Raw genomic sequence first — 72,089 nt, 5'->3', positions numbered from 1 at the left:
TGTTTCTAGCTAACACCACATTGGGCTGCTGTAGTTTCTCAGTGGCAAAGCTGAAGTGGGGAATAAATGTTGTCCTTCTCAGTGATGCTGCATCCAGTGAGTGAATAATAGTAATGAACAAAATTACAAGATACTTAGTAAATCAGAAGGCAAAATACTGCCGATATTGGAAATCTAAATAGCAGAAAACACTGGTTGCGACCTACCAGGGACTCAGCTATATCTATTGAGAGAGAAACAGAAGAACGGGAATTAATCTGATTGAAACAAATAAAATTCTGCCTGTGGTGGACCGAATGGAAGCAAGTGGAATGCTTGGCCTGGTTGGATGTTTCCAGGATGAAAGGTCATGGTTTCTGAATACTGGGGACTGAGACTGAAGAGCCATTTCCTCACTCAGAGGGGAATGAACTTGTAGAATTCAGTTCAACTCAGAGGGCTATAGAGGACCTGTTACTGAATATATTTAAGGTGTAGATACATTTTTGGATGCAAGTAACATTAAGGGTATATGGAAACAGCAGGAATTAGTATTTGTAAAAGTGGGGCAGCACGGTGGCGCAGCGGTAGAGTTGCTGCCTTACAGAGAATGCAGTGTCGGAGACCCGGGTTCAATCCTGACTACGGGTGCTGTCTGTACGGGGTTTGTACGTTCTCCCCGTGACCTGCGTGGGTTTTCTCCGAGATCTTCAGTTTTCTCTCACACTCCAAAGACGTACATGTATGTAGGTTAATTGGCTTGGTAAATGTAAAAATTGTCCGTAGTGGGTATAGGATAGTGTTAATGTGTGGGGATTGCTGGTCGGCGCAGACCCGGTGGGCCGAATGGGCTTGTTTCCGCGCTGCATCTCTAAACTAAACTAAACTAAAAGTATTGAGTCATAGAGTCATAGAATACGGAAATGGGCTCTTTCGCCCAACTTGTCCATGCTGACCAAGATGCCCCATCTATGTTAGTCCTATTTATAGACAATAGACAATAGGTGCAGGAGTAGGCCATTTGGCACTTCGAGGCATCACCACCATTCAATGTGATCATGGCTGATCATTCTCAATCAGTACCCCGTTCCTACCTTCTCACCATACCCCCTGACTCCGCTATCCTTAAGAGCTCTATCTAGCTCTCTCTTGAAAGCATTCAGAGAATTGGCCTCCACTGCCTTCTGAGGCAGAGAATTCCACAGATTCACAACTCTCTGACTGAAAAAGTTTTTCCTCATATCCGTTCTAAATGGCCTACCCCTTATTTGCTCCTGTTTGGCCAATTTCTCTCTAAACCCTTCTTGTACCTGACCAAATGTCTTTTAAATGTTGTTATTGTACCTGTTTCAACTACTTCCTTTGGCAGATCATTCCATATATCCACCAGCTCTGAGTGAAAAGTTGCCACTCAGGTTCCTATTAAATCTTTCCCCTTTCACCTTAGAACTACCATCTAGTTCTTGATGTTCCTACCCTGGGTAAAAAACTCTGTGCTCTCACTCTATCCTTTCCGCTTATGATTTTATACACCTCCATAAGGTCTCCCCTCAGTCTTGTGCACTCAAAAATAAAGTCTTAGCCTGCCCAATTTCTCCCAGTAACTCAGGTCCTCAAGGCCAAGCAATATCTTAGTAACTTTTCCCTGCACACTTTCCAGCTTAATGGCATCTTTCCTCAAGCAGTGTGATCGAAACTGAACACAATACTCCAGGTGTGGGCTCTGCGATGTCTTGTACAACAGTAACATAACTTCACAACATCGAAACTCAATTACTGTCTAATGAGAATGATAATCATCGAGGTTGATAATCGTCAATGATCATGACCTTATTGAATAGTCAGCTGATTCAATTGGCCAAATGGCCTCCTCTCACTCCTATTTTTGAAGCAGTTCCTGTGTTTCTAATTTAGCTCTGGCTCAGTACTTAAGAAAGAGATTGTACAGTGGGCTGATGAACACAGAGTTGAACATGGGGTTCAGCACTGCAGACTCATTTGATGCAAGAACATGCTCAGAAATCGTAACTGGTTTGTTAATCCTTTCCTATTTTCTTTTCCCAATTTACCAATAGTTCACCTTCTTGAACTCTGTTGATGGGGGAAAAAAATTGAAGAAAAATTAATTTTGTGCAAGTTAAATGTGTTGAAGTTGAATGCATTGTGACATTTTAATCTTTTTGTTTTCATATACTTAGTGAAGTTCCTAATGGTATAAACAGAACAAGCCTGGTAAGTGGGTCTGCAGGCTCTTGAACACTAAATCTGATTTATTCCACAGCATAGCATAAAAAAGCTAAAGGCACCATCTTTAATTAATAATTATTTACAATCTGATCTACAGAAAGCTTGGTTTCCAGGTTGCCTGTGTATATGTTATTTTTTTTAATGGCACGAAGGCCTGAATTTAATTCAGACTGTCTGCTTTGATTAAAGTAAATTGATTTGATTTAGAGATACAGCGCGGAAACAGGCCCTTCGGCCCACCGAGTCCGCGCCGCCCAGCGATCCCCGCACATTAACACTATCCTACACACACTAGGGACAATTTTTACATATTACCCAGTCAATTAACCTACATACCTGTACGTCTTTGGAGTGTGGGAGGAAACCGAAGATCTCGGAGAAAACCCACGCAGGTCACGGGGAGAACGTACAAACTCCATACAGACGGCACCCATAGTCAGGATCGAACCTGAGTCTCCGACGCTGCATTCGCTGTAAGGCAGCAACTCTACCGCTGCGCCATTACCATTGGCAGATATGTGCCCACTTTCTGCACATTAAAGTTATCTGCAGTTGTATAAGGCGTAGGTAAGGCCGCATTTAGAGTATTGTGTTCTATTCTCTGGGTACCTCTAGCCAGGGCTAGACTGTCTGTGCTATAGGGAGAGGTTGGGTAGGCTGGGACTCTATTCCTTGGAGCGCAAGAAGATGTTGGGTGATCATATTGAGGCGTACATCATCATGAGAGGAATAGATGGGGTCGATGCACAGAGTCTCTTGCCCAGAGTAAGTGAATGGAGGACCAGAGAACATAGGTTTAAGGTGAAGGGGAAAAGATTTAATAGGAATCTGAGGGGTAACTTTTTCCATACAAAAGGTGGTGGGTGGGTGCCAGAGGAGGTAGTTGAGGCAGGGACTATCCCAACATTTAAGAAACAGTTAGACAGGTACATGGATAGGACAGGTTTGGAGGGATATGGACCAAAAGTGGGCAGGTGGGACTAGTGTAGCTGGGGCATGTTGGCCGGTGCAGGCAAGTTAGGCCGAAGGGCCTGTTTCCACAATGTTTCCACACATTAATACAAAGAGAGAACAATGACGCATCTGAGAGCTGCTTCTTCACAGGGCCAGAGATCCAGGTTCGATCCTGATCTTGGGTGCTGCCAGTGTGGAGTTTGCACGTTGTCCCTGTGACTGCATGGGTTTTTCTCCATGTGTTCCAGTTTCCTTCCTCGTCCCAAAGATGTGCAAACACCTCCATCACTGTAAGCTTCGTCCATGCACCTCCACTTCCAATGCTGGAAGGATTTCCTTGTGTTGCTGCAAGTATCCTGTTCTTTCCATTTCCAAATCTATCACGGGCTCTTTGTGTCAATTTTATGCTTACTGCTGACATGTACTGAGAGCCTTGCTTCCCACATCCACAAAACCACATTCCCACTGCCGTACAGCGCCAGAGACCCGGGTTCGATCCTGACTACGGGTGCTTGTCTGTACGGAGTTTGTACGTTCTGCACGTGACCTGCGTGGGTTTTCTCCAGGATCTCCGGTTTCCTCCCACACTCCAAAGACGTACAGGTTTGTAGGTTAATAACCATATAACCATATAACAATTTCAGCACGGAAACAGGCCAGTTCGGCCCTTCTAGTCCATGCCGAACACTTTCTCCGACCTAGTCCCATCTACCTGCTCTCAGACCATAACCCTTCAATCCCTTCCCATCCATATACCTATCTAATTTACTCTTAAATAATAAAATCGAGCCTGCCTCCACCACTTCCACCGGAAGCTCATTCCATACAGCCACCACCCTCTGAGTAAAAAAGTTACCCCTCATGTTACCCCTAAACTTTTGTCCCTTAATTCTGAAGTTATGTCCCCTTGTTTGAATCTTCCCCACTCTCAAAAGGAAAAGCTTACCCACGTCAACTCTGTCCGTCCCTCTTAAAATGTTAAAAACCTCTATCAAGTCCCCCCTTAACCTTCTGCGCTCCAAAGAATAAAGACCCAACCTGTTCAATCTCTCTCTGTAGCTTAAGTGCTGAAACCCAGGCAACATTCTAGTAAATCTCCTCTGTACTCTCTCTATTTTGTTGACATCCTTCCTATAATTTGACGACCAGAACTGCACACCATACTCCAGATTCGGCCTCACCAATGCCCTGTACAATTTTAACATTACGTCCCAACTTCTATATTCGATGCTCTGATTTATAAAGGCAAGCATACCAAACGCCTTCTTCACCACCCTATCCACATGAGATTCCACCTTCAGCTTGGTTTAAATGTAAAATTGTCCCCAGTGTGCGTAGGGCAGTGATAGTGTGCTGGGGTCACTGGTCGGTGCGGACTCGGTGGGCCGAAGGACCTGTTTCTGCGCTGTATCTCTAAACTAAACTAAACTGAACTAAATGCCAGCTGACCAAAGGGATGCCAGAATCGAGACGATCTGCATGGAAAGGAAAGAGATATAACTTATGCATAGCCAGATCTAACCGCAGGCCTGACCACAACTCTATGACAGGGACTCTGCAATGAGTTACATCACTGCAAGAGATTTTTGAAGAAGACAGAAAGCAAGATTTTATGATATTCTCAGAACCACTTGAAAATGTCAACATCCTCATCAACTCGAGGGGTCTGGTAAGACTGTGAACAAATTTTTGCTTCCTATTTCAGGAAAGATACACTTACAACAAAGAAAAGGCAGCTTGATTTCTGGGATGGTGGGCTTATTGTCTGAGGAAGGTTAAGCAGACGCGGATAATAATCCCATCTATTTCAAAGAATGAAAAATTATCTCGTCAAAACAGTCAAAGTTCTTATAGGTAAAAAACTGGAGGAATTCAGCAGGTCAGGCAGCATCTGTAGTAGACATGGGCAGATGATGTTTTGGGTCAGGATCCTTCCTCAGATTGAAAACTGCCACTTTTTATTGCAAATGTTTATCATTAATAAATTCAATTCAACTCTTAATGGAGCTATACAATAGGATTGCTTACTTAACATGTAAGATCCAGCATCAATCATTTAATGTAGACACAAGGAACTGCAGATGCTGGTTTACAAAGAAGACACACAGTGCTGGAGTAACTCAATGGGTCAGTCAGCATCTCTGGAGTACTTGAATAAAGTGACTTTTCGGGTCAGGACCCATCTTCTGAAGCTATGCATGACAACCTATCCATCTTCGTCAGAGATGCTGCCTGACCCGATGAGTTAACCAAACATTTAACCCTGCTCATGCTAGCACGGGCTTGAAAATGTTATTTGTTCCTCAGAAAGGTGATCTGGACTTCTGTGCCTCAGGGATTCAGAACAGACAGAATATAACCACTGAGAAAGGAAATCTGGTGCGAGGGAATGTGCAGGAAGGAACTGCAGATGCTGTTTTAAACCAAAGACAGACACAAAAGGCTGGAGTAACTCAACGGGTCAGACAGCATCTCTGGAGAAAAGGAATAGCTGACATTTCGGGTCTGAAGAAGGGTCTCGACCCGGAACGTCACCTATTCCATTTTCTCCAGAGATGCTGTGCGACCCGCTGAGTTACTCCAGCTCTTAGTGTCGATCTTCTGGTGAGAGGCAATGTGAGGCTTTTGAAAGGGAAAGTATAATTGTCATCCTACCTTTGAGTTATTCAGAAATATCTTGGAATGTGCAAAAGCTAAATTTGTCTTCCGGAGTTTGCCGTGACTGGGTTGTCGGCTTTGAAACTGGTGATGATGTTGCAGGGTGTTACTGAGGAAGAGCAGCCGGTTTATGGAGTTGTTCACGCGCTATAATCAAACTCCTGATCACATCAGCAAGCGGACACAGAAATAAACAGAACACACTTTTATATAAAGCTCAGAACTTGCCAATTCTCTGAGGACTATTAATGTAGAGTGACACGGATCACAGGCAAGATTGATTTTATGTGCCATGAATGTCTTCATCCCATCGTGCCCTTCCACCTGTTATCCTCAGACGTGGATACTGTGCACTCTTCCCCTCCTCTTGGTCATGAATACAAATCATATATATTTAAGGACCACAAACAACTCTGGGGTATTCCGCTAGTTACACCATTCCCGACTGTAAAAATCCAGTTTATTCCACCTCCCTGGTCTTATGTCTAGTTGAGTTTCGAGATACAGCGCAAAAACAGGCCCTTCGGCCCATCGAGTCCGCGCCGACCAACAATCACCCCATACACTAGCACTATCCTACACACGAGGGACAATTTACAATTTTGCCGAAGCCAATTAGCCTACAAACCTGTTCATCTTTGGAGTGTGGGGGGAAACCGGAGCACCCGGAAAAATCCCACGCGGTCACGGGAAGAACGTACAAACTCCGTACGGACAGCCCCCATAGTCAGGATTGAGCCCGGGTCCCTGGTGCTGTAAGGCTGCAACTCTACTGCTGCTCCTTGTGCAATAACCAATCATTGATTCCATGCTACCACATTTTCTTTAATAGTCAAGATATAACAGAAGGTAGAAGTTGGTATCTGGATCCACAATCTACTGAGGGAACTAAGCAGGTCAAACAGCATCTGAGGATGGAAAGGAATGGTGGGTGTTGTGGGTTGAAGCCCTGCATCCATGTTGGGGGTTGATGGCTGGATTGATGGATTGAACACTCGTGCAAAGTTTCGATCCAAAGCATCGACCATTCCTTTCCACATGTTGCTCGACCTGCTAAACTCCTCCAGTAGATTGTTTGTTGCTTCCTTCATGTCATGTGTTCTTATCTTGCTTTTATCTTGCGGCCTCATCCCAGTCACTTCCTCTTCTCCCATCTCCCAGATAGCAGTGTGAAAAAGCACACCTCCAGATCCAGGGACAGTTTCTTCCCAGGTGTTATCAGGCAACTGAACCATCTATCAAGAAGCAGGGAGTGGTCCTGAGCTACCATCTCCCTCATTGGAGATCCTTGGACTTTTTTACTGGACTTTATCTTGCACAAAACGCTATTCCCTTTATCACGTATCTGTACACTGTGGATGACTCGATTGTAATCATGTATAATCTTTCTGCTGACTAGTTAGCACGCAACAAAAGCTTTTCACTGTACCTCGGTACACGTGATAATAAACCAAACTAAACTAAACTAAACTAAACTGAACTCGCCGTTTGTGTGATAACTTATCAAATACCTTCTGAAAATCAACTAACATCACTAACTGTTGAGATGTGAGGCCTCTCTGGCTTGTTTTATTCCTCTATTTTCTGGATCATTCCCAGGTATTGAGAAAGCACGATGTGAGTGACACTGATTGCAGCCCTCACGTGAGGTGGAAGGAAAGCTATAGTTTGGGCAACTGTTTTTTTCTCAACAGAATGGTGAATTATTGAAAGATAGGGGCAATTTGTAGAAGCCAATGAAACTACAAATTTGCAGAGACAAAGTCTCTGGAATGTGTGAGGAGAGCGGAGCACACAGAGGAAACCCATATGGTCACAGGGAAAACATGCAAATTCCACACTGACAACACTTGAGGACAGGATGGAACCTGGGTCTCTGGCGTTGTGAGGCAGCAGCTCTACCTGCTGCACCACTGTGCCGCCCCAATGTCTCCAATAGTCACCTGACCAGACTGGACCCCCCGTCTGCAATTCCCACCATCCAATCATAAAGAAACGGGGGGGGGGGGGGGGGGAACTTACCTGCTGTTGCCCCCCAGGGAACAACGGCTGAAGAGGGCCATGCAAGGAGAAGAACGTTGCTTTGCGGGGCGACAGAATGGAGGCGATGGCTGCAATGGGCCTTGTGGCCAACTGCAGCTGGGACTGTAAAATGGTGGCAAAATGGCAACTCCAGCACACTGACCTGTTCTGTTCATTCTGTACTGACCAGGGTAATACGCACGCACGGTAATAGTCTTGCTGAGCTGCGTGCAATAAAACGTATTTCACTGCAGCTTGGTACACGTGATAATAAAGGTACCATTGAACCATTGAAAGAGAGAAGGACCTCATGAATAAATAGTCATTTTCAAGATGGAAAAATGAATTTTGGCGATCAAGGCAAGAATTCCAGTCTCTGCAATTACTTTTAAGAAAGGAATCAAAATAAGTGAAATGGCAAGCCAGTGCTTTGCTGAAATCATTTGATATTTATTCTGACCTACTGATGTTTGTGGGTGACCTAATTATTTGCGTGTATTTATTCACAAAATGCTGGAATAACTCAGCAGGTCAGGCAGCATCTCGGGAGAGAAGGAATGGGTGACGTTTCGGGTCCAGACCCAAGAAGGGTCTCGACCCGAAACGTCACCCATTCCTTCTCTCCCGAGATGCTGCCTGACCTGCTGAGTTACTCCAGCATTTTGTGAATAAATTCCTTCGATTTGTACCAGCATCTGCAGTTATTTTCTTATACTAATTATTTGAGTGTTTGGGTCATCCTGCCAACAGGATCCGTTTGGGGAGTAATGCACGTTAGGCTTGTTTTTTCTAATTCTGTATTCCGAGTTAGACTGGTGCCTGCAGCTCCTTCAGTGGTAATTACTCCAGGTAGCAGCTGAATAATTCTCAGCCACCCTGCCTCAGCAGTGTGATATAGTGGAGTAGCAGGCATCGATCTTACTATATTTAAAAATGGAAGCAGGCACAAAAAGCTGGAGTAACTCAACGGGTCAGACAGCATCTCTGGAGGAAAGGAACAGGTGGCGTTTCGGGCCGAGACCCTTCTTCAGACTGAAGCAAAGGTAAATAAAGGTTAACTAGATAGGCAATCAGCTCAACGAAAGGCAAAACACATTATAAAGTTCAGATTACATCTTAGTTTTGTTTAGTTAGTTTAGGTTAGTTTAGTTAGTTTAGTTTAGTCAAGTCAAGTCAAGTCAATTTTATTTGTACAGCACATTTAAAAAGAACCCACGTTGGCCAAAGTGCTGTACATCAGTTCAGGTACTAAGAACGAACATACAATAGCACACAAACATAACAGCACATACATAAACAGTTCACAGCACCCCCTCAGAGGGCCTCAAATGCTAGGGAGTAGAAATAGGTTTTGAGCCTGGACTTTAGTTTAATTTGGTTTAGTTTAGTTTAGTTTAGTTTAGATTATTGTCACGCGTGTCAAGGTACAGTGAAAAGCTTTTTGTTGCGGGCTAATCAATCAGTGGAAAGAGTCTTCGTGATTAGAATCGAGCCGTCCACAGTGTACAGTTACATGACAAAGGGAATAATGTTTTGATAATGTCCAATTAAAGATAGTCTGAAGGACTTCAATGAGGTAGATAGTAGCTCAAGATCGCTCTCTAGTTTTCGGTAGGATAGTTCAGTTGCCTGATAACAGCTGGGAAGAAACCGTCTCTGAATCTGGAGGTATGCGTGAGAACATATACCTCCAGATTCAGAGACAGTTTCTTCCCAGCTGTTATCAGGCAACTGAACCATCCTACCGAAAACTCGAGAGCGGTCCTGTGCTACTATCTACCTAATTGAAGACCCTCAGACTATCTCCAATCATGCGCAATGTGTTGAGATCTGATGCCAGAGGCCCATTCATGAAGTAGAAGGCGGTGAAGAAAAAACGTCCAAGCTATCCAACTGAGTTGTTGATCTCAGGCGAAAAACTGTGAAGATGTGGACATTCTAATGGCATAGGAAGCATCGGAGAGCTAGAAACATACAGCTGCACAACTGACTCATTAATATTGAAGGGGAAATCAAGAATATTGCATCATATCCAAACAATGGGGAAAATGTGGAAAGAGTTAGACAAAAGTGATTCTAGATTGGTTGTAACAGGTTATTTAGGTAGAGAGTGACCTACTAATGACAGTAGAACTGAGTTCTGAGTAGATTGGGGGGAGTAGGAGACCTGAAATGTTGAATAAACAGGCAGTTTCTCTTTTGGGAATCTCCAAGATGGAAGAAATCAATAGACCGCCTCCTATGTGACACATTACCTGAACTAACTCAGTATCTGACATGACTTTGTTCCAAGTATAAATTAAGACCAGTTGTGACTCAGTACTGAGTGTAGCGTTGTATTTTATATGTCTGACTGCTTGTGTGGCATTAACTAATGTGTCCCAGTAGCATGTCTGGTTCGGTGCCTGGCAAGACTCAGAACGCAGTGTGTCTCTGCATCTGGTGTGATTCAGCGGCAGGTTAAGTTTCAATATTTGCCGTCTCCTCAATACTAACTAACCAGTGTGATTCAGAGCAGTGCTTAGTGTCACCTGGCACCAAGTGTGGCCCAGTATCAATAGGCAGTGTGACTCAGTGTTTGTTGTGTCTCAGTCTGCAATGTGAGTCCACGACAGGTTGGACTCAGCACCAAATGAGATTACAACAGAGCTATTCTCAGTCAAGACCAATGTCCAACCAGACAAGGGTCTGAAGAAGTGTTCTAACCTGAAATGCCGCCTATGAGTCTGAAGCAGGGTCCCGACCTGATACGTCGCTTATCCATATTCTCCGGAGATGCTGCCTGACCCACCGAGCTACTCCAGCATTTTGTGTCTTCCCTTGTTTCTAATTTCTAAGTTACCTCCCTACATCCCTAATTTACTGCCCAGCCTTGGTGCACTATCTGAGGGGTTTGTTGCTATTTCAGATGACAGCATTTTGTGTCTGTGCAGTTACAAGATGCACTTGTTGCTGTTCCCCAGTACTAACAATTCCTAAAAGTCACTATGGCAACTGCGGCCTAATCCAACTCCAATTTTTAGCCAAAGTTCTGTCAACACTCACTTGAGTCTGTTTCACAGTTCAAAGGTCCCTTGGCTGTGAATATAGAACACAGACAAAATACAGTGCAGGAACAGGCCCCTCGACCCACAATGTCTGTGGTGAGCATTGATGCAAATAATCTTCATCTGCCTGAACATGATCCATTCCTCTCCACCAGCACATCCCTCTGCCCATCTAAAGGCCTCTACTATTATATCTGCCTCCTCGACCACCCCCAACAGCCCACTCCAGGCACCCATCGCCATAAAAGTTGCCCCACGCATTTCCTTTAAACTTTGCCCCTTTCCTTCCTGACTCTTATACTCAATGCCCCGACTGATGAAGGCAAGCATACCGCCGGCCTTCTTTAACACTTTGTCTACTTGTGTTGACACTTTCAGGGAGCTACGGACTGGGACCCCAAGATCCATTTGTACATCAATGCTGTTAAAGTGTCATGCCGTTAATTGTATTCTTTCCCCTTACGTCCAACCTCCAAAAGTGCAACACCTCTTTCTAACCTTTCTGGTTGCCATCCATTTCTCATTGGTACTATTCACAATGATGAGTTTGTCTACTAGAAAATATGAAATCCAAACATGTAGTCAATTATTTAGCAGCATTCTCATGTTGTATCCTCCTCCCATAATTCATCCCATGGAAAGTAATGGAATTAGATATTGGATGTAAAATCCACCACACCACATAACAGATTTAGTGCTACCAACAGGGACGACTTTTAAGGTGAACATTTCTTTTCCATGAACTGGGATTTTATGTGAGATTTGTTATACCTTCCCAGCTGTTATCAGGCAACTGAATTATCCTCCACAATCAGAGTGCAGTGCTGAACTACTATCTACCTCATTGGTGACCCTCGGACGATCCTTGATCGGACTTTGGTGACTTAACCTTGCACTGAACGTTATTCCCTTATCATATATCTATGCACTGTAAATGGATCAATTGTAATCACGTATTGGCTTTCTGTTGACTGGATAGCACACAACCTAAGCTTTTCACTGTATCTCGGTACACGTGACAATAAACTAAACTAAACTAAACAATAAATTTGGAAAGCTTAGAGTGAGATTATTCAAATCAGAATGCTGTTACTACCTGGTACCCACTGCCTGAAAGGGTGGAGAAAATAGATATAATAATATCCTTCCACAGAAAATCTTGCATAGGTGCATAGGGAAAGGATGAGTAGGGATGTGGAGCTGATTGGATACCTCACAGAGGGCTTGCATGAATGGTCTCTCTCTGATTGTGTAATGCATAGATTTCCAGAAAACACTCGGCCTCTCCTTCAGAAGTGTTTTTTTCTATTTGTTGATGAATATTCCTTGCGTTATCATCTCAGTTTGCCTCCTTCCCCACTAAGCAGCAGCAGCTTGTATGAACTTAGACAGCACACACCAATCAAGCTTGCAGTTTGCCCTCACTTTGAGTTGCATCTGGCATCAGATCCGATATTTTGGAAAAAAAATCACAGTAATGCTGCGACCAGCGAGAATCCAGCCTGCATCATGAATATATAACGTGAGGGCGCACGAGTGTATGTACGGGTGTTTGTGTGTGCACGTGTGTGTGTTTGTGAGCGTGTTTGTGTGTGTGTGTTGATGAGGGTCTTTGTGTGAGTCTGTGTGTGTGTGTGTGAGCGTGTGTGTGTGTGTGTGAGGGTGTGTGTGTGTGTGAGCGTGTGTGAGCGTGTGTGAGCGTGTGTGTGTGTGTTGATGAGGGTGTGTGTGTGTGTGTGAGGGTGTGTGTGTGTGTGAGTGTGTGTGTGTGTGTGTGTGAGTGTGTGTGTGTGAGGGTGTGTGTGTGTGAGGGTGTGTGTGTGTGTGAGGGTGTGTGTGTGTGAGCATGTGTGTGTGTGTGTGAGCGTGTGTGTGTGTGTGTGTGTGTGTGTGTGTGTGTGTGTGTGTGTGCGCGCGCGCGTGTGTGTGTGTGTGCGCGTGTGCGTGCGCGCGCATATTTGTTTGGGGAAGGTGGAGAGGGAGGTGGAGCGAGTGTAGTGTTGTAACACCACACTCCCTGAATCTCTCGTCAATATTGCTCACTCAAACTGCTCACATGATACTGGGTCTCAGCGCAAAACGTCGACTTAAACCGTTTGCCTCCACAGTTGCTGCTTGACCCGCTGAGTCCTCCCAGCATTCAGAATTTTGTTCTAGATTTCAGCATCTGCAGACTCCTTTGGCATTTTAAAGTCATAGAAACATACACCATGAAAGCAGCCCCTGCGGCCCAACTTGCCCATACAGAGCAAGATGCCCCATCTAAGCTAGTCCTATCTGCCCGCATTTCATCCATATCCTTTTAAATGTTTCCTATCCATGTACCTGTCCAAATGACTTTTAAATGTTTTTATTGTACCTGCCTCAACTACATAGAATATTTACAAAACATCTTCTTTTCAACAACATCCGACATTTCCGGAGGTTATACATTCAATGCAGATATTCATTTCCAATTGTACACAGAATCCCTTATTTGGAGGGGCGTCTCTCTCCACCACACCCTGCCCCCCCCCATGTCCAGCAGTGGAAGGACCCTAGACTGTGGTCCTCCCCCACAGAGCCTTGGCGTTGGCTGCACCGAGCTTCAGTGCATCCCTCAGCACGTACTCCTGCAGTCTGCAGCGGGCCAGTCGGCAACATCCCCGATGGACAGCTCGCTCCGCTGGGAGGTCAACGAAGCTCAGGCAGACCAAAGAGCGTCTTTCACCGAGTTGATGACCTTCCAGCAGCACTCGATGTCAGTCTCTGAATGCGTCCCTGGGAACAGTCCGTAGATCACAGAGTCCAGAGTCCACCTCAACTACATCCTCTGGCAGCACATTCCATCTATCCGCCATCTTCTGAGTGAAAAGTCGTACAGGTATGTAGGTTAATTGGCTGGGCAAATGTAAAAAATTGTCCCTAGTGTGTGTAGGATAGTGTTAATGTGCGGGGATCGCTGGGAGGCGCGGACCCGGTGGGCCGAAGAGCCTGTTTCCGCGCTGTATCTCTAAATCTAAATCTAAAAAAAAAGGCTGCCCCTCAGGCTCCTATTAAGTTTTTCCCCTCTCACCTTAAAACTATGTCCTCTGGTTCTGGATTTCCCCTACCCTGGGTAAATGATTCTATGCCTTCATCCTATATATTCCCCTCATGGTTTTATACACCTCTATAAATCAAAAAGCTTTTCACTGTATCTCGGTACACATGACAATAAACTGAAACTGAAACGGAAATTGAAACTGAAATCATCCCTCGGCATCCTGTGCTCCAAGGAGTTGAGTTTGCCCCATCTCACCCTATAGTTCAGGCCCTCGAGTCCTGGCAACATCCTCGTAAATCTTTTCTGTGCACTTTCCAGCTTAATGACATCCTTCCACGAACAGGGTTACCAAAACTGTACACAATATTCCAATAGCAGCCTCACCAACGTCCTGTACAAGTGTAACATGGTGTTCCTGGAATACACTGTTCTATATTCTATGAATTATGTGAGAAAAGATGTATTGGGTGGCTGACTTGCATCAAATGTGTATGGTCAGCAGATACCTGCCCATAATATGCATCTGCCATTATGGATGTGAAAATCTGAACCATGTAAAATGAATAGTGATACTATGGAATGTCTTTGTTCATTCCTCATGTGCTAACTCTTGCCTCCAAATGATCAGGAAATGGAGAGTGGCAAATCAGAGCCATTAACTGAGCCAGAGCAGCACAGTGGTGTGGCGATAGAGTTACTGCCTTACAGCAGCAAATACCCGGGTTCCATCCTGACTACGGGTGCTGTCTATATGGAGTTTGTACGTTCTCCACGTGACGGACTTGCGTTTTCTCTGGATTCTCCGATTTCCTCCCGTAATCCAACGACGTACAGGTTTATAGGCTAATTGGCTTGGTAAAATTGTAAATTGCCCCTAGTGTGTGTAGGATAGTATTGGTGTGTGGGGATCACTGGTCAGCGTGGACTCGGTGGGCCGAAAGGCCTGTGTACGCGCTGTATCTCTAAACGAAACGAAACTAAACATTTGAAGTCAAATACTAGGCTGGAATTTAGAAGCTTCATTGACCCCCTTAGGAGAGGTGCAGGTAGTAGCACTTGAGATAGAAGACAGTCACTGCAGATGGATGATCCAGATGCAGGTGGAGTGACTAGGTCGAGTTTTGGGTCCAGATTCGAAACGTCACCTATCGTTGTTCTCCAGAGATGCTGCCTGACCCGCTGAATTACTCCAGCATATTGTTTCTTTCCTTGGTAAAACAGCATCTGCAGTTCCTTGTGTCTGGGTTGAGCTTTCTTTGATAATCCCTTCATTCCTGTGCTACATGAGGTATAGACAGAATATGATATGGAGCTACTGCAGACTTTGTTATTCTTGACACCAAATGACAAGTAGGTAACTGAATTTTGTTGTTGAATTTTGCTTTCTTGGCAAATTCCCCTGCATTACTTCCCCTATACGTTTTGAGTGATGGATGGAAATAACTTGTTCATGAATATAGATGAGACTAATTCTATAGGTACGCAGTATTACATCTGATTGCATTGATTCCTCAATGACTCACTGAGAAAAGCACCACCTAATGCATTCATTTTGTCATTCAGGAAAGCTTGCACATTTGCTTCGTGGATTGTTTTGTTGAGTTTTGGCACCATCTTGACAATTGGCAAATGCAAGTGAACGTCCACTGAGGGGGAATATGTGTCAGCTTACTTTAGAGACACAGCGCGGACAGGTCCTTCGGCCCACCGAGTCCGTGCTGACCAGCGATCACCCCATACACTAGCACTATCCTCCCACACCAGGAACAATTTATAATTAGCAGAAACCAATTAACCTACAAACCTGTACGTATTTGTAGTGTGGGAGGAAACTTACGGTTGCCAACTGTCCCGTATTAGCCGGGACATCCCGTATATTGGGCTAAATTGGTTTGTCTCGTATGGGACCGCCCTTGTCCTGTATTAGGCCCGCTGGCTGGGTGAGGTCACATGGGGCGGTGATGTCACCTTTTGTCCCTTATTTGGGAGTGAGAAAGTTGGCAACCCTAAAGAAACTACAGCACCCAGAAAAAACCGACGTGGTCACAGCGAGAACGTACAAGCTCCATATTGGACCTGTACTCAGGATTATACCCAAATCTCTGGTGCTGTGAGGCAGCAACTCTATTGCTGTGCAACTGTGCCTCCCCAATGCTGAAGGGCGATTTATAATGAGAGATCACCTGAATATCCCTGTAACCGACAGAGAGCACTTTGCTTATGAGTTGCTTACAGTATCTGAACACTTCATTAAAATGGACTGAAGATGAGCTTATCCAATGTTACTTCATCCACTCCACAAATCTTCAGACAGTAAAGAGTAATTCTATGCTGGGAGAAATGAGCAATTATTGTTACCTTATGATTTTAAAGGAAAAGTAATTTCTTTAAATCACAAATGACAAATGAGTTAATGATATCAGTTAAAAATAGACCCAAAAATACATACCTGTATAATTAACAAAATTGCAATGCAAAAGCTGCAAAATTAATTTCGCAAAATATGTATGGGAGCTTCAAAAAAGTGGAGAGAAAATGAGGACAGAAAGAATCGCTGAACACAAGTCTCATCTGTATTATCTTACAACATGTCTGCTGAGAATAGTAAAAAGAGGGGGGAAAAAAGCATTTACTGGTGAAAAGATTCACTGGCAGTGTCGGTCGTAAGTGTGCGTGGAAAGAGCCCAAGTTTTGTGTGGGCTGGTGATAGGTCGGTTTGGGAAAATGAATGAGGTTATGTAACCAGTGAGGGGTCTAGTTTTAACACCTGCAGAAGCTGATCAGACCAGAAGAGAGAGAGAGAGAGAAAGAGAGAGAGAGAGAGAGCGAGAGAGAGAGAGAGAGAGGCAGCTTGAGCATAGAGAGATCAGACTCGTTCACAAGCCTCTTGTTTACTTGCAGTAACTAAATCTCAGCATCTGATTTTAGGTTCTGATACACAGCTGCATTGGGATGGATTGCTGTTCTGTACGTATAATTTCCAGTTTTTTTTCTTACTCATTCGGTTGCGATGTGTCTGTTTAATTCAAGTCTGGTGTTTTCAGATCCTTTAGTTTTGAAGTCGTAAGATATTTATCAGTGAGATCGACTGTGAGCCGATAACTAATATTAATGGCATTTGGGTTGTTTTTGATTTATAGCACTTCAATTAACTTGTTCAATGTGTTGGCCTTCTTGAGATTTGTTTCTTTTTAAAATCTGTGACTATCACTGTAAATAGCATAATGTCACATAGAGGAGGATTGAAATCTCTCAGAAGTTGCATTACATGTGTTTAGGGCTTTGTGTTTATTAAAAACAATTCTAAATGAGAAGGGCTTCAGCAATGAAGTTTTAACTGAAGAATTAGTGTAATGGCTTTCAGCCGATTTAACTCTTTGCTTGCTGGATTTTTCTGTTCTTCAGAAACATCCAGGCTCAAAAAATTATTTCCGAATCTTATGCCTGATAATAATAATGAGGCATTATCAAATTCTCTTTGTCAAAGTTCCATCCAGAAATTAGTATTGGCTTTGAAACACTGTGATGGACATTAGGAGTGTTAAAAATAGACAATTTGTTAGAGACATTTCCGCATTAATGTAAAATTGGTATTATTATTTTGGAGTTTATGAAATCAAAATTGTGATTCAAAAAAGTCATGATGGTTTATTATATTTCTACATTTTTAATTTAAGCTTAAGGATATTGGTGGATTGAATCTCTAAGGAAAAGTGGTGCCGGTAACAGGAATATAAAGTTATAAGTAAACAAGAGCATTAAGGGTCTCTACCCAAAACGTTGCCTGTCCATGTCCTCCAGAGATGTTGCCTGACCCGCTGCGTTATTCCAGCACTTTGTGTTATCGAAAGTAGGCAATGCTTCTTCAGTCCTGTAATAATACATATTTGGAATAATTTACCATAGGCAAATTAAAACTTATAAAACATTTGAAATGCACTTGGATTAAAACTGTAAGAGAGAACTAGGGATGTGCGTGGATGCACCAAAATGTTCTTCCAGTCCTGTTTTTTAAAATGTTGATTAAAATGTAAGACAATATCTAAAATACAAACGTGCAGGAAGGAACTGCAGATGCTGGTTTAAACCAAAGATAGACACAAAAAGCTGGAGTAACTCAATGGGTCAGACAGCATCTCTGGAGAAAAGGAATAGGTGACATTTCGGGTCAAGACCTTTCTTCAGACTAATACAAAGTTGTTTGGTGATTCACAGGGTCTAAAGTCTTCTTATAATCTTGCTCTTAACACCATTTTAAAGTGAGAATTGTATTGTCGATGTGAAATGGAACCATTGTACTCATTATTTGGCAAGAGCAGAATGAATGACATTGGATACAACTACATCACCAATCAGATGCATTCTATTTTCGTTAATTCGCCCTACTATTTCACATCCACCTATCTGTCCTGGCTATCCATTGATACTGTGATGGTTTGGAATGGACATCAGTGGTTTACACTGGGCTGATCATCTGCACAATATGGGCCCTAAATGGAAACAATGCACCCATTTGAAATTCATGGTGTGTAATGGAAAATTAACATGTACCCCTGAGCAATTTCAAGGCTATCATTATTTGTGGACATATTAGCTCCTCTGGCCTTGCCACCTCATTGTTGATTTTCTCCTATCCTGGTAAGTGTCTCCTCTATCCGAAGGAGATGAGTGCCCTTGGGTAACCAATGATGTTGTTCTGGGTGAGGAATGTTGAAACTCGACAGGTGCTTCCCGTCAATTTATCTCCTCTTCATAAGGGAAACACAGATGGGCAAGTCAGTCAGGATTGAATGTTGTCTGAGTCCTGTATTGTGTTCTGGATATTGGTGACAAATGCTGCCTCGAAACATCAAAGGAAAAAACACACAATCACTGGGTTGCTGTTTTGCTTCTTATGTGTGATGTTTTCTTTCTTGAAAAATGCTGCTACTGCACCCTTTGTGCACAGCCCCAGCCAACAAAGACTGAGTGTGGCATCTGGTCACAGACTTTCCTTGATACCACAAGGTGCCACAGACACATGGAAGATGGACACAAAATGCTGGGGTAACACAGCGGGACAGGCAGCATCTCTGGAGAGAAGGAATGGGTGACATTTTGGGTCGAGACCCTTCTTCAGTGGAAGAAGGACCTCGACCCGAAACGTCACCCATTCCTGCTCTCCGGAGATGCTGCCTGTCCCGCTGAGTTACTCCAGCATTTTGTGTCTATCTTCGATATAAACCAGCATCTGCAGTTCTTTCCTACGTAGACACTTGGGAACGGTTCATAGGTTTTCAGTCATTCCGTTGTAAAGAAATAATTACATTCTCTGCGGTCACATATTTAACATTGAGAATTTGCCCTGTGATGATTTACAGATCCAAGCTCATGAAATGTTCCCGTGTCCCTCTAAAGCACAACCACGATATTTATATCTGTAGGCTTTGCTATTTTGAAAGCACTGACCAACCCATGATCTTTTATTTCTTCTCCCGTGTGTTTGTCATCTTTGATATAAAGATGGTGACTTTAGGTAATTTCCTCCTCCAATATTTTAAAGCGAAATGGAGGACCTGCATGATATTGTCCCTTTACTGTCTTAGGAAGATGCTCAGTATGACCTTCAAGAGGGTGACTTCAAGATAGGCATTCATTGAAACATAGAAACATAGAAAAATAGGTGCAGGGGTAGGCCATTCGGCCCTTCTAACCATTCAATATGAGCATGGTTGATCATCTAAAATCAGTACCCTGCTCCTACTTTTTCCCCATATCCCTTGATTCCTTTCGCCCTAAGAGCTAAATCTTAACTCTCCCTTGAAAACAATTCACTGAAGAGATACATCTTGAAACCAGTATTGAGGACAGAATGTTCAGACTTTAGGTTGTATAATGAGACAGCGTTAATCTGTAGACCCACAGGTGGGGAACTTCCAGGGAAACATGAAAAATGTCCTAAAATAACAAAACATGTGCTATTTTTTCCGTTAATTGAGGACATTTGTCAACATCTGAAGTATTTAATGATATGCAACAAGTATATATTCCATTGGGTAATAAAAAATGATGAAAAAATTGAACCAACCATTACTTGCCAAGCATTAAAGGTAATATTGCATGGAAAAAAAAGAAGTCTGAAATTTGAGGAACCTTAAGCATGAAGATTGGAAGTTTCAGAAAGCAGCAGTAAGTGACCAAGTTTGATTAAGAGGGACAGAATATCAAGTAGAAAGAAGTGTTAAACAATAAAGGACAACGTGCAAAAGTATAGAGAGGCAAAAATAAATGTACACACAAGGATTTGCAGATGCTGGAATCTTGGAGAAAACACAAAGTACTGGAGTAATGCAACGAGTCAGGCAGCATCTGCGGAGGGAATGGACAAGTGGCCTTTCAGGTCGGCACCAGACTGCTTGTATTAGGAGTGGAGAAAGTTAGAAAAGAGGGGTAGGGCTGGGACAAAGTTGGGCAAGTGATAAGTGGACACAGATGGTGATTGTCAGATGGGTGTAATAAGTGACATAGGCGAGAGATGCAAAGGATATCAGATAAGGAGTGGGGGGGTATAAAATGTGAAGCTAACGAGATAGAGATGGTGGACGTGGGCGAGAGGCAAGGGCAAAGAGGGGCAGGATAGTTGGAGAAATAGGTGTGCACTGGGAGGGAGAGGGGCACAGGAAAGAGGGATGGGATGGGGGGGGGGGGTGTTATTTATCATTGGGAAATTCAATGTTTGTACCATTGGGTTGTAAGAGACCCAAGTGGAATATGAGGTGTTGTTGCTCCAGTTTGTGTGTGGCATCACTCTGGCAACGGAGAAGGCCCAGGTGAGAGAAGGTGCGATGGGAATGGTAGTTAAATTGGTCAGCAACTGGGAGATCCAGCAGGCCTTGGCGGACCGAGACCGAGTACAAGTGTTCAGTGAAACGACCGCCTAGGTCCCAGAGAGAAAAGGTAAGTATAACAGGGAATTATATCAATAAATAAATATTTTGTATCTGCCTTCAGAAAACATAATTTAAAAAACCTGAAATTACAGGGAGTCTAAGATTTAAGAATAATGAAGAACTTAACATTATTAATTAAATATGCCAGCATTATAAATGAGATTAGCCGCAGAGAAAATGAATATGTAAGTGATGATCTTAAAGTTCCTAATATTCTGAAACAGTGTACCAGCACACAGAAATATTACAAACTAGAGCAAGTGGATCCGTTGGGCCCAAACCACTCCTGCATTGGTGCAGCACCCTTTCCTCCCCCCCCCCACTCCTCCCTCCCCTCTCCCCCTCACTCCCATCCCCCTCCCCCCCTTGCTCCCCTCTCCCCCTCCCCCCTCCTCCCCCTCTCCCTCTCCCCCTCCGCCTCTCCCTTGCCCCCCTCTCCCCCTCCCCTCTCTCCCCCTCTCTCCCTCCCCCTCGCTCCCCTCCCCCCTCGCTCCCCTCCCCCTCGCTCCCCTCCCCCCTCGCTCCCCTCCCCCTCCCCCCCTTCTCCCCTCTCCCCCTCCACCCTCCTCCCCTCTCCCCCTCCCCCTCTCCCTTGCCCCCTCTCCCTCCCCCCTTCCCCTCCCTTCCCCTCTCTCCATCCCCCCTCGCTCCCCTCCCTTCCCCATTTCTCCCACTCCCTCCCCATTGCCTCTCCTCCCTCCCCCTTTGCCTCCCCTCTCCTCCCTCCCCCATTGCCTCCCTTCTCCCCTCTCCCCCTCTCCCCCCTCTCCCTCTCCCCCCCCCCCTCTCCCCCCCCCCTCTCCCCCCCTCTCCCTCTCCCCACCTCCCCCCTCAGGCTGCCTTTCCTGCATTGGTGCAGCACCCTCTCCTCCCCCACTCCCTCCTCTCCCACTCCTCCCTCTCCTCTCCCCCCCCCCCACTCCCCCCTCCCCTCTCCTCCCCTCTGCCTCCCTCCCCCTGCTTCCCCCGGCACCAGGCCTGGCTCTTCTGCCCCCAAGAGACAGGTGGACGAGCCCTGCTCAACGGGCAGCAATTGCGGACGCATTTCTTCTGCGCATGTGCAGATGCGGCGGCCATCTTACGTAAGTACCAGATCAACGGAGCCCCAACTGCGCATGCGCGGTTTTAAAAACTTTAACATATGAATAACTTTAAGAATATAACACCGATTTCAATGAAACCTCTGCCAGAGGACCACGGGACAATGGTGAGTAAGGTGGGCCTAAAGCTGTTGTGCTATTGTATATCGTTTTGGCAGTAGTTCAGGAACAAACGAGGGTTTTAGTATAGAGATGCCAGACATCTTTTCAAGGAGAGAGAAGGAGGAAAATGGAATCCATTGTTAAGAACATAACAGGACGCTTTTAAAACTAACGTATCGTTAGGCATGGCCAGCATAGTTCTACGAAAGGGAAATAATGTTTGAAATTCTCAAATTATGTTTTAAGAATATCATAAAGAATAGATAAGGGTGAACCACTGGGCTTAGTACATCTAGATACTTGAAAGGTGCTTAGTAGGTACCTCATAAAAAGTTTTTATATAAAGTGATGGTTCATTGGCTTCAGATAACCAAAACCTGGGTAGAGTATTGGTTACAGGGCAGAAGGCAGAAGATTGGAATGATCAGATATTTGTAAGTTGTGCAGGATGTTACCAGTGGTTTAGCAAGGCATTGCAGATGCTGGTTTACACTGAAGATAGACACAAAATGCTGGAGTAACTCAGCGGGACAAGCAGCATCTCTGGATAGAAGGAATGGGTGACGTTTCGGGTCATTGAAAATGGGTGCAGGAGGAAGCCACTTAGCCCTTCGAGCCAGCACACAGACCCTTCTTTAGAAGTCTGAAGAAGGGTCTCGACCTGAAACGTCTATGTTACTAGTGATGTACTGCAGGGGCAATCATGAGGCTGTAAACATTCACAGTTTACGTTGTGAGAAGGTGAGGGTATTATAACACTCCAATCCAATGCAAAGACATGCACGTTTGTAGGTTAATAGGTTTGTAGGTTGTAAACTTCCCTGGATTGCCCCTAGTTTGTAGGGCGTGAAACTGGGATAACGGGTGACCATTGGTCGACGTGGACTCTAGTGGGCCAAAGGGCCTCTTCCCAACCTCCACCTCCCAAGTAAACCCATCTCAACATCCGTTTTCACTGCAGATACAAATGAAGACGAACAGTGGAAGTTGGTAAGGAATCTGAAGGAAAAAGTGATATTGGCAGCGAGATCAGAAAGTGGCAATAAGGCCATAAATCAGGTGTGATGGTATTCGGTTTGGCAGGATTAGCAAACAAATGATAGAAAATGTTGTGATTATGCAGTTTGATGAACTGGGTGATGAAAGGTTCATGACGAAATTAGGAAGACACATTACAAGGTCTTCTTATCACAAAATGGTTGAAGTATAAAGTAGGGGTGTTTTAGTGTAGTTATACAGGACTCTGATGAGATCCTAACTGGAGTACCATGTGCAGTTTTCTTCTCTGTGCCTAAGGAGGAATATACTTACCTTATAGAGAGATAGTTTAGATTCACCAAATTGATTCCTGGGAGATGGTGAATTCGTAGGATTGAAAAACAATGGTTTATATTCAAAGGTAATGCAAGATTCTGGATTGAGAAGATAAATACAATGAAGATTGAGAATCTAAACATGCGGAGGATAGTCACAGATAAGAGGTCAACTGTGTAGAACAGAGGTGAGGAAATTAAAATATGCAGTTGTTCAAAAAGGTATCCCACCACCACCTTCTCAAGGGCAGTCAGGGATGGGCAATTATACATGGCCTAGCCTCCAAAGACTACATCCCTTTGTTTAGTTTAGATTAGTTTAGAGATACAGTGTGGAAACAGGCCCTTCGGCCCACTGAGTCCACGCCGACCAGCGATCCCTGCACATTAACACTATTCTACACACACTAAAGACAATTTTTACATTTTCCAAGCCAATTAACCTACAAACCTGTACGTCTTTGGAGTGTGGGAGGAAACCGGAGATATCGGAGAAAACCCAGACAGGTCACGGGGAGAACGTACAAACTCCGTACAGACAGCACCCATTGTCGGGATCTCTGGTGCTGCAAGCACTGTAAGGCAACAACTCTATGCTGCGCCACCATGCGATGAATTAATAAGGAAAGTTAACAGGGCCGGGCAGAGAGTTGGCCAGTACCCGACAGAAGCGTGGAGTAGGCTGGAGAGACTGTGTGACCTACTTGCTTCTCTTTCTTGGCTGCTTAAAAAAACACGGTCCATTCGTTGACTCTATTCTGGACCTGCAGCAAAACCTTCCGTGTGTTTCCTGACACACAGAACAGATTGGATGTTATTTAATGTAACAGATCTGGTTCCTTTCGTCAGCACTTTCAAGGTTTCTCTCTGTCAGCTTTCTCAGCTCTTACTGGGCCAGTCTATCCAGGATGGAGGTGACCCACTGAAAGGTCTCCTTCTATTGTTAGTTTAGTTTAGAGACACAGCGAAGAAACAGGCCATTTAGCCCACCGAGCCCGCGCTGCCCAGCGATCACCCTATGCACCCACACTATCCTACACACACTAGGAACAATTTACAATTTTACCGATGCGAATTAACCAACAAACCTGGACGTCTTTGTTGTGTGGGAGGAATCCAGAGCTCCTGGTGAAATCCCATGTGGTCACAGGGAGAACGTACAAACTCTGTACAGACAGCACCAGTAATCAGGATCAAACCCGGATAGCTGGCTCTGTAAGGCAGTAACTATACTGCTATATTTCAGTATATTCCGTGTATATTCAGTGTATATTCAGTATCCTTCATTAATTTCTTTGATTGAGAGATCTTACCCGCAGCCACAAAGTACTTTTGAAGTCGTCACATAATCAATTTCTGCAGTCTCTGGTGTCTCTCATCAATTTCCATAATCAAGATCACAAACATCAGTGTGATAATAATCAGGTCATTTGTTTCTGTGATGCAAAATATTGGCCACACACTAGACATTGGTCCCCTTTCTTTCACCAGATGTATCACAGGATCTTTTATGCCCACTTGCAAGGGCATTATGTATTTTGCCTGCCCGGAAAGCAGAAGCCTCCAATAATACAATGCTCCTTCTCCACATTCCACTGGAGAGTCCTGCCAGATATAGTGTTGATGTGGAATGAGATTGAATCTATAATCTTCATATACAGAGGAGAAAACTCTGTTAACTGAGCCAAGTGTTTTTTTTTTGCCATGCAATACAATGGTCTCTGAATATCTGGGAATATTGGAGCTATTCCCACAGGTTAAATGATAAGTCCATTCAGTGTTTCGGGTGGCACGGCGATGCAATAGTAGAGTTGCTGCCTTACAGTGCCAGAGCCCTGGGTTCGATCCTGACCATGTGTGCTGTCTGTACGGAGTTTGTACAGTCTCCCTGCGACCATGTGGGTTTTCCCCAGGTGCTCCGGTTTCCTCCCACACTCAACAGACGTCAGGTTCGATCCTGACTATGAGTGCTGGCTGTACGGTGTTTGTATGTTCTCTCTGTGACCGCGTAGGTTTTCTCTGAATGCTCTAATTCCTCACACACTCCAAAGAATACAGATTTATAGGTCAATTCGTGCTAGTGTACAGTGCGGACTTGGTGGGCCAAAGGGCCTCTTTCCTTACTGTATCACTGCACTAAACACTGAAACTGAGCCTTGCCCATAGCCGGTAATATTGGTTGTGGATGGCTAAAGGTTTAAATATCCCCTCCTACACCCTGTGCAGGAGTCTTCAAACATGCAGCACATCAAGGGCCAAGGAACAGCAACAGCTTTTATTTATGTAACACGAATAATTTGGGAGTGCCTTCCAGGTTATTTCACAGCTGGTTCAATCAACATTTGACATGGAGCCGAAGAGTAGACATCAAGGAAGTTTAACAAACCTTTGGTTAGAGAATAAACACAAAGTGCTGCGTAGGTTTTCTCTGAGTGCTCTAGTTCCTCACACACTCCAAATACGTACAAGTTTGTAGGGTAATTGGCTTCAGCAAAAATTGTAAATTATCCCTAGTGTGTAGGATGGTTCTAGTATATAGGGTAATCACTGGTTGGTGTGCACTTAGTGGGCTGAAGGACCTGTTTCCACGCTGCATCTCCAAAATCTAAAGTAAAGTATTAAAGTACTTGGTATTTTAGGTGGGAGAATTCCAAAGTGCAGAACCCAGACAATTCAAGGCATGATTGTTGATGGTGTTTGAATGGATGGTGATGCGGGTAGTGTGGTGAGGGGAGGGGCGAATAGCATTGGGTACAGGGATAGAACACCTAGAATTGGACCAATGCAGAGGGGTGAAGAAAGATTGAGACTTGGGAGAGGATTTAAATGGAGGGATTTGAAAACGCAAGGTGCATACAATAGATGATCAGCATTTGGTTCAAGTTGGGATCTGGTCAGTAGAAGAAGGAAGGAAGGCAAGAAATGAAGAAAGCAAAGAGGTTCACTTGATAGTATGGCAAATTAATATAGTGCAGTGTTTGTTATTGGGCTCTGACGATATGGAATATGTTGCCAGATTGGCATATGTTGTCGAAGGGCCGAATGGCCTACTCCTGCACCTATTGTCTATTGTCTTAAAGAACTGAGTATATAAATACAATTTATTAACGTTATATAAGTATTAGTCAGTGCTCCTTGCCTAGAGGTTGTGATAAAATCCGCCAGTGTCCACTCCTTTTTATTATTACCCGCAGTGTCTTGCTGGAAGTGTTTGTTGATAGTTGAGATGGATAGTGAGGTCCACCTTTGCCCAGCGATGTCTAATGTCCAGCTGGCAAATGGCAGCAGAATCTATGAGTTTCCATTTTGTAGAAAGGGCGATGTGAAACTGCCCAGCTAGCCAGAGCGATAAATCTGAAGAGCAACTGGAGAGGAAATCAAATGATTAGAAATGAGGTGATTGTGCTAAAAATTGCAACACACTCTCAGAGAAAACTGGGTTATTATCAATTGCAGATCCCTCTCTGGGGAAAACCTTGTTAAGCTGACTTCCTACTGTCTGAGTTTGAAGTGCGTGAGTTTGTGTGTGCAAATGGTTCTTGTTTTAAGGAGCCAATTAGCCACAGTTAGCAAGAACGCAGACGGAAAGGTTATTATTTTTCAATTGCAGCTCTAATAGAGTGCGCCTGTTTACTTTGTCACGCTGTAGCTGAGAATTTTTCATCTCCTGTTTTTGAGTTATCAAACATATGCATCTTAATAACACCGTATCTTGTGTTTAAAATAAAAAGACAGCACCCTTTTCCAGAAAGAATGTTTGGAAAGAGACAAAGAAAATTGGGGAGGGTGGGGGTGATGGCTGGGAATGGGGGGGGGGGTATTTTTATTCCAGTGGAAGTAGGTCAAAAAATGGGAGGCGAGATGTCTCCGTAATGTTTCCAGGTGCAGTCTCACCTGAGCCTACAATACTCTGATACCGCAACGTGAAAGCATAAATCTTATGGCACCTATATCTTATCACAGACTCCAAGGAAGGAAAGCACATAGAAAATCCATCTTCACTAAAAACATCGCGAAGCTATAAACTTACTGAAAGAATTCACCATTAACTTCCACTAATTTAGGTCACTACTTATACATGATACTTAGGAATGCACAGTGCAGTGAAGAATATTAATCACAAGTACCCTTTATGTAATAGGCTTTGCCTTTCTCATCCTGTCTTCTTATAGAACTGCTCCTAAATCATCCTTTTTGCAATGGGACTAGAAGAATTTAATGGTACTGGATAGGGCAGCACTGTGGCACAGAGGTAGAGTTGCTGCCTTACAGCACCAGAGACCCCAGTTCGATCCTGACTACGGGTGCTGTCTGTACGGAGTTTGTACGTTCTCACCGTGACCTAAGTGGGTTTTCTCCAGGTGCTCCAGTTTCCTTTCACATTCCTAAGACGTACAGGTTTGTATGGCTAATTGGCTTGGTAAAATTGTTAGGGAATTTTGTTAGGGACACACATCCTAGTGTGTGTAGGATAGTGTTAGTGTGCGTGAATCGCTGGTCGGCGCGGATTCAGTTGGCTGATGGGCCTGTTTCCATGCTGTACCTCTGAACTAAACTAAACTAAACTGGGTAAACCATGAGCAGTGGATTGGTTACACATCACTAAGCCACCTTGACAGCTGAAACTTCTTAATCATTTCCCGGTTCAAGTAGAAGGCAATTTTTAAACATTAGAACAGAAGAGATGGAAACAGGAGTAGGCAATTTGGCCCCTCATGTATGTTCTGACACTCACTGAGATCATGGCTGATCTTTTATTTCTTTATCATTTCCCAGCACTAATTTGATTCTTACTATAAACAATCACCTATCGTTCTCTGTTTATAATATACTCAGCCACTAAAAATGTAGCCCTCCAGGAGAGAGAGTTCCAAGATATGCTACACTCCAGGTGAAGATTTGTTTTCTTATCTCTGTCCTGACTGGACCATCCTTATTTCAAGACTGTGGCTCCTGGTTTTAGATTCCCTAACCAAGGTCAACATCATTTCTATATCTACCCCCATCAAACCCCATGAGCATTTTATATACTTCAACAGAAATACCTCTCCTTCTTCTAAATGGGGTGGAGGGTAGAGATAATCTGCTTAGTTCATGTTCATCAGTGATAGGAGCAGAATTAGGCCATTCAGCCCATCAAGTCTACGCCGCCATGCATTCATGGTTGATTGATCTTTCCCTCTTAACCCCATTAATCTCTCATTAGACAATCCCTTCTTTCCAGCAATCAATCTGCCGAATCTTCATTGCATTCTATTGCAAGCATTTTCTTCCTTAGCTGGGAAACCAGATGTGTCTATGGTATTCCAGGTGCAGATTCACCTGAGCCTATGATACTCCAACGCTGCATGAAGAAAATGTGCTGCACCTATATTTGGTATAATATCTTTAATTATCACAGAGATGCCATAAAACTCTGCTCCTTGGCATAGTTTAGTTTAGTTTAGAGATACAGCGCGGAAACAGGCCCTTCGGCCCACCGAGTCTGTGTCGACCAGCGATCTCCGCACACTTACATTATCCTACACACACTAGGGATAATTTACAATGATACCATGCCAATTAACCTACAAAGTCTTTGGAGCGTGGGAGGAAACTGGAGATCCCAGAGAAAAGCTACTCAGGTCACGGGAAGGACGTACAAACTCCAGGCAGACAAGCACCCATAGTCAGGATCAAACCTGGGTCTCTGCTTGATGCTCATCTTGTCAATTTGTCATATGAGGTTGCCTTAAAGTAAAAGCATTGTGACAGGTGTCTGGGGAGCAATCAGTGACTTGCATAGTACTGTGCTGATGGATGCACCAAGCTGAGCATTCACAGAACAGAATGCTCCCTGATTTACTGAGGTGGTGCCATTGTGTGTAAATAAAAATAATGAGATAGATGTAGAAATTGTGTTGACCTTGGTTAGGGGATCTAAAACCATGGAATTTGAAAACGATGCGACCTTTAAAAAAGCTTATCGGCTGCAGGAGAGATGAAAATTCGACATTGCAAATGTATAACAGCCGTGTGTGATGAGCAGTGATTTGCGGAGATGCTGGTTTATCCAGGGAATTGTTATATCCTGGAACTGACTGCCACGTGGCTGGTGAAGTATGTCACTGGAACATCGATAAACAATGGAGAAAGGAGGAGAGAGAAATGCATGCAAATAGTGTTGGATGAAAGGGGTTGCGGGAATACTGCGTGAGGCCACACAAACGTTGGAATGGACCGGCACACATTTATTTCTGTAATGCCTTTCCCTCAGTACAATTCCAGCACTTGCAAAATCATTGCAACCCTTTGGCTGCACACTCCAACGTTATCTTCCTGTCTCAATAACCCTGTCCTGACTGCAACCCTCCAGGTATGCTGATTGTTCCGAACCCAAGTGTAGTCTTTATGGAGGTGGACACATAATGCTGGAGTAACTCAGCGGGACAGGCAGCATCTCTGGAGATAAGGAATGGGTGACGTTTCGGGTTGAGACCAGAAACATCACCCGTTCCTTCTCTCCAGAGAAGCTGCCTACGTTACTCCAGCATTTTGAGTCTATCAACGGTTTAAACCAGCATCTACAGTTCCTTCCTACACATGCAATCTTTATGGAGTTGTCTTACCTTGGTTTTGCTGTCCTTGTTCTTCCAGCTGGTAATAGTCATGGGTTTGGAAGGTGCTTTCGAAAGAGTCCTGAAAAGGTAGCATCGGCACACAAACCAGTATCATTGGGTCATTCACATTAGTGCGATAATTGTACTTACCAATTCTAACAATCATCATTGCTTTTTCAAGAAGCAATAATTTTGTGCCGACCACCTTGAATTCCAGAAATATATAACTTATTCAAGAGATGGATTATGATTGCTTTGGACTATTTTAGTGCCATTGTTAAATTATCCAATTAATATGTGGACTACAGCATTGATTGCATAAGGCTAATCCTTTAAATATCCCCTCTGAAATCTCCTTTACTGATTAGTCTGAGGCATAAATTGGAAACCTGCCATGACAGCTGGGATTTTTAAATCCAAATATCTAAATCAGTCTGAAAGAAAAAGTGAATTTTAGAAATGGCTCGACCAAGTGGACCCGTTGGGCCCAAACCTCTCCTGCATTGGTGCAGCACCCTCTCCTCCCCCACTCCCCTCCTCCCCTCCTCGCCCCCCTCCATTCCCCCCTCCATCCCCCCTCCTCCCTCCCCTCACCCTCCCCCCTCCCCTCCCCTTCCCCTCCCCCGATTCCCCTCCCCCCCACTCCATCACCCTCAACCCCCCCTTATCCTCCCTCCTCCCGCCTCCCCCCTCCCCTTCCCCGATTCCCCTCCTCCCACTCCAACACCCTCAACCCCCCTTATCCTCCCTCCTCCCCCCTCCCTCCCTCCCCATCACTCCACCCCCTTCTCTCCCTCCTCCCTCCCCCCTCCCTCCTTAGGAGATAGATTTAAACTTTAAAATGTGAATAACTTTAAAAATATAACACCGATTTCAATGAAACTTCTTCCATTAGCACCAAAGGGACGACGGTGAGTAAGGTGGGCCTAAAATTGTCGTGCTATCGTGCAACATTTTGGCTGCAGTTTCAGAAACAAACAAACGCGAGGTTTAGTATATAGATGCGCACGAACAATTAGACAAAGAAAAGACCCAAGTTCCAATAACTGATTAATGAGCTGTACTGAAATATTACCAATGCTGAATTCTGTTACAGTTGTACATCTTTACAGATGGGGATTTAAGTCAGCACATCAGCTGTGTAGAATTACAGATGTCCTGTCTTGTACATACTTCAGGCAGCCTCTTACCAGTCCACTGGAATAGTAATGGATTGGGAATTTAAAGCTCGTGATTGATCAAAACCATTAAAACAGTAGATTGAAGTTTCTCTTATTCAATGCACAGCTTTGGCAGGGGAATTGTCATAAAATGGTTACATTACTGGCCTAATAATGAACAGATGACATGCAGAAATGATCAACTGCTACGTTGGCAATTGGGGTATTTAAATTCACAGTTAAATTGGAATTTAATTGGAATTTAAAGATAGTTCCAGTAGTGGTGATTATGAAACTACTGCATAGCTGTAAATCCCATCAACCTCATCACTGAACATTATGGATAGAGGGAGGCTTTCCTTAACTAGTCTGTGACATTAGATCCACAGCAATATGATTAACTTCATGCCCTCTAAAATGGGCAAAAAAAACCCATTCATGGTCAAAGACAATAAATATATATTTACTTCCAGCAGTTCCATTGTTCTTGATGTAAATTTTAAGCACTTTATTCACACCTTAACTGTCCTTTCATCTCCAGAGGATGCTTACGTCCTTCAACTTGATCGTGACAATTAACCTAGGAAGAAGCCACAAAAGGCAACAAACAAATTAATGATCAATAGAGTTACGAATGAGTTAAATCCTCTGTTTAGCCAATTCTTCCTTCCAGGACTCCTTAGACAGTACCTTCCAAATCCATGACATTGAACAGCTGGAAGGACAAGGGCCGAGAAGCACCAGGGACACCATGTATGGAAAAAAAAGGCATGGAACGCTAGATTATTGATTAGTACAGGTGTCAGAGGTTGTGGGGAGAAGGCAGGCGAATGGGGTTAGGAGGAAGAGATAGATCAGCGATGATTGAATGGCATAGTAGACTTGATGGGCCGAATGGCCTAATTCTAATCCTATTCGTTATGACCATATGTCTATCACCTGAAAGTTGTCCTCCAAACCATATACCATCCTGACATGGCAGTATATCGCCGTTCCTTCACCGTCACTCGGTCAAAATCCTCTGTTGTGAACAACATTGTGCATGTACCCACACCTGAGGGACTACAGCCATTGAAGAAGGCAGCTCAATGGTGTCTTCTCACGAGCAACTCAGGATGGACAATTAAATGCTGGCTCAGCTTGCGAAAGCCACTTCCCTTCAATTAATATATTTTCATTCAATTTCATATATTTCACTTCAATGAATAGATCAGTCTGAAGAAGGGTCTCGACCCGAAACGTCACCCATTCCTTCTCTCCTGAGATGCAGCCTGACCTGCTGAGTTACTCCAGCATTTTGTGAATAAATACCTTCAGTCTGAAGAAGGGTCTCGTCCCGAAACGTCACCCATTCCTTCTCTCCTGAGATGCTGCCTGCCCTGCTGAGTTACTCCAGCATTTTGTGTCTATCTTTAATATATATTAAATCTGGATAGTCGTGGATGGAATCATTATTGAATGGGAACTTTGACTGATTTTCCAACTCCCTGATGCAAATGATCCTGAGCTTTGGCTGGAATTTTTGTTCCCTTTTGTGGCCTGCACACCTGATATTATAGACGTTGACACAGGGACCTGACATGGTTAAAGTACTGTGTTTGTTCCAGGTCCACTTGCACGTGCTGCTTTACACTTTGGCCAAGGCATTTGTGGCATCTGTGAATATCGTCTGTTGACTTGGACAAAGTTTGGGAGGAGGTGGGAGAGGTAGGAAGGCTGGAAACCCAGGATGGGAGAGAGAGTCAGAAACAAATCCATCGCCCACATAAATATTATGGTACAAGAGTGGCTGGCATCGTTAGATCTGCTTTGCAGTCTGCCGTTTAACACCCACCTGTCTGCTAAATCCAGTTGGATTTTGTAGTAATCTCCAAACCAAATACATTTAATATTTGCATTTTATTTTCAATTTGTGACATGTTTGCTTACAGATAAGCTGAAAGCCTCGCTTGCAAGAGCCAACTTTTTTTTGGTGAGTAACTTGGTTCCTAAAAGCTGTTTTTTTCTTCCCCCTCCCTTGTTTTTACGCGAAGGTCAACAAAGAGGAAACCTGCGTGAAGCACGAGGAGGAGGAGGACATCCTGGACATCCCCCTGGACGATGAGGAGGCGAACGCGGCCGCGGCGAAGATCCAGGCCAGCTTCCGCGGCCACATGACCAGGAAGAAGCTGAAGGGCGGAGAGAAGGATGATTCCGAGCTGAAGGCAGACGGCACAAGGGTTTGTGAGGAAGACGCTCCGGCGGATGGGCCCGACGAGACCAGCACGAGTGCCGGGGACTCGGGAGCAACTGATGCAGGCAAGGAAGGAAAAGAGCAGAGCGGGGCTACCGAAAAGGCAAAGGATGGGGCATCTGTTAATGGGGACCAGTCAGAGACAGGTAGGGGCTCATCCTCCCCTGTGGCTGCACCTGCAGTCATCATGACTTTCTCGAGTTCATTCCCTCTTCTCCTCTGACTTTCACCTCTCCCTGTTCCTTCAAAATGTTCCCTGCATCCCAATGGAAACGCTAAGTAAACACGAACATAACAGGGGTTTGATCTTCTGGGGTGGACACAAAATGTAAATTGTGAATCTGTGGAATTCTCTGCCTCAGAAGGCAGTGGAGGCCAATTCTCTAAATGCATTCACGAGAGAGCTGGATAGAGCTCTTAAGGATAGCGGAGTCAGGGGGTATGGGGAGAAGGCAGGAACGGGGTACTGATTGAGAATGCTCAGCCATGATCACATTGAATGGTGGTGCTGGCTCTAAGGGCCGAATGGCCTACTCCTGCACCTATTGTCTATTGCTGGAGTAACTCAGCGGGCCAGGCAGCATCTCAGGAGAGAAAGAATGGGTGACGTTTCAGGTCGAGACACTTCTTCAGTCTAAAGAAGGGTCTCGACCCGAAACGTCACCCATTCCTTCTCTCCTGAGATGCTGCCTGACCCGCTGAGTTACTCCACCATTTTGTGTCTACCTTCGATTTAAACCAGCATCTGCAGTTATTTCCATACACGTTTGTTCTTCTGGGTCGGTCTAACATGTGGGGCTTCATCAAATGCCTTACTAAAATCCATGTAGATAATGTCCACTGCCTTGCCTTCATCAATCACCTTTGTCACCTCCGCAAAAGACTCAATATATCAGTAAGGCATACCCTGCCATGGACAAAGCCATGTTGACTGTCCCCAATGAGCCCATTCTCTTCCAATTGCCAGTAAAATAATTTATTGTGTGGATAAGTGTTGGGTGGAAGAGTTGGCAGGCATGTCTGAGAGAATAGATCATGGGGAAACTATGGAAGGGAATGGGATTGATGGGATTGTTCTGAGAACCAGAACATACTCAATGGGCCAAATGGCCTCCTTCTAGTCAAGTCAAGTCAAATTTATTTGTCACATACACATAGTGCAGTGAAATGAAAGTGGCAATGCCTGCGGATTGTGCACAAAAAAAGAATTACAGTTACAGTGCAAGAAAAGCACTGGATGGCTCCATTGGATAGATTATAAGAAAATTGACCTTAATGGACTATGCCATAACTGAATTTAAAAATATGTTGACATTATAATGTCAGAACACTATAAGATGATGTACTGACAAACATTAACATTTCAACAAGGTGGGGGTTTCCCTTGATGGATTTTCCAATTTAAAAGCCATTGTAAAGAACATAAAATTGAGTTGCTGTCTCAAAGATTATTCATTATTGAGAAATGATGGCACAACTTTATTTATGTAACAGGACATCGATTGAAAATAAGATTGAAATTTGTCAATGGGTCTATTATTTGGCTGTTAGAATGGGTTGGACATTTTCAACCCGGCGTGATTGAAGAACTAAATTCTTAATTCGGAAGCATAGAAGAAAACCATTGCACTTTAAAATTCATTAGTGTTTAATTCCGCACACATTTCCACTGGCTGGGCAATAATGCTGCTGGTGAAGTCAACAGGCGATGTGATCCTGAATGTTCGCAAGTTCACAAGTTATAGGAGTAGAATTAGGCCATTCGGCCCATCGAGTCTATTCCACCATTCAATCATGGCTGATCTCTGCCTCCTGATCCCATTTTCCTGCCTTCTCCTCATAACCCTTGACATCCGTTCTCATCAAGAATTTGTCTATCTCTGCCTTTAAAATATCCACTGACGACCTCCACAACCCTCTGTGGCAATGAGTTCCACAGATTAACTACCCTCTGACTAAAGAAGCTCATCCTCACCTCCTTTCTAAAAGTGCGCCCTTTAATTCAGAGGCTATGACCTCTGGTCCTGGACTCTCCCACCAGTGGAAACATCCTTTCCACATCCACTCGATCTATGCCTTTCATTATTATGTTGCAGGCAACAGAAGTAGTTCACATAGTAACGTCAGTTAGACATTGTGTCCAATCCCTGGTGTAAGTCGGCAGGACCTATTTCTGAATTTAGCTTTTTTTTATCCTTAGCAACACTAACCTAATTGCCAGTTGCTAAGCAAGATGTGCATGACAGAATGCTCTATCAAACGCAAGGTGCTCTGCCTGAAAAGGTAAAATATTTGCCAGGTCACAGATGCATCTTTCAAGATGACAACATCTGCCTTCCAGACGATTTCTCATTTCTCTTTTTTTAGCTCAATGTCCAGAATTGTCCAGGAGAACTGAAAGAAAAAGAAAAATGGATTGGTTCATGTTATTTGTCATTCCAAATTTGGCAATTGTGGCACTTGATGGTTAGTTATTAGGGGTTCAAGAAAGGTCCTTGGACTGTCTCGGAAAGAGGTCATTCAATACTTTCTGTTCCATACGAACAACTTGGTTTTCTGCTCATGTCCTGATTTTTGATCTCAACAAATCCTTTGCCAAATTGGCTTTTCTTTTAGCTTTGAGATCGGGTTTGAGTTTTGCATAACAATCATCATAGCTGAGTCCAACATTGCCTCTATTTATGTGCTCTGCAGTCACAACTCCAGAGAGGGTGATTTTATCAAAACTCCTCAGTTCAGTTCAGTCTAGTTTATTGTCAGGTGTTCTGAGGTACAGTGAAAAGCTTCTGTTGCACGCTAACCAGTCAGCAGAAAGACAATACAATCGAGCCATTTACAGTGTATAGATAGATACGTGATAAAGGAATATCATTTAGTGCAAGGTAAAGCCAGTAAAGTCCGATCAAAGATAGTCCGAGGGTCACCAATGAGGTAGATCGTGGATCAGGACTGCTCTCTAGTTGTGGTAGGATGATTCAGGCCTTTGTAGATGGGAAGTAGTGGAACCAAACCTGAGTCATCAGACCTATGTCTGAGTACAGAAACAGAACAAACATTTACTCAATAAGCAAATGGGGATAGGACAAAATACAAATCTCAGTCTGTATTAATATCCATCTACAGATAGTAAAGAATAAAATTGTACCAAAAGGCTAATAATAGCACATTAATAATAATTGCTTGAAAGCCAATCATACATTGGAGTGTAGCTACAAGATTGGACACGTCTTTCCAAGTCTATTACTGTGGAAATGATAAGTATGGTGTGTTTTTATGTAATCTGAAATAACTAATTTTATCTTCATGTGTGATTTTGTCAGAACATTTAGATTTTTTTTCTGCAAAATAAAATGGCACTGAGGAAATGTCAAATTCAAGCGACTTACAAAGCCACACATTTGGAGTTTGCCAAACACACTTAGATTTCTGTACTGGCAGAACCCTTCCCCACATTATAGCGATGTGGAAACACAGTTTTGATTTTCTGCAGTGACTTTAAAATGAGGGCTTTTAAATGAATGATACATATTATATCAATCAGCACTGCAGAAGATTTAACAACTGAGAAATACAAATTAATGTATTTCAAAAATCCTTGTATAAATATTCTGTTTAAATACTGGAGAAAAGTAGCTCGGAATAAGGAATAATGGAAAATACTTTTTATTCAGCGAAAGATATGGCGATTAGCTTTCATGTCAAATATATCTGAAGGCTGCTAATACTTTAAACATCTCAAACACACAAAGAGCGTGTCATTGTTTCTCAAAAGATATTCTAAAGAACCAAAAATAAATTGTGTGCTGCACTAACAAATCTAAGAACATCTTAGATGCCCTCAGTGACCAATTCCCCATCAAGTGTGCTTAGTGACCATGGCATTGTGATTGAAGGTAGACACAAAATGCTGGAGTAACTCAACAGGACAGGCAGCATCTCTGGAGAGAAGGAATGGGTGACGTTTCGGGTCGAGACCCTTCTTCAGACAGTTTAAAGAAAGGTCTCGACCCAAAACGTCACCCATTCCTTCAGGTTGTCTGAAGAAAGGTCTCGTCACCCATTCCTTCTCTCCAGAGATGCTGCCTGTCCTGCTGAGTTACTCCAGCTTTTTGTGTCTATCATTGGTATAAACCAGTATCTGCAGTCCCTTCCTATGCATTGTGATCGAAGTTCCTCAGCATTAGTTCTGCTTTGTCAGTGGTGGGTCATGAAGGGATGACTTTATGAAAGTGTGTGTGCAAGCAACAGTGGTCAGGTCACCTCAGCTCGTGCACCGTGAATCGGCCCACATAGCCATGTAACCTGGGCAGGTCATTGCCGGTCGGAAAGTTGCCCCCGGGGTCAAAGAATGGTGATGGTCACTTGGGTGGCCTGAACTTGTGAGAACAAGCGGCCGATGAATGGACAGTGGGTACAGGCTGTGGTGGGGCGTGCAACCGAACAGTTGTATGGGGAAGGAATGACATGGTGAAGGCAGGAGGAGGCTGCTGGAAGGTGTGAAGGAGGAGGATGTTGGAAGAGAGGGAGAGGAAAGTACTCATTCGGGAAAGTGGACAGTGATGGGGATAATGACGGTGGGACACTGAAGAAGGAAGTGATCATTGCAGGAGAGGTGATCAGAGGAGCTGAGGAAGACTGCAGAGAAAATCATGCATGTTTGTATGTGTGGTCAGAGGTTTCCCTGTCTTTGTTTGTATGTGTGTACAAGCTTGTGCGTGCGTGTAAGTGTGTATTTGGTGAGCGTGCACTAAATTTCAGAGCCAGTTCTCTAATCAGCTTCAACCCCCTTTGACATTGAATCGAGACATTGATCCACCAAGACTATATGAGAATTAGGGCACAATTAAGAACTTTCACTAAAACAAATCTTGCCCAGGCCTTCAAGGTTTTGGAACTGGTGTGGAGAAGGCCATCCTGTCCAGAGTTGTTGCCTGAAGAGGAAGATCTGTGGTCACTGTTTCCGAGGATGGACTTCATCTTCCTCATCCCTGCTGCCTCGAGGCAATGAAAGTTCTTGCGGAAAACTGATTCAGCCATTGATCAGTCGGTTTGGTTGCCTCTCATCCTGACCACGACTCCTAACATTCACAATTCTATTCTAACTATTGACTTCCATTGGTCTTCCTGACCCAATTCTGGCTGACATTAGTTTCGAGGGATACAGCATGAAAACAGGCCCTTCGGCCCACCGAGTCCATGCTGACCGTCGACCACCTTTCACACTCGTTCGTCGTTGTTCCACTTACTCGTCCACGAGGGGCAAGTTGCAGAGGCCAATTAACCAGCAAGCCTGCACTTCTTTGGAATGTGGGGGAATGCGGAGCGCCCGGTGGAAACCCATGCGGTCACAGGGAGAACGGGCAAATTCCACTCAGACAGCACCCGAGGTCAGGATCGAACCCGGGTCTTTATCGCTGTGAGGCAGCTGTGCCACTGTGTCGCCTTTGTCGTATTGTTCAGGACTCTCTCTCTTTAGGGATTGCTTCCCACTATTTTCACCAGCCCACCCCTCCACAAAACAAATGCCAGCTCCGCTATTCTTGCAAATTCCGACCCCATCACTTTCTTTTGCAGAGAACTTGAACACATCGAGGAAGCCAGCATCCACATTTCCCCTGACATCAGACTGAAGAAGAGTCTCAACCCAAAACGTCACCCAGTCCTTCTCTCCAGAGATGCTGCCTGTCCTGCTGAGTTACTCCAGCATTTTGTGTCTATCTTCGGTTAAGCCAGCATCTGTAATTCCTTCCTACATATCCACATTTTCCTTTTGCTTATGCTTGCTCTGATCAGGTTTTCAGTTCTGTCACAGTTCTGATGCGCCCATGTAAAAAACAAGTCACATTGCTTACAGCCTTGACTGTGATAAATGACTGTTTCTAATTATTCTTCGTTTCTCACTAGCCTCTGACACAGTTGACCACTCCATCCAAAGGCTCTCCTCCATTTTCTAATTGGATGGAACAGCTCATGCCAGTTCTTATTTACATAGGCAAAAACAAAAAATGTGCCATTTATATAAATGTATTGCTGCATAATTTATTTTTCTGCTTTAAAAGCTTGCCCGTGAAGATCTGCTTTTGCCATCCTATTTTTCATTTAGATGTCAATCCTTGGTAATATTGTTTGAAGATACAGCATTGTATTCATGGAAGACAGACACAGAATGCTGGAGTAACTCAGCAGGTCAGGCAGCATCTCTGGAGAGAAGGAATGGGTGACGTTTCGGCCCGAAACGTGACCCAATCCTTCTCTTCAGAGATGCTGCCTATCCCGCTGAGTTGCTCCACCATTTTGTGTCTATCTTCGGTGTAAACTAACATCTGCAGTTCCTTCCTACACATTATATTCATGGAGCCTGATGATGCTCAGCCTTATCTCATTAGCTCCATGGACCACACCATTGTCTCAGTGTTGTCACACTGTGTAACTGATATCCAACGCTGAATATGTTTAAACTTCCTGCAATTAAATGTGGAGAAACTGAAGCTATTGTCTTTTGCACCTGCTACAAACGCAACTTCCCATTGTAATGAGTGGAACGTCTGGGAGGTGTTAATTTAATGCACATATTTAAAGGTCGGACAGAGGCATAAACTAAAAACCACAACCCAATTATATCCAGCCATTAATCTTGCATAAAATTAATTGGATTTGGATTAGCATGGGCTAATAAATGAAATTATTTTTTTATTGACGATGCTTAATGACTGGATCAAGTTTATACGGTCATATCAGAAGTGCTAGGAGCAGAATTAGGCCATTCGGCCCGTCAAGTCTTCTCCGCCATTCAATCATGGCGGATTTATCTCTCTCTCTCTTAACTCCATTCTCCTGCCTTCTCCCCATAGCCCCTGACACCCGTACTCATCAAGAATCTCTGTGTTCCGCAGAGACCGTTCCCTCCGTAACTCCCTGGTCCACTCGTCCCTTCCTACCTAAACCACTCCAACCCCGGGCACTTTCCCCTGCAACCGCAAGAGATGCAACACCTGTCCCTTTACCTCCCCCCTCAACTCCATCCAAGGACCCAAACAGTCTTTCCAGGTGAGACAAAGTTTCACCTGCACCTCCTCCAACCTCATCTATTGCATCCGCTGCTCTAGATGTCAACTTATTTACACTGGCGAAACCAAGCGCAGGCTCGGCGATCGCTTCGCTGAACACCTGCGCTCGGTCCGCATTAACCAAACTGATCTCCCAGTGGCCGAGCACTTCAACTCCCCCTCCCATTCCCAGTCTGACCTTTCTGTCATGGGCCTCCTCCAGTGCCATAGTGAGGCCCACCGGAAATTGGAGGAACAGCACCTCATATTTCGCCTGGGCAGTTTGCAGCCCAGTGGTATGAACATCGACTTCTCCAACTTTAGATAGTTCCTCTATCCCTCCCATCCCCTCCTCCTTCCCAGATCTCCCTCTATCTTCCTGTCTCCACCTATATCCTTCCTTTGTCCCGCCCCCCTGACATCAGTCTGAAGAAGGGTCTCGACCCGAAACGTCACCCATTCCTTCTCTCCTGAGATGCTGCCTGACCTGCTGAGTTACTCCAGCATTTTGTGAATAAATACCTTCGATTTGTACCAGCATCTGCAGTTATCTTCTTATACTAAGAATCTATCTATGTCTGCCTTGGCTATCTCTCCATTGACTTGGCCTCCACAGCCTTCTGTGGCAAAGTAGTCCACAGATTCACCACCCTTCGACTATTGAAATTCTCCCTCATCTCCTTTCTAAAGGAACGTCCTTTAATTCTGAGGCTATGACCTCTGGTCCTAGACTCTGGCACTAGTGGAAACATTCTCTCCACATCCACTCCGTCCAAGCATTTCACTATTCGGTAAGTTTCAATGAGGTGCCCCCACATCCTTCTAAACTCCAGCGAGTACAGGCCCAGTGCTGTCAAACGCTCATCATATGTTTTATGACGAAGAAATAGATTGCTTGATGTTTGGCTTGTGAACTTGAATAGTCACTTGACAAACTACAATATGGATGAGGTAGCAAAATTGACGCTTATTAAAACATTTATCCTGATTAGGCGGTGGGCAGAGAGTGATGCTCAATTGTGGGTGTTTCAGATCCGTGAAAGTATAGACTTGTGTACGATGTGGGCAGTGTTGTATTTTGTTCTCAGCTCTTTGCCAATTATATGTATCTCTTTTGGAAACTAATTTGGTTACTATAACATAGTTTAGCAATCCGGACATAATTTCTAAGTTTGCAGATGATATGAAACCCAGAAATGGAGTAAACGGGAAGGATTTTTAACAGAAGGTCACAGACAGACTGGGAGAAACTGTCAGCAGATGGCAGGTGAATTTAACAGAGAGAGGTGTGAAGTAACATTTTGTGAGATATAATATAAAATAAATGGCCTACTTCTAAAGGCAGTGTGAGAACAGGGAGACTTGCAAGCTAATATATAAATCATTTAAGATGACAGTACAATGGGAAAGATTTCTTTTAGCTGGAGAACCTTTTGACTTCATTCATCAATGAATCCATTACAAAAATAAGGCACATATTACATTAAGTTAGACCTTAGCTGGAGTATTAAGTTTTAATTCTGAGCTCCCTACATATTAGGGGCAATGTTTAAATACAGACCAATTAACGTACAAGCTCGCATATCTTTGGGATGTGGGAGGAATCCGGAGAAAAGTCATGCGGGCCACAGGGAGAAGCTGGATAGAGCTCTTAAGGATAGCGGAGTCAGGGGGTATGGGGAGAAGGCAGGAACGGGGTACTGATTGAGAATGATCAGCCATGATCACATTAAATGGCTGTGCTGGCTCGAAGGGCCGAATGGCCTCCTCCTGCACCTATTGTCTATTGTCTAATGTGCAAACCCTACACGGACAACACCCAAGGTCAGGATCGAACCCTGGTCTCTGGTACTGCTCAACTCTCCCGTGCTGTGTGGTCGGGTACAGTCTCAAATCCTGAAAAGTGGGTGGAGTATGGGGATCGTACACAAAAGAACAAAAAGTGCTAGAGTAACACAGCGAGTCAGGCAGCATCTCTGCGGAACATGGATAAGTGACATTTCGGGTCAAGACCCTTCTTGAAGTTGGGTGTGAACTTTGGAGGGGACATTTTCTGATTAATTGTAAGAGATGGACTCCTGTCAGACAGAACATTGAAAGCGCTTCTTTTTCCCATAACCCCACACACAACGGCCATTATTGAAGCTCCAAGATAGGTTAAACTTATCAGCCAACTGCTGCACCTTGGTACACACAACGATAAACTAAACTAAACTAAACTAAACTAAAAAGAGATTGATGTTGCTTTGTAAGAACTGGATGGATATCTACCCCTTGTCTCACTCTTAAATCCAGTAATGTACGAGTTGGATGAAGATTCGAGTCACCTGAGATGTTTAAAATTTTAACATCTTAACCACCAATAAATATAAATATTTAATGATTAATATTCAGCTTCTTGTTTAACTAGGAATTTTTCAATTTGGCAGGCATTGTTTTAACAACAAATGGTGTAAGTAGCTTTACAACAATATTCAAAAGTTAATTGGATAAGTTCTTAAAGGAACAAAAATAACAACAAAAAAAGAAAACTGTCAGGAATTTAGATTTATTGCAGAGTTCTTACCATAAAGCGAGGACAGGCCCTAGAAGGAGGACTTCACTTTGTGCTGTGACATTCTCTGCTCCCTCTGTGATTTTCTAACCAGCATCAGGCCTGTGATTTAATGACAGAAAGACTCATGTTTGTCTTGTTAATTAAACCTCATCATCAATCTGTTACATCAATGTAAATTAAAACCAAGGCTAAATGAAAAGCTCATTAAGTCATAAGTGATAGGTGCAGAATTAGGCCTTTCGGCCCATCAGGTCTATTCTGCCATTCAATCGTGAATGATCTATCTCTCCCTCCTCACCCCATTCTCCTGCCTTCTCCCCATAACCGCTGACACCTGTACTAATCAAGAATTGATCTATGTTATCCCACTTTCTTATTCACACCCTAAACACTAGGGGTAATTTATGGAGGCCAATTAACCTACAACCCGCACATCTTTGGGATGCGGGAGAAAACTGGAGCACACAAAGGAAACCCACACAGTCACCGGGAGAACGTGCAAACTCCACGCAGACATTACCTGAGATCAGAATCGGACCTGGGCCTCTGGCCCTGTGAGGAAGGAGCTCTACCAGCCGTGCCATTGTTCATGTATTGTTCATGTACCAGTTGCAATCTGCAGTTGAAATCAATTGAGTAAAAAAAAGACTTGCATTTAGAACACACCTCAAGATATCTAGATTGCGGCCTGGCCTAAAACGTTGGCCATCCATTTCCCTCCACAGATACTGACCGACCCATTAACTTCCACCAGATGTTGGTTTTGTGCTCAAGAGTAACTCAGCGGATCAGGCAGCATCTCTGGAGAAGATGGATAGGTGATGTTGCAGGTTGGGAGCCTTCTTCAGAATGAGGAAGGATCCTCTCCAGAAATGCCACCAATCCATGTTCTACAGGGATGCTGCCTGATCTGCTGACTTACTACTGCACTTCCTGGATTTCTTTTTCACCTACCACTTGCCAGGTCTTGCTACACCCTTCCCCATCACCTCTTCACACTAACTTCCAATCTAGGGAGACTTGCAAGAGAATTCATAAATCGTTTAGATGACAAAACAATGGGAAAGCATTGAAAAATAAAAACTTTCAGAATCTTTTACTTTGACTTACAAAAGCAAGGAGCTTATTTTAAATCATTGAGTTGCTCCGGCAGATGGCTTGTTGCTCCATATTTCAGCATCTGCAGACTCTTCTGTCCTCTTCTAACATCTATGTTACACAGATTATGTGCCCCCTGTAGATCAATCCACTAGGTGGAATCTACACTTATTACACCCCCCCCCCGCCCCCCCCCCCCCCCTTTGTAAATACCACCGTGATTGCTGAATAGAAAGATGCATCTTCTTTGGTAACCATTGGGACAAAGCAATATCCTGAGCACATGAATCATTCTTCTTGTTCTAGTTCACGATAATCAGTGTCACTGCTTATTTGAGGTACAGATGGTGTGTGATCACAAGCAGAAAATTGTGGAAGTAGCTGTTCGATTGTGATTTGGCAACATGCAAGATGCCTACATTGTGATTCAATCTACAACTCAGTTCAAGCCAGAACATAGTTTACCAAGCAAAAACATAGTCTTGGAACAGATGCGCTGCTGGTTCTTAACGGATTCAGATATCTTCCCAGAGTATCTTCTTTCAATAGCCGTCCAAGAATGAAGTGGATATCAGCCATCCTTCAGGTCTCTAAATGATTTTGCTGTGTCTATGCGATCTGGAAGCTGCATTGGAATTTCAGCCAGCAGCAGTTGGCAAAATAATAGTGGCATAATGCATGTGGCTATTGGCATGGAGAAAGAAAGATGAAAAAAAAATCCTACAATATAGAATATTAGGTACCACGCCTGTGCCAGCTCTTTGAAGGTGCTATCAATTAAAGCCATCCTCCAACTCATTCCCCTGGCACTGACTTTTGTTTTGTTTATATATATATATATATACACACGCACACACACACACACACACACACACACACACACACACACACACACACACACACACACACATATATATATATACATATATATATATATATAAATGCACACATTTATATATATATAAATTCACACAAATATATATGTCGATATACGATATGATACTATATCGGTCTGCCGACAGTCACAACACACAAGGTACACAAAAAATATATATATACACATACGCACACACACACATACATATATATATATTCAATTCACTTTTGCAAATTACTGTGAATCTCCTTCCACGCCTTTTTTTCCCGAGAGAGAGTGAGAGAGAATGCTGTTTGTAGGATCACATTGTGTGAATACTGACTCTAATTCATAGCATGCAATACTCAATGCTCTTCCAAACTAGTGTACGACAAGCTGGAGAAATAAGTGACTGCAGATGTTGGGGAAGCATTTTGTGTCCATCTAATGAGTGGAATGTGTGGGTGATGGACAGAAAGGGAGTGTGGTTGAGTATAAAGTGGGTGGCAGGGGACTGAGAGGTGGGGGATGTGGAAGGGTGTTTGTGAGAGGATGTGGGGAGATCAGTAGGAGATAAAGGGACAAAGTGGGAGAAGGTTACCTGTAATTGTGCATGCCATCGAGTTGCAGACCACCCACACGGAATTTGGCGGCACCTGGCAGTGCAGAAAGTTGTGGAAGGAAGGTTAGTGTGGGAATGGGAAGAAGAATTGAAATGATTTGCTTTGGGAGCTCCAGCTGGCCATGGCGGACACAAAGCAGAACAATCACTTCATTAACAGTTGGTCTCACCCATGTAGAGAACAGAACAGTTCAGCATAGAAACGGGCCCTTCAGCCCACAATATGAGAATTGAATGGACGATATCTGTTTACATAATGAAATCAGTACAAAAAAGGTAAGGATATTATTTGTTTAGTACAAAATATTACTGGAACGTCACATGAAGAGCACCAAATGCAATAGGCATGTTTGGAGGAGATGTTAGGAGGTTTGCGTCAGTAACTTGTAGCCTTGCTTTGGAGTCAGTATATTGTAGGCGAAGATTGGAATCCAAAGAGCGGGGCTAACAGTACTATAATGCAGGAGCACTATCTTATTGGTAGTGTGTTTTTTTCCATACAGAAACTAAATACGAACCTATATGTCTTCAGCATGATGTAAATAGTATGATGTTCAAATAAATCGTTTGAGGGCACTGGGCCTGTACTCGCTGGAGTTGAGAAGGATGAGTGGGGACCTCATTGAAACTTACCGAATAGTGAAAGGCCTGGATGGAGTGAATGTGGAGAGGATGTTTCCACTAATGGGAGAGCTTAGAACCTGAGGGCAGAGCCTCAGAACAAAATAGAAAGGGGATGAGGAGGAATTTCTTTAGTCAGAGGCTGGTAAATCTGTGAAATTCATTGCCACAGACGGCTATGGAGGCCAAGTCATTGGGTATTTTTAAGGTGGAGATTGACTGATTCTTGATTAGTAAAGGTGTCAGGGGTTACTGGGAGAAGGCAGGAGAATGGCGTTGAGAGGGAAAGATAGATCAGCCACGACTGAATGGTGGAGCAGACTAGATGGACTGACTTGCCTAGTTTTGTTCCTATGACTTATGAGTGTGCAGAAATCAATAGAAGTCAATTATTGAGGTGGAATGCACTACTATGTGGATCATTTAGCAGCAGAGATAATCTGTTGAGTATAAAACTGATTACATTCCATGCACTGAAGCATAATTTTTAATTTTATTTTAATGTCTAGAGTTATCTGAAATTGGTCTTACAGAGGACAAATGACTTTACATTTGTTGTTTTGAAGTAACAAGCATGTCCGTTTTCAGGATTATGGGAAGACTGTGTGCTTGTGTGCCTACACTCAAATAAACTAAACTACAGTCTAAAGGTTATTTGTAGATGATTATTGGTGAAGACCTTACCTATTCTCTACTCACATATGTGGCTATGGCCTTAGAAAATCATCCAGGGAAGAACAAGCAGAATGATAATGGTATGAAGTGCACAGCTCAGTATCATTAATGAAAGAAGTGAAAAGATGGCCATTTGTCCTAGTTTGTCTCAGTAATTAGATCTATTCCCCACTCATTCCGAATACCACAGAACAATTTTGTTTCTCATCTATCCTTTCAATTTCAGCCTAAAATGTTTGGTTGAAACTGTTTCCTCCTCCCTCTCAGGTAATAACAGCCCACTGAATAATGCAAAATGGTTCCCCTCCTCTCTCCCCTTGTTCTTTGTCCAATTATCTTCAACCCGTGCCCTCTGGTTACTGAACATCCTTGTCAGTGGAAGCAGAGATTCTCCGTTCAATCTTCCAAGAAGGTTGAGGGTGGAGAGAAGGAAATCTTGCTGCAGGAAAAGAACGCAAAGAATCAGGATAATCTTCCTGTCGAGAACCAACCATTGTGTATGGATAGGCTAAGGTAGGTACAATTTCACCAGCCCATAAATGTGAGTGATTGGTGCTGAATGCTATTGGCAAAAGAATACGTTGTTAACATAATGCTAACACAACATATTTACATGATATGGGGCAGATTAGTGAGGGAATTGCATAAACCGTGATATGGAACATACTTGGTGGTACAGCAAATGTAACTGCTCAACGAGAACAGTCCAAAGCTTCTTCTACAGATGTTGCCATAACTAATTTGTAAATGTACTCCAGAATTTTCTGCTATGCTCCGCTTAGGAATAGATTGTTACTATATAAATAATAAAGAGAAAATTGCTGTCTTATCCAAACAATAAACATGCATTAAATGAACATCATTACTGAGAAATGCTGCTGTGCTGACCCATTGTCTAATTAACTGTCCCCTGGTTTACCGCTGTGTGATTTCCTATCTATACAGTGATCTGGCTGCAGTCTTGCTAAGTGCCTTGGCCAGAGCTGGCTCCAGCTGTGGGAGCCTGCAGATTTACTTTTCAATGCTCCCGGGTTGCCTGTCAACTATTGTAGACTGATTGGATGTCAAGGGCTTCCTGCCTGCTCTTGTACTCCAGTATGGATTCTTCTGGTGAAGCCATTGCCTGGTGTAAGACTCTGCCTCCAAAAGCATTGAAGTTGGCAGACTACATAATCATGATTTATACAATTCGCCCCACTTTAAAATTATCATGTAAAGATGTTGTTGCCATGCTTCTCCTCAAAGTGCTTGAGATATTCTTTTGCTCAGAGCAGTCAGCACCAATCATTCACTTTACTTGGGGCGGTGAAATTGTACCTACCTTAGTTTATTTATACACTGCAATGGTTCAGTTTCCCCTGAACCCTTTATAACATTTACATTGTTGGTGGTTCTCATGTTGATCTCCCATCACATCTCCTTCCAGGAGAAGGCAGGAACGGGGTACTGATTGAGAGTGATCAGCCATGATCGCATTGAATGGCGGTGCTGGCTCGAAGGGCTGAATGGCCTACTCCTGCACCTATTGTCTATTGTCTATTGTCTATTGTCTATTGTCTATTGTCTATTGTCTATTGTCTATTGTCTATGCCTGAATTTGTTCGTTGTATTTAAGACCTGTAACCAATGATCTTTTTGTTCTTGCATTCCCAACTCTAATCTCCAGGCTGTCATCCTTAAAGATGACCTTTCCCTGCTCTACTTTCTCTGAAGTGTTCCAATAGCTTTTAGCTCAGGGATTGCACAATGCCATTTTTATGACCGTTTGTGGAAAGTACTCTGATTTTTAAAATGATTCATTAACGGGGTGGCAATCTGGATACTGACTCTTCATCGATGTACATATTTTAACCTCATTCAGACTATAGCTTCTCAGCACCCTCCAGTTCTGGCCCACTGCCCATGAAAAGTGACAGAGCTGCCTCTGCCATACTGCTTAAATAATATATCATTTTTCAGCAGTAATTTGCTGTGTGCGATTGGCAAAATCTGTATTTCTCCTGAGGCAATTTTCTCATTGCTTCGCTTACCCGCCCAACCCGTAATTAGATTTAATGCAAGCCATGAGCAGGAAAGTGCTTTTGGACATTCTGTGGGTTTATTAAAAGCTCCCTCTTCCTCTCAAACCATTTCTCAGCCCCTACTTGCATCACGATAGAGAATAAAGTCAGATTAGTGGTACTTCTTCATAAAACTTGTGAAACTCGAGTGGTGCCTATTATCCCCAGGGATTGCTGTTGACGTCAAATTAAAACATATGTGAAGCACTTTTGTTTTACTCTTTAAGTTTAGTTTAGTTTAGAGATACAGCGTGGAAACAGGCCATTTGGCCTACTGAGTCCACACCAACCAGCAATCCCTGCACACAAACACTACCCCTACACATACTCGGGCCAATTACATTTTTACCAAGCTAATTAACCTATTACGTCTTTGGAGTGTGGGAAGAAAGCGAAGAACTCGGAGAAAACCCACGCAGGTCATGGGGAGAACGTACAAACTCCGTACGGACAGCACCCGTAGTTGGGATCAAACCCGTAGTTCCTGATGTTGTAAGGCAGTAGCTCTACCACTGCGCTGCAAATATTGTCAATCAATACAGTTATGAATGATGTTGGCACATATTCATAACTGTATTATCTGACAATATTTCATACTCATCCAAACAGTTTTGATGCCTTCATTATGTTTTACATGATAGGCAGAGGATATTATATTGATCCCCGGTCACATCTCCTACCTTATACCTGCAGTTGCTTGTTGTATTTTTGACCTGTAGCAAATATTCTTCTTGTTCCAGTGTATCCAATTATAAAACACAGGATGACATCCATAAAGCTGACCGTTCCCTGTTCTACTTTCTCTAATGTGCTCCAGTTACCCGTAATGCAGAGCTGTTTTTAACTTGATGACTGTTATTTGCAGGCCACATGTGGAAACTGCTCTGATTTTTAAATGATTCATTGCCGTGGTGGCAGACAATAGACAATAGACAATAGACAATAGGTGCAGGAGTAGGCCATTCAGCCCTTCGAGCCAGCACCGCCATTCAATGCGATCATGGCTGATCACTCTCAATCAGTACCCCGTTCCTGCCTTCTCCCCATACCCCCTCACTCCGCTATCCTTAAGAGCTCTATCCAGCTCTCTCTTGAAAGCATCCAACGAACTGGCCTCCACTGCCCTCTGAGGCAGAGAATTCCACACCTTCACCACTCTCTGACTGAAAAAGTTCTTCCTCATCTCCGTTCTAAATGGCCTACCCCTTATTCTCAAACTGTGGCCCCTTGTTCTGGACTCCCCCAACATTGGGAACATGTTATCTGCCTCTAATGTGTCCAATCCCCTAATTATCTTATATGTTTCAATAAGATCCCCCCTCATCCTTCTAAATTCCAGTGTATACAAGCCCAATCGCTCCAGCCTTTCAACATACGACAGTCCCGCCATTCCGGGAATTAACCTAGTGAACCTACGCTGCACGCCCTCCATAGCAAGAACATCCTTCCTCAAATTTGGAGACCAAAACTGCACACAGTACTCCAGGTGCGGTCTCACCAGGGCCCGGTACAACTGTAGAAGGACCTCTTTGCTCCTATACTCAACTCCTCTTGTTACGAAGGCCAACATTCCATTGGCTTTCTTCACTGCCTGCTGAACCTGCATGCTTCCTTTCATTGACTGATGCACTAGGACACCCAGATCTCGTTGAACTCCCCCTCCTCCTAACTTGACACCATTCAGATAATAATCTGCCTTTCTATTCTTACTTCCAAAGTGAATAACCTCACACTTATCTACATTAAACTGCATCTGCCATGTATCCGCCCACTCACACAACCTGTCCAAGTCACCCTGCAGCCTTATTGCATCTTCCTCACAATTCACACTACCCCCCAACTTAGTATCATCTGCAAATTTGCTAATGGTACTTTTAATCCCTTCGTCTAAGTCATTAATGTATATCGTAAATAGCTGGGGTCCCAGCACCGAACCTTGCGGTACCCCACTGGTCACTGCCTGCCATTCCGAAAGGGACCCATTTATCCCCACTCTTTGCTTTCTGTCTGTCAACCAATTTTCTATCCATGTCAGTACCCTACCCCCAATACCATGTGCCCTAATTTTGCCCACTAATCTCCTATGTGGGACCTTGTCGAAGGCTTTCTGAAAGTCGAGGTACACCACATCCACTGACTCTCCCTTGTCAATTTTCCTAGTTACATCCTCAAAAAATTCCAGTAGATTTGTCAAGCATGATTTCCCCTTCGTAAATCCATGCTGACTCGGAATGATCCCGTTACTGCTATCCAAATGCTCAGCAATTTCGTCTTTTATAATTGACTCCAGCATCTTCCCCACCACTGATGTCAAACTAACTGGTCTATAATTACCCGTTTTCTCTCTCCCTCCTTTCTTAAAAAGTGGGATAACATTTGCTATCCTCCAATCCACAGGAACTGATCCTGAATCTATAGAACATTGAAAAATGATCTCCAATGCTTCCACTATTTCTAGAGCCACCTCCTTAAGTACTCTGGGATGCAGACCATCAGGCCCTGGGGATTTATCAGCCTTCAGTCCCATCAGTCTACCCAAAACCATTTCCTGCCTAATGTGGATTTCCTTCAGTTCCTCCATCACCCTAGGTTCTCCGGCCCCTAGAACATTTGGGAGATTGTGTGTATCTTCCTCAGTGAAGACAGATCCAAAGTAACGGTTTAACTCGTCTGCCATTTCTTTGTTCCCCATAATAAATTCCCCTGCTTCTGTCTTCAAGGGACCCACATTTGCCTTGACTATTTTTTTCCTCTTCACGTACCTAAAAAAACTTTTGCTATCCTCCTTTATATTATTGGCTAGTTTACCCTCGTACCTCATCTTTTCTCCCCGTATTGCCTTTTTAGTTAACTTTTGTTGCTCTTTAAAAGAGTCCCAATCCTCTGTCTTCCCACTCTTCTTTGCTATGTTATACTTCCTCTCCTTAATTTTTATGCTGTCCCTGACTTCCCTCGTCAGCCACAGGTGTCTCTTACTCCCCTTAGAGTCTTTCCACCTCTTTGGAATAAATTGATCCTGCAACCTCTGCATTATTCCCAGGAATACCTGCCATTGCTGTTCTACCGTCTTCCCTGCTAGGGCCTCCTTCCAATCAATTTTGGCCAGCTCCCGCCTCATGCCTCTGTAATCCCCTTTGCTATACTGTAATACCGACACTTCCGATTTTCCCTTCTGCCTTTCCATTTGCAGAGTAAAACTTATCATGTTGTGACTGGATACTGACTCTTAATTGGCCTCTTGACCCAGTCGAGTAAGACGCTCAGTTGCACCAGAGAACCACCACATTGCAACAGAAACAAAAAACTGACAGACAACCTTCAATCGACCCAGACCTGGTTTCAGACACCGGAAATACACTCATATCATACCTGGACTTGCAGAGTCCTCTGTCCAACTGCCTGGGGATTGGTGTTTAAATTAGAAGAGTTTTCCAGCTATTAGGCCTGATTTATGCATCTACATCAAATCATAGATGAAATTGATGAGTATATTATTATTTATTATTTAAATTTTATTAAGCAGACTCATGGTCCATTAGAATACACATACAGTACACAGTATATACATATAAAATTAAATTAAATTAGAAAAGGCAACAATACCAATGTTTCCACATAGGTGCCAGGTATCTCACGGCACTGAAACCAGGATTTACCAGCAGCACAATGATGGAATTCTGAGAACCATTCAATCGGCATATAAATTTAAACATGAGATTCCTCAACAGGGCATGAAACGTATTGAAGTTGGGAGGCCATGTTACAGTTGTGCAGGACATTGGTGAGGCCACATTTAGAATATTGTGTTCAGTTTTGGTCACCCTCGTATAGGAAAGATGTTGTTAAGCTGGAAAGGGTGCAGAGAAGATTAACGAGGATGTTGCCAGGACTCGAGGGCCTGAGCTGCAGGGAGAGGTTGAATGGGCCAGGACTTTATTCTTTGGAGTGCAGGAGGATGCGGAGTGATCTTATAGAAGTGTATAAGATCATGAGGGGAATAGATAGGGTAAACGCACAGTGTTTTACCCAGAGTAGGGGAATCAAGAACCAGAGGACATAGGTTTAAGGTGAGGAGGAAAGATTTAATAGGAAGCTGAGAGACAACTTCTTTATATAAAGGGGGTAGTTATATGGAACAAGCTGCCAGAGGAGGTCATTGAGGCAGGTGCTATCACAATGTTTAAAAAACATTTGGACAAGTACCTGGGTAGGAGAGGTTTAGAGGGATATGGGCCAAATGCAGGGAGGTGAGACGAGTGTAGATGGAACATGTTGGTCGGCATGGGCAAAATGGGCTGAAGGGCCTATTTCCACACTGTATGACTTTATGACTCTACATCGCAACAAAGGTGTGCAAGACTTCTCCATCATAATCCCAGAAGCAATAGAGATGTACCAGGATGATGGCACAATGATATATGAGCATGTGGATCTAACAATGGAGATCCCACATTGACACTAGGCCTCATGGGCTCAATGGCAAGAGGTCAAACATAAGAAAAGGTTCTCCTGATCACCATCTATCACCCTTCCTCAGCTCATGAGTCAGTCGTCTCCTGAATTAGGACCTGCTGTTGGTCACAAAGCCAAGAGACACCATTTTTACATCAATCCTACCTGAAAGTGATTTTTTTCTCTCACATTTTTTCTCATCACCTCCCCCACAGATTCTACAAATCATTTACATTCTCAGGGCACTGTATATATACTCGGGGCCATTTGCAGTCGTCAATAATCAATCTAGCAATCCGCATTTTTCTAGGATGTGGGAGGAAAACCGGTGCTCGCATGTGGAAAAGAGATCCCATGTGGTCACAAGGAAAACATGCAAACTCCACACAGACAGCACCGGAGGTCAGGATTGTCCCCCATGATTTTATAAACCTAAAAGGTCACCCCTCAGCTTCCAACATCCCAGGGAGAATCACTGGTTGGGTTGGATAGATTGGTTTTATAACTATATTCCAGATTGTAGATGATCAGCCATGATCACAATGAATGGCGGTGCTGGCTCAAAGGGCCGAATGGCCTCCTCCTGTACCTATTTTCTATGTTTCTATGTTTCTATAATATCCTGGTGAATCTCACCTGCACTCTCTCTAATGTTACCACACTGTTCCTGGAGTGTGACAATCAGAACTGTACACAATTTCTTTGAACTATCATTAATCGAACTTTATCAGACTTGAATGTTATATCTTTGCACTAAATGTTGTACCTTTTATCCTTTATCTTTGCACTGTGAACGGATTGATTATATTCATGTATAGTCTTTTCTTTCACTGGACAGCAAGCAAACAAAACCTTTTCACTGTACACCTTTTCTCGGTACACATGGCGATCATAAACAAAACTAATATTCCAAGCCAATTTTCCAAGCTATATTTAGAATCATTTATTGATTGCAAAAATGCGTCAGAGTCAGTAGAAGCTCCTTTTAACATCCTTCTCTCCCAAGTGCACAATTCTTTCATTTTTCCCCGTAGCCCAGACTCCTCATATAAAAAAAAATGATTCACAAAATGCTGGAGTAACTCAGCAGGTCAGGCAGCATCTCGGGAGAGAAGGAATGGGTGACGTTTCGGGTCGAGACCCTTCTTCAGACCCTTCTTCATATAAAATTATTGTTTGTGCCTATTTCCATTGTTACGCCCTTGCTATAATCTCAGTCGTCTGCCGCTAAACAATTCCACCTAAATTCAAAGAACATTTTGAATGCAAGAAGCAAACACAAAATTCTCGCTTTGATAAGAACAAAATTAACATGGTCCTCAGAGCAGAGAAGTGAAGGGAGAAATGATCAATTTGTTTGAAATCAAAAATGAGTAATGAGGAATTGTTTTTAATGACTGAGTAATCGATAAAACAGATCACAGATGTAAGATGATTGGTAAAGGATCTAATTGAAACGTGCAAAGTCAGTCTTTGATAGCAACTTGAAAGGCGCTGATTGATGAGGTAGTGGATACAGTTTTAGTGTGGCCTTCAAAAGGGAATTTGATGAACAGTTGAAGGAGAGAAAAATATGGGGATGTAAGAAAAGAAACAAGGTCTGGGATTAACTGTATGCTCTTTAAAAAAAATGGTGCATGAGCCAAATGGTGCATTGGGGCGGCACAGTGGTGCAGCGGTAGAGTTGCTGCACTACAGCACCAGAGACCCGGGTTTGATCCTGGCTACGGGTGCTGTCTGAATGGAGATTGTATATTCTCCCTATGACCACGTGGGTTTTCTCAGGGTGCTCTGGTTTCCTCCCACATTCCAAAGGCGTGCAGGTTTCTCAGTTAATTGGCTTCGGTAAAATTGTCCCTAGCATGTAGGAGAGAACTCTTGTACAGGTGATCACTGGTGGGAGTGGACTTGATGGGCCGAAGGGCCTGTTTCCATGCTGTATCTCAAAACTGAACTAAACTAAACTAAACAATTAGCTTCCTGTTGTGCTGTGAATACACATAGAACAGTACAGCACAAGGCCAGGGCCTTCGGCATTCAACAATATCTGTGCCAAGCATGATGCCAAGACCATCTCTCATCTGCCTGCACATGGTCCATATTGCTCCATTCCCACATATCCAGGTGCTGAAGCAGAAGTATCTTAAATGCCACTATTGTATCTGCCTCAACCATCATCCTCTGCTTTCTACCAATAGTCACAAGAGCCGTGAGGCAGCAGCTCTACTAGCTAGAACCTACTAGCTCTACTAAAGTTGGAATTTCCAATTCCAAACATCTCACATTTGGTTTAGTTTAGTTTAGTTTAGTTTAGTGTAGTTTAGTGATACCGTGTGGAAACAGGCCCTTCTTGCCACTGAGTCCACAATGACCATTGATCGCTCATTCACACTAGTTCTATGTTATATCACATTTTCATCGCTCCTTACACAATCGGGGCAATTTACAGAGGCCAATTAACCCACACGTGTTTGGGATGTGTGAGGAAACCGGAGCAGCTGGAGGAAAACAACATGGTCACAGGGAGAACGTACAAACTCCACACAGACAGCACCCGAGGTCAGGATGGGACCCGGGTCCTCTGGCAGTGTGAGGCAGCGGTTCTACCCGCTGCGCCATCGTGTCGGGCCTTACTCAGCACTCTTTGCAATCTGCACCAACGTCCGTCCGTGCCAGTCCTGAAAGGGTTGATTCTGAACTGATTCAACGCCATTTGGATGAAAACACCTTCCCTCCGATCTGAACAGCATGCCCTTGGTCGTCCTGGTGTGAACGGTGCTGGTGATTCTGTGGCTTCCTGTTACACAGCTCTCTGCTGCCTGACAGGCTCGGAATGTGTGAGCCTGAACTATTGATTTTTCTCCACTTGGATGTAATCCAATTAAAATTGCTGAATACAGAAAGTTATTTTTCAGATTTGTAAATTAAGATGTAAATGCCATGCGGACTATCCTTGTGTGAAATGGGTTTATTTCTTTGCTTAATCCAACTCCCTTTCCTGTATTGTTATGTGACTCAGTGTGCTTAATTGGATAGTTCGCCAAGTTACTGTTTTTATCGAAATATGCTCCATCCTTTCCTATTCATGCCTTGGCCCATTTTCATAATGTGTCATATGTCTGTCTACTCTGCTACTGGTGTGCTAATCACGATTATATCTGACTGAGGGTTCTTAAGAGAACAGCGAGCTACTTTTTACTGGGTGTCAGCACACTCATAACTTCCTTACTTGCACAGTTTACAGTGTAGACGTACCGAGCACAGGGCAGCAGAGTGGTGCAGCTGGCCGAGCTGCTGCCTCACAATGTAAGAGACTTGGGTTCGGTCCTCGGTGCTTTCTCAGGTGCTGTCTGCGTAGAGTTTGCATGTTCTCCCTATGACCGCGTGGGCTTCCTCCAGGTGCTCTGGTTTTCTCCCAAATCCAAATGACATGCTGTGTCTGTCGGTTCATGATCTCCCCATTTGCCCCCATTGTGCATGGAGTGGATGAGAAAGCAGGATAACATAGAACTGGTGTGAATGGCTGATTGAAGGGCCTGTTTCCATGCTGTATCTCTCAAACTAAAATTAACATGGACTCACCGCTGTATTCAGGGGCGCCTCTGAATTGATCTGAGGTCTGGGTCATAAGCCCACTCATGGATGACCCTTTCAAAATAAGATGCTGTCAGTCAGACTGCGATAGGAATACATTTCTTCAGTGTTGCATCTTCAGAATTCTCTCTCAAGAGGGTTGCGAAGATTCAATCAATGAGTATAGTCAAGGCGGAGATCCATTGATAGATTTTTGATGGTATCGCAAAATGCTGGAGTAACTCAGATGATAAGTGAATCGATGCAAATAATATGTAGAAAAAAGTTGTTAAAATATTTTAGTAAATGGCATAGCAGGCACCATTGTTCCAAGTCAAGTCAAGTCAAGTTTATTTGTCACATACACATACAAGATGTGCAGTGAAATGAAAGTGGCAATGCCTGCGGATTGTGCCAAAAATTACAATTACAGCATAAAAATTAAAATTAATACAGAAAAAAATTTAGTCCCTGGAGATATAATAGTTAACTGTGGGAAGAAACTCCGTCTCATCCTCTCCGCTTTCACAGCGTGACAGCGGAGGCGTTTGCCTGACCGTAGCAGCTGGAACAGTCCGTTGCTGGGGTGGTAGGGGTCCCCCATAATCTTGCTTGCTCTTGATCTGCACCTCCTGATGTATAGGTCCTGCAGGAGGGTGAGTGTAGTTCCCATGGTGCGTTCAGCCGAACGCACTACACTCTGCAGGGCCTTCCTGTCCTGGGCAGAGCTGTTCCCAAACCAGACTGTGATGTTGCCGGACAGGATGCTCTCTACAGCCCCAGAGTAGAAGCATTGAAGGATCCTCAGAGACACTCTGAATTTCCTCAGCTGTCTGAGGTGGTAAAGGCTCTGCCTTGCCTTACCCACCAGTGCGGCAATGTGTGTTATCCATGTCAGATCCTCTTTGATGTGGACTCCCTGGTATTTAAAGCTGCTCACTCTATCCACAGTAGACCCATTTATTTACAGTGGCGTGTACGTCCTCAGATGTTGAGCCCTTCTAAAGTCCACAATCAGCTCCTTAATTTTTTTGACATTCAAGAGGAGGCTATTGTCCCAACACCAGAGTGCCAGATCAGCCACCTCCTCCCGGTAGGCCTTCTCATCGTTGTCGGAGATCCGGCCCACCACCACAGTGTCATCAGCAAACTTGATGATGGAGCCTTATAGTCTTATGTCATTCCAACATTATCAGCGAGGTGGAAACAAACAAAAAATTGCAGATGGTGAAGTATTGAGAAAAAACACAAAGTGCCAGAGAACTCAGTGGGTCAGGCAACATCTGTAGAGGGAACGCAAGGCAATATTTTGGGTCAGGACCGTGATTGAGTAGGGGGGAAAGATGAAAAATTCTCATTGAGGTAAAATGTTTTTGATTTCCTGATGGCATCTTCCAACATCACTGCTGAATGAAAGTTTAAACAATTTTTGGTTTTAACCTGTAATCCCGTGGGTTTTAATGCTGAGTTATACCAAGGCAATCTGGAATTAATGGGTCAGCATTGAGGAGAGTTTTCAAAGAAACATTCATCCTGGGCTTCCCCAGAGAGGCAGGCGATTGATTGATCAAGAACAAATTCACAACAGGATATCATGGTCAATAGACACAAAATGCTGGAGTAACTCAGCGGGTCAGGCGTCATCTCCGGAGAAAAGGAATAGATTAACTTTCCAGTCGAAACCTTTCTCCAGACTCAGCCTGACCCGCTGAGTTACTCCAGCATTTTGGGTCTATCTTCGGTGTAAGCCAACATTTGCAGTCTCTTCCGACAAAGGATGTCATGATCCACAGGCCTACCTAGTGTTAAATATCAGAATTTTAAATTGATGTAAGAAAGGAAAACTAATTTTAATGTAAAACTGCTCATCAAATACGTAGTTCACTGTTAGCTCAGAAGTCTCTTCCGACAAAGGATGTCATGATCCACAGGCCTACCTAGTGTTAAATATCAGAATTTTAAATTGATGTAAGAAAGGAAAACTAATTTTAATGTAAAACTGCTCATCAAATACGTAGTTCACTGTTAGCTCAGAAGTCTCGGTTTTGTAGCAAATGGTAAATTTAGAGTCAGGGTGGATCCTGATAGTGTGGAGGATGTAAAATTAGTGGGAGCAGATTGCCTGTCTTTACAACTCATCCTATTTTTAATTCTATAGAAGTCAGCTGATTGAAATTTAAGCTGGTGTCATGAAACACAATGAGGTTCCAGTGGCAGTGTGAAGAGAGAGGGAACTCTGGAGTAACTGCATCAGTATGGTTCCGCCTCTTTCTGATATTCACAATTGAGTTTAGTTTAGTCTCGTTTATTGCCATGTGTACCAAGGTACAGTGAAAAGTTTTTTTTGCTTGGTGCCATCCAGTCAGCGAAAAGACTATACACAATTACAATCAAGTCGTCCACAGTGTGTGTGGATACAGAACAAGGGGAATAACATTTTTATGCAAGATAAAGTTCAGTAAAGTCTGATTAAATGTAGTCCAAGGGTCTCCAATGAGGTAGATGGTAGCTCAGAACCACTCTCTATTTGATGATAAGATGGTTCAGTTGCCTGATAACAGGTGGGAAGAAACCGTCCCTGAATCTGGAGGTGTGCATTTTTACACTTCTGCACCTCTTTCCTGATGAAAGAAGGGAGAAGAGGGAGTATTTGGGGTGAGAGTCACCAGCCGAGAGAAATTCTGGATTTTTTATGAACGGTAGTTTCCACTACATTTAATGAAGACACAAGGGGCTCGTGATACCCCCAAATAGCCAGAATGAACCAAAGCTTTGAGTCAACAAATCTAACACTAAATACTGAGAAAGCTGGGTATGTATTAAAGTGTCGGAGATACCCAACCCATGATTGAACAGAAACTAGAGGCAAAACGTGGTCTCCTTCAACAACTTTAGCGGGTCAGGCAGCATCTGGAGAACATGGATTGGTGACGTATTGGGTCGGGACCCTTCTTCAGAGTAGAACCTTTTATTCCATTTTCGCTCTGGAATAAATTCCCCGATCATCTCTCCTCCTGAAATTCTTGTTGTAAATTGACCCATTCTAATTAACCTTTTTTCAGATTGTCCTAAACTCATCTCCAATATTTAAATATACAGGATGACAGGTGAGACAATTGACAAGTGGAATCTCCTTCTTAACTTCGTATGGGTTCCTTAAAGCCTACAGCATTGATTTTAATTTCTGTTACTGTTTGTGGAGGCACGAAGTCGCAGATGCTGTTATCTTCAGAAAAAAGACAAAGTGCTGGAGGAACTCAATGGGGCAGCAGTATCTCTGTTAAAAGAAAGATCTCAAAACATCATCTGTCCATTCTCTTTTTCTGTCCTGGGCCTCCTCCGTTGCTAAAGTGAGGCCACATGCAAACTGGAGGAACAGCACTTCATATTATGCTCGGGTAGTTTACAGCCTAATGATATGAATAGAGACAGCACCCACAGTCAGGCCATTCCCACTCATTGTGTAAATCCTACATTTATTAGCCCAGCACTTATCAGGATTAAATTCCATCTGTCATCACTATATCATCATCATCATCATCATCATCATCATCATCATCATCATCATCATATATCTACAGCCGGAAACAGGCCTTTTCGGCCCTCCAAGTCCGTGCCGCCCAGTGATCCCCGTACATTAACACTATCCTACACCCACTAGGGACAATTTTTACATTTACCCAGCCAATTAACCTACATACCTGTACGTCTTTGGAGATATAGTAAACTACAGCTTGAAACTCACTGCCTAGAGTGAGTAAGGTTCAGATAGAGTAGTACAGATAAGAAGCCAAGAGACAGATCTTCACACAAAAGATAATGAATATTTATCTTTCCCCCAAATTTTGTTGAGGTCAATTGAAAATTTCAAAACTAAGATTCAGATTTTTTTCAGTCACTTTGGGTGCTGCCTGTATGGAGTTTGTATGTTCTCCCGTGACCTGTGTGGGTTTTCTCCGAGATCTTCGGTTTCCTCCCACACTCCAAAGATGTACAGGTTTTGTAGGTTTAATTGGCTTGGTATAAATGTTAAAAAATTGTTCCAAGTGTGTGTAGGGTGGGTGTTAATGTGCAGGGATCGTTGGTCGGGGCGGACTCGGTGGGTCGAAGGACCTGTTTCTGCGCTCTATCTCAAAACTAAACCAAACTAAACTAAAGAGGGTTGTGGGAGACATGGGGGAGAAATTTGTCCTTGATCATTGGCACTACACCTCTGAGAGATTATTCATCACCAATGTAAACACTGGAGGCACGGGGTCCATTGACGGCACCAGGAATGAATAGGTGGACACATGCATAACCAAAGGCTGGTATTTGTACATGCATTTAGCATGTCTGAAGAAGGGCCTCGACCCAAAACGTCACCCATTCCTTCTCTCCTGAGGTGCTGCCTGACCGGCTGAGTTACTCCAGCATTTTGTGAATAAATGCATTTATCACAAGTAAGTGATGGTGTGTTTCTCTTCCTTGTCTTGATTTAATACTGGATATATTGAAGGCAGAGAATATTTATTACAGCAGATTTGTCGTATAGTTCAGTACTGTACAATGGGCTGATGTGCTGGAGTTACATCATGCATCTAGTGTAAATAATGGGGGACAAATTCTGAACCCATTATCTGAAATTAAAGATGACAGACTACACAAATTGAGTAATCAGGCAACAAATTAGCATCTTCTGTGATATTCCTGCTTTCTGTCAAATATTGAGCAGCCGTGAGCAATGAGGAGCGAGATTTATGCCTGAATTTAAGCTGTGTTGAAGACTAAAGTGCCAGAACTCTGCCCACTTTAACTGTCTTTGTCAGTGTATTTGGCAAAGAGAAAAATAGCTGAATGCAACTGTCATTTTTACACCTCGTTGAAATGAATCCGTGGGTTTGAATAATCTCCAAATATAAACTATTTGTTAAATATAATATCTCTGAGAATCTAACAGTACTTCAAAGTATTGCCACCTGGTCATCTTTTTCTTTGTATTTAATGCATTCAAGAGAGAGCTAGATAGAGCTCAAGGGTAGCGGAGTCAGGGGGTATGGGGAGAAGGCAGGAACGGGGTACTGATTGAGAATGATCAGCCATGATCACATTGAATGGCGGTGCTGGCACGAAGGGCTGAATGGCCTACTCCTGCACCTATTGTCTATTGTCTATTTATAGTGCAAGATGATTGCTAATGAGGCTAATAAAAACAGATTATAAATGCATTTTCATTCTATTGAATGTTGACAGTGGACCATAATCGTACAGGCTTAGACATAATCTCTGGAGAACAAGAATAGGTGACGTTTCGGGTCGGAACACTTCTTCAGACCCAAAATGTGACTTAATCCTTTTCTCCAGCGATGCTGCCTGACCCGCTGAGTTACTCCAGCATTTTGTGTCTATCTTCGGTATGAACCAGCACCAGCTTTGCTGGCTTTACCTTGCACTGAACATTATTCCCTTATCATGTAGCTATGCACTGAAAAAGGATTGATTGTAATCATTGCATTGTCTTTCTGCTGACTGGTTAGCACGCAACAAAAGCTTTTCACTGTACCTCGGTACACGGGACCATACATTAAACTGATCTGCACTTCCTTCCTACACATCTTATACAGGCTTGTTGTGTTCAAAGCTTCCACCTTCAACTGAAGTTTCCTGATGACAGGAAATGTTCTATATGGAGTTGTCTTAGTGGTCCAGAGTCATACAGCACAATAGAAGAATTAATGCACAGCTGAGGAGATAATGCAAACCAGAAAAAACATGGAAGAGCTGAACATAAATTACACAAGAATGCAAGATATTAGGGCAGTAATAATAAAGATTTTCACTTATCCGGACGTCAATTGAAGCCCAGGAGTATCACAGAGTCATACAGCACGGTAACAGGCCCTTCGGCCCAACTTGCCCACGCCAACCAAGATACCTCATCTACCCTAGTTCCACCTGCTCGCGTTTGGCCTTCTAACCTCTAACTATCCATGTACATCTTAATGTATTTTTAAATGCTGTCTTTAATCTATACTGCTGGATTAGTGGTAGACAAGTTCAAAGTGTTCACGCCAGTGACGCCAATGCACGTCATTTAACGTCACAAAGCCGTAGCGTCATGGAGTCATACCGCATGGAAACAGGCCCCATCTATGCTCGTCACACAACTTCCCCACGCCGACCAACAGGCCCCCATCTATGCTTGTCACACAACTTCCCCACGCCGACCAACAGGCCCCATCTATGCTCGTCACACAACTTCCCCACGCCGACCAACAGGCCCCATCTATGCTCGTCACACGTTTGTCCCATATCCCCCTCATCCTTTCCCATCCATGTACCTGTCCAAATGCCTTTTAAATATTTGTTAAAATACCTGCCTTAACTGTCTCCTCTGGCAGCTCGTTCCATATACCCACCACCCTCTGTGTGAAGAAGTTGTCCCTCGGGTTCCTATTAAACCTTTCCCCTCTCACCTTAAACCTATGTCCCCTGGTTCTTGATTCCTCTGCGGTGGGTAAAAGACTCTGTGCATTCTTCCTTTCTATTCCCCTCATGATTTCATACACTGTATACACTGCGTGAAATCATGAGGGGAATAGATAGAGTGATACTGTAGAAACTTTCATCACTGCCAGCAACCTGTCTCTGTCAAGAGGAGGCAGCAGTGTGCGACAAGGAAGGTACCAAGGAAGGTGCCTGAGTATAATGGGACCCAACACTTGCAAAGATAGTGTGGTCATTGTTCAGCATATCTTTTCTGCCACAGTTCCGCAAAGGACAAGCGTTATATCATTCCCTACAGCTCTGTGTGAGCACTGGGATTTGGTTATAGCTCATCTTCTAACATGATTGCTCTGAAAATTGATCCTACCTGGGAGGGGGAAAAGCATTGCGACGCAGTGATCAGAAGAGTTTTAATGGATAGTCCCTATCCGAAACACTTATCATGTGTAATATTGGTTATGAACAACATTTATTGCTTTAAGGTTGAAAATTGGCAAGAGAGCTGATTTACCACCAGTGCATGATGCCCAAGAGCTTAAGAAAGGGAACAAGATGAAGACACTGTAAAGAGCACCCCACAAATGGCTAAGATAAGTCAGCCTTTATTACTGTGGCAGAGACCAGCATCAATGACCTCAGGGATGGATAGATGACCTGTTCACGTGGAGGGCACAAGCTGGTGACTCAATTCAGTGCGTGAAATGGGCAAAGATTTGTTTAGTTTTTGTTTAGAGATTCAGCATGGAAACAGGCCCTTTGGCCCACTGAATCTATGTCAACCATCGATCACCCCCCATACACTGCGTAGGAAAATAACTGCAGATGCTGGTACAAATCGAAGGTATCAGTCTGAAGAAGGGTCTCGACCTGAAACGTCACACATTCCTTCTCTCCAGAGATGCTGCCTGACATGCTGAGTTACTCCAACGTTTTGTGATACCCTCCATACACTAGTTCTTTCTCATACACACTCGGGGCAGTGTACAGAAGTCAATTAACCTACAAACCTGCAAGTCTTTTGAATGTGGGAGGAACCCAGAGCACCCGGAGAAAACCCGCGCAGTCACAGGGTTGAACGCACAATTTCCGCACAGACAGCGCCTGAGGTTAGGATTGAACCTGGCACTGTGAGGCAGCAGCTCTGCCACTGTGCCACTGTGCCACTGTGCCACCCTAAATGTTTTTTTTTTTAAAGCAGTGGAACATGTATAGAATATTGGTTGTGAGGAATGATTGTTACTTGAAGACTGTTACTTCTCTAAGTAGTGCATTATATGACTGTCACACTGCTGTTAGTCGGATACAGAGAGCAAACGGATTATGAAAGTTGGGGGGGGGGGAGGGAATGTCCTCTGGAGCTTCTCCCAACCAACTGCTATAATCTTGCAGAAGGTTGTCTGAAGTCCTATTCATCCATGTATCACCGATCTGCTTTTGAGGTGATGGTGGCCATTTGAGAAAGTGCCCGATAAATTCCTTGCAATTATTTGGACATGCGTTTGTTGATTGGGCAAAATGACCATGTGCAAATCGGTCCATATTACCATATTTGCATTTGTAACAATAGTGATGGCAATATCAAAGGTACTGCTTTTGGAATGATAAATTATTTCATTACCATGAGTTACCTAGCAACACTTCTGCATTTGAATAGTGGCTATGTTGATTTGACACCAGCACACACCAATGCTGCCATCTGGAGTAATTCTGCGGTGTAGCAGGCAATTGGAAAATCACTTTCAATATCCATCTGCCGAATTTACTCATTTACAACTATTGCCTCAGGGGTCGGTCATTCATTCCCCATGGCTACTTGCCATTACATTGGCCATTACCCTCATTTCCCCTCCTCTTTACATCATTTAACGCACTCAATGAGATCAATGGGACTGAGATCAATTGATCACTGCTTTTAGAAGCTTCAATTGATTTCCTGCAATCATGTTTTGGGTGGTAGGGAATTCCAGATTTCTAAGAGGATAAGTGAGTGGGTGATCTTGTAAATGGAGTATGATATGTGAAAATGTGACATTGCCCACTTTGGCAGGGAAATTAAAAATATATTAAAGATAGATGCAAAATGCTGGAGTAACTCAGCGGGAACAGGCAGCATTTCTGGAGAAGGAATGGGTGACGTTTTGGGTCGAGACCCTTCTTCGGATTGTGTCTATCTTGAATTTAAACCAGCATCTGCAGTTCCATCCTACACATTAAAAATATATCATCTGCTCGGTGAGATATTGTAGAGTTCTAAGCTGGAGGGAGAGAGATCTGGGGGGCCAACAGGCCATTTACACCAAACGGTCAGTGTGCAGTCAATGCAGGTATTGGGAGAACTAAAAGAATGTCATGTTATTATGAGGGAAGTGGGTGCAGAGGTAAGGAGATTATACTTCCATTATACAGGGCACAGTTAAGATCACAGATGGAGCACTGTTAATATGTTGGAAACTGTTCATAGAATTCCTTATACCTGGAATGGGTATGTAGGCTTATATGGGAAAGTAGGTGAAAATTGAAGTATATGAGATCCTGAAAAGTCTTAGCATAGGATGTGGAGAGGATGATCATATTTGTGGGGGAATCTGGAACTGGCAATTACTGTTAAAACTAAAAGGGTCAATTGGCTGAGGATTTTTTTTAATTCTCCAACTGCTTTGAAGTTTTTGAACTCTTCCATGCCCAGTGGAAGCTGACTCTTGGAATAGTTTTGGGGCAGAGACGGAAAGATACTTGCTAAGAAAGGGATTTAAAAAAAACACCTAATCAGTCCATTGATATCTCACTGCAGTCTACAACTCTCTTCCCAGTTATGGCCAGTTTTTGTATATTTAAACAAAATCATTGTTGTTTATCATTGATAGGCAAAGATCTTCATAAGGGCATATGATATAGGAGCAGCATTAGGCCATTCAGCCCATCATGTCTACTCCGCCATTCAATCAAGGCTGATCTATCTTTCCCTCTCAACCCCAATCTCCTGCCTTCCCCCATATCCCTGACACCCTGACTAATCAAGAATCTGTCAATCTGCACCGTATAAATACTCGAAGGTAGACACAAAATGCTGGAGTAACTCAGCAGGTCAGGCAGCATCTCAGGAGAGAAGGAATGGGTGACGTTTCGGGTCGAGACCTTTCTTCAGACTGAAGAAGGGTCTCGACCCAAAAGGTCACCTATTCCTTCTCTCCCGAGATGCTACCTGACCCGCTGAGTTACTCCAGCATGTTGTGTCTACCTTCGATTTAAACCAGCATCTGCAGTTTTTTTCCCCTTATAAATACTCAATGACTTGGCCTCTGCAGCTGTCTGTGTCATGAAGCCCTGTTGTAAATAGTTTACCAAGAATAAAAAACTTGGGTTAACCATTAACCCTTCTGCCCTACCAGCAGCTCAGTCCAGAACACACATTTTCTATTGGATTCTTTTACTTTTACATTCCTGATCAGTCTGCTCATTGAACATCTTGGAAAAATGCCTTTATGCTGTTTGAACATCTTGCAAAAATCTACCTGGAGCATCCACTTTGTACAAGGTTGGAATGAGAGGAGCAATCTGCCAATGATAAGATGCAATGATTCGATCAACATGACTTTAAAAGATGTGAAATGCTTTTGCAATTGAATTAGAGTCATAATAATAATAATAATAATGCATTACATTTATATAGCGCTTTTCAAACACTCAAAGACGCTTTACAGGGATTTCTAGAACATAGAGAAGTGAATAAATAGATAAATAAGTAAACGAACAGAGAAAGGAGACAGAAGGTGAGGTGACCTTCAGTGGTTGAAGGTTTCCATTCATAGAATGGAAACAGGCCCTTTGGCCCAACTTGCCCACACTGGCCATCATGTCCTAGCTACATTAGTCCTACCTGCCTGTGTTTGGCCCATATCCCCCCCAAACTGTCCTATCCATGTACCTGTTTCTTAAATGTTTGGATAGTCCCAGCCTCAGCTCCCTACACCCACCGTTCCATACACCCACCACCGTTTGTGCAAAAAAGTTACTCCTCAGTTTCCTATAAAATCTTTTCCCCTTCACTTTAAACCTACATCCTCTGAATTGAACCTTTTGATGTTGTGCACCCTAAGCTGACTGCGGGGTTACACCGTTAAATAATAAAATCTTAAATGTTTTTTGCAGCCCCTGAAGACGGAGGGAAAGCTTCTGAGGAGGTAGAAGGCGAATCAGAGGCGGCCGCGCCAGAACAGTGAAGCCGTGATCATTCGCCTTGTCAATACGTTCTGCAAGCCTCGGAACAATGTTGTGCAGGATTAAATCAATGCTATCTTTCCAATTTGTTCTCCATGCAAGGTGTCCCTTTGTCCTTCTGTATTATTTTGTACATTTCCACCTGCCAGCAGACACAGTGGTCCTCTCTATCATACCTTCTTCTGTCATCCATCCCTTTATTTCTTCCCTCCCTTTCTTTGCATCTTTTGCCCTTCCTTCCTTCCTTCCTTTCACGGAGGCAATATTCCATAGCTTCTTTTCGGCTTTGCACACAAAGGCAATAGGTGGCGGTTGGAGTGCATCCATCAGTCTGTGTGGTGTTTTCATATTGCATCGGCCAGGAGTTTGAAGCATTTTTTGCTTTGCCATTATTATTGGATTTGTTTAACTCCCAGATGATATTGCAGAGAGCACAATCCAGATAAAATCAGTGTTGGTAAGCCATTGTCCATGAACAATAATGACCAGCTTCATCAATCAGCATCTCTGATCTGAAGACTCACAGCTGAGTCTGATTGTCAGGTGGAAATCTCAATTGTACCATCCAAACACCTTCTCTCCTACCAGTCTTCAGGTGATTTATGACTTTTGTTTTAAACAGGAGGAAGATATGGTTGCCATAGAGCAGCAGAAATGTGCATAGATGCATGCTGCATGTAAACGAATTTTCAGTACATAATTTGCTGTACACTGGGTAATGACTTAAGGAAGCAGATTACCATCAACACCCCAATCGACAAATGTGTACCAAGCAGAGACAGAAACGTTTTAAATTCTAATCAGTGACGAGGTATTCATTATATCTAAAATGCTCATTGTTGACAATAAGTTATGAAAATCCACAAACAACCCAATCTAGATGGATTGACCTTCACGGCTGTATACATTGGGAGACATGAAGAAAATTGCTGGAATATGAGTCAACTGGACGGGCATTGTAGAACGGAAAGAGCTTAACTTCTCGTGATAATAGTAGGGTGAGGGGAACATTCCCACCAATGTAACTGTCCATTTCCAAGCCCACTGTACCTCGGTACATGTGACAATAAACTAAACTAAACTAAAGTAACTAATTCTAAATTCAGACCTGGTTCAACGGCTCCTCCAACATATAACCTGATGTACTGGTTCACCTATGGAACTGGATCAGGATGGACTATTGGAAGTGTCTTATGCCATTGACCTAGACTATTTCTATTTGGTATTTGTGCTTGAAAAAATAGCTATTCACTATAAATTGATGTGAGTGATTATGTACAGAGCATTTCAAACATGTAGGGAATGATCAACCAGATTCCAAGGATTAATCTGTGTAAAATTATTGTGTAAGACTCTTAAACCACTCCACTGATGGATTTCAATAAAATTTCTGTCATGGAATTAGTCGAACCATTGATAAAGCTGGAGATGGGATCATGATGGGTTTTCCACACGACCTTCTTGACAGGGGGTATGGGGAAAAGGCAGGAACGGGGTACTGATTGAGAATGATCAGCCATGATCACATTGAATGGCGGTGCTGGCTTGAAGGGCCGAATGGCCTCCTCCTGCACCTATTGTCTATTGTCTATTCTATTGTCTATTGCCATTGATTGAATTTTCTCCTCCCCTTTCTGTTTTATTCCAATTCTTTTTCTTGAATGTTGGAAATTCTAATCCTATATTCAGATTACCTAAATCTCTCAAGGTTGTGGCTTACATGTTTAAAATGCTCGGCACTTAACGCTTCACTTTGCACAAGTCCTTGGAGGTTCAGATAACTCCAAATATTTATAAAAAGGTGTCCCCAATCCCATTGCTAAATAAATGTTGCATTTGAAAGCAATGTCCCAGTTGTATTTTGAGCTGTAATTTTCCCTTTAAAGGTCCAGTCCAGTAAACAAACAGAAATATTTATTTCTTATCAGTCACAGAATGGTGGTACATGGATGTCATTTTTTATTTAAAGGTCCAGTCCTGTAAAGAAAATAAATATCTATTTCTTATCAGTTATAGCATGGTGATGCTTGGATTTAATTTTCCATTTTAAAGATTAATTCCAGTAAAAAAATAAAAATATTTATTTTGTATCATTATAGCACATTTATGCTTGGAACTGCCTGGCAAAGAATACTTTGACAGGGGGGTGTTAATGTGCATTTGGGATAATTATGACCCATGCCCTTCAACTAGAAAGCAATGGTATGGGTTATTTGCTGGTTTTACACCAATTATACTTTTCACTAACATCAGTGCAGCATTGGGTGAAGTATATAAACAGAGGGCCATACACCTCCGGTTACCCACCCTGTAAATCAGCTTTAAAGTAAGTGTCCTTGTCTCTGACCCCAGGTCTACAGCAATGTTCACTGTAATCCACATCATCTTCAGCCTGCCTTCACACCATGCATGCAGGATTAATGCAAAATCAAAATCCTGAACAATCTGCATGGACAACTTTTATTTTTGGTCATTATCTTTGGGAATGTTCCTTACTCCAATGTCAGTTTTGTGCCTGGTCTCCCGACAGTGAAAAATGTGGTTGAAGTAAAATCAACTGTGCTAGTCCCAACAATGATGAATATCTGAGAGACTCACTACCAGTTATGTTTATTTTGAGCCGTATACTGGTTTGAAAGGGAGTGGATGTCTGAATGCAAAGCTTGGTCAATTATAATAAATCATAAAGTCAATCACAAAGTGCTGGAGTAACTCAGCGGGTCAAGCAGCATCTCTGGACAAAAAGGACCCGAAACATCACTTGTCCATTTTTCTCCAGAGATGCTGTCTGACCTGCTGAGTTACCCCAGTACTTTGTGTCCATCTTTGGTCTAAACCAGCATCTGCTGTTCTTTGTTTCTATATGGTCAACTATGCATTTGTTTGTATTGCATGGAATTCAAATCAGCAGTGCGTTGATGGACCCCACTGATGTATATCAGCATTGATTTTCCACACGAGCCCTCTCCTGCCCTCTTTCTCCTGCCCTTTCAGGGTATTTTTCTCATTCATGTAACCATCAAGATTTCCTTGAAATGTGCACCCCTTTATCTGCTTGTACTACACCTTGTGATCACCCACTTCATAACCCAAAGTAGTTTCTGTTTCAAGTTTTCACATATTTCCCTACGACACAGATGGAGGCCATTTGGCCCATTTCTCTTCCAGCAGGTCCTATTCTATTGATCCCATTCATCCTAATCATTTGCCTTTAATTATTCATTAGCACATCCCATTCAACCATTCACAACTGCCCCCTTTCCTTTTGTCAGTGTGGGCAAGTTGGGCCAAAGGACCTGTTTCCACACTGTAAGACTCTATGATTATATGTGTGTGTATGCATGTTTACATATATATATTACAAAACATATATATATGCCAATCTTTACATGCAGATGTATGTGCGTACACTTGTAGAGTGTTTGCGTGTGTATGTGTGTATGCCTACCTGTGCTTTTTGTGTGTGTGTTTGTGTGTGTGTATCTGTGTGTGTATCTGTGTGTGTGTGTGTGTGTGTATCTGTGTGTGTGTGTGTGTGTGCGTGTGTGTGCGTGTGTGTGTGTGCGTGTGTGTGTGTGTGTGTGTGTGTGTGTGTGTGTGTGTGTGTGCGTGCGTGTGTGTGTGTCTGCATGGGTATAGATATTTGTCTGCGTGCTTGTGCAATAACCATAAATAGAGATCTCTCGTCGTGGATTGTTGTGACTATGGAGTTGATTGTTGTGCAATCTTAACAGTTGAATTGCTGCTGAGAGCTGCTAACTTTATTCTGTATGAGTGTCCCTGGGAAATCAAATGCCATTTGCTTCCTTGCTGTTTATTTGCATGTGATTTATCTGGAATACTTAATAATTGTTCATTTAAAATCTGTTTATTTAACAAAAACAATTAAAAAAAATATCAAAGTATCAAAAAAACATTTGTTGGGCCAAATTATTTCAAATGTAAAAGGATCACTTTAGGGGAAATAAGATTTTATTTTATTTCAGGGTCATTCAGAACACAACATCAGCGATCCTGCAACAGACCAGCGGCAAACTTGGGAAAACATTCCCCGATCCCAAGGAAATGATTCCTACCAGCATCTCTCTCCCCCTCCTTTATGATTCTCCAGTTTTGTGAACAAACGAGCTTCAGACGACCTGCTTTACCTTGTCATCCTTGATTTCTTGACAATTATTGCCGTATTACATTCAAACAATAAAGCTGACACTCCCCGACTTGCACTATTGTCGACTTATGCCAACATGCAACTTGCATACACAATTCTGGCTATTTGCAATTTCCGCAACACCGTACGACCACTCAAGTTTACATCAGAAACAAGCCGACAATGGCAGCGCTGCTTACCCAGAATGCCGCGTGCTGCAGAAAGTGCCCCAGAGGTGAGGTGGAACTCAAGCTGGCAATACTTGCCCTGAATTCAGCACGTCTTGGATGTAGCCAGATGTATCCAGGCG

General features: G+C 43.4%; 1 protein-coding gene across 2 annotated transcripts; it reads left to right on the top strand.

Moving 5' to 3' along the window:
* The first annotated feature begins 16,704 nt into the window (after positions 1-16,704).
* On the top strand, positions 16,705-71,554 carry LOC144608587 (neuromodulin-like). 2 transcript variants are annotated; one of them, XM_078426537.1, is made up of 3 exons: positions 16,705-16,899; positions 33,169-33,433; positions 67,564-71,554. In XM_078426537.1, exons 1-3 carry the CDS (start codon positions 16,885-16,887, stop codon positions 67,632-67,634), a joined length of 351 nt encoding a protein of 116 aa, XP_078282663.1. In that variant the 5' UTR covers positions 16,705-16,884; the 3' UTR covers positions 67,635-71,554. The 2 variants fall into 2 exon arrangements, with proteins under 2 accessions (XP_078282663.1, XP_078282662.1); XM_078426536.1 differs by having other exon boundaries at positions 16,707-16,899; positions 33,169-33,514.
* The last annotated feature ends 535 nt before the right edge of the window (positions 71,555-72,089 follow it).

The sequence above is a fragment of the Rhinoraja longicauda genome, chromosome 32 (assembly GCF_053455715.1).
Source record: "Rhinoraja longicauda isolate Sanriku21f chromosome 32, sRhiLon1.1, whole genome shotgun sequence".
In the NCBI taxonomy this organism is placed as follows: domain Eukaryota; kingdom Metazoa; phylum Chordata; class Chondrichthyes; order Rajiformes; family Arhynchobatidae; genus Rhinoraja; species Rhinoraja longicauda.
Note: the sequence above shows the minus strand (reverse complement) of the source record. Positions and strands in the feature narration are given on the sequence as shown.

What these genes read in the sequence shown, in the direction of transcription:
- LOC144608587 (XM_078426536.1), top strand. An exon ending in TGGGGACCAGTCAGAGACAG is followed by an intron (nt 33,515 to 67,563) that starts GTAGGGGCTCAT and finishes TGTTTTTTGCAG; the next exon opens with CCCCTGAAGACGGAGGGAAA.